We start from the raw sequence: 72089 nt of genomic DNA on the forward strand, positions 1-72089 counted from the left end.
ATGAACCCAAATTACAATCATGTGAAACTAGACCACAGATTTCAAGTAGTGAAGTAAATTAAATGAAAATTTAGTGTTGGCTGAAATAGTTTGCAGGAAAAACAAAATGAGCTGTATTTAACATTCAGGCACAATGTTGAAAAGTGACAATTGCTTATCTCCATGGAGATCAATAATGGCTGCAGGATCATTGTGTAAAGTGTCTGCAGGTTTAATGCAGATAGGATGTCATTATTATTTTCTTTCTCCTAATGACCATCATTATGCACGGACACTGATTGAATTCCATTTGTTACCTACGTTTGAGCCTGAGTGGAATAATTACCATTTAAGTATCTCCATTAAAATTCATGCACGGATGTTCATACTCAGACCTTCTTTTAAAAATAACTAAAGTATTCATTGAATACAAAATGCATCAGATATAACACAGCGTTGCTTTCACACTTCAAAAATAATTACATGGATGCTATTAGAATGCATTCTTTTTTAGTTTGTATGTTTTTTATTTTTTTTAAGTGATGACAAAAGAAAAGCGAGAAACAGTTGCTGCTCAGTTGCTATCAATGCCTCACACTCTCTTAATATTTAATTAAAATGGATCTGCTGGTAAGTGTGATCAATATCCAGCACCCTGTCTAAATTGCTTTTTCAACCTCTCGAGTCACATACAAAATAAATATATTTCAGTCTTTGCATACATGTTCCACTTCTGTTTTTATAACACAGGGTAAACCGTGGTTGTGATGCACTGAGATATAATTTGAACTTTTTCTGCTGTTACAAGCATGAATGACAGCTTCAGACTCTATTGCTTCCCAAAGGAACTGAGTCATAGGTCTATAAGCCTATTTCTTTATCTATTGGTGCATAAATTTAGCAACAACAACACATGTCACTCTTTGTTTCTTCTTTAACTTGTAGGCATCTTGAGTGTATAGTCCCCCAAGTGGAAGTAACTCTGTTTATGCTGCAGGTAAATAAGGCAGTCTCTTCCTTAATATTGCCATCTTTCTGTAAATACACTGCAGTAGCTGAACAGTTAGTCAACAGAGGAGAACGGAAAGGGGATTTGGCCACACCTAATCAATCACTGACAGATTACTGCTAAAGCCACTTCCATACACATTAAAGAAGGACAAATGCAGAATTGCAACTGAACAAGTTCTAGTTTTAAGCCAACAGTGGGACTTCCTGGTGATTTATCAAAGTCACTGCTGCTGAGCAGCATGCCTGTGTGATTGTAGTTCACAGCAGACAGAACTGAGGCGCAGCATTGAAAAGAGTGTTTATGCCCTCAGCTTTGGCACTGTCAGCCTTGCGGAATTTACTGTAAATCACATTGCTTTTATTGCAAGATTTAGTAGCTTATCCTCTTGTGGGCTCTATTCACTTCAAGCTTGTCGCTATTAGGATTTTAGCCTAAGTCTATAAAGGGGCTTGGATACACATCTTGAAATATTGTGGGAAATCAAGTCTGTAATTTTTCACTATTTACACATCTTTCTCGCTATAATAGCCAAATGTTTCAATGCCGCAGCATCTTAAGTGTGTGTAAAATCTCTATTGAAGATGAGAATCACTGACTCTGATAGCCCAGAGATATTGTACAGTAGCTCTGCAAATTATGTTGTTTACACTATGAAGAGCCCCAAATCAAATTTGGTTAATTTGTGTAATGATAGAGAACATAAACACAGTGTGAAGCAAGGAAAATATTTTGTTTGAGAGCTGGTGGAAGAACTCAATATATTGTTACATTTGTTAGAAGATGTGACACTACCTGTTCTATGGTTATTGTGAAACAACAATCGCAGTAAAGCTCAGTCAATAACTCTCCAAACCACTGATCTGGGGAATTTAAACTGTTACATCAAGTTGTATGCCCCGGTGCATGCAGCTGGTTTCTCCAGAGTCAGTGTTTCATGGCAGAGAAAAATAAATGCCCAGCAACATTGCTGAAGTGATCACACATGACATAAGAGTCTGTAGGCAGAAGGTTAAAAAACAGCCAGTCACATGCCATGTAAACCCCTAACCTCATTCCTGGGGAAATGAACAATTTCAGCTTGCGTGTGTGTGTGTGTGTGTGTGTGTGTGTGTGTGTGTGTGTGTGTGTGTGTGTGTGTGTGTGTGTGTGCATGCGAGCGTGCGTGCGTGCGTGTGCGCACTTATGTGTGTGTGTGCATTTTGTGTGTCTGTGTGAGCATGTTAAATTTATAAACTTTTTATACTTCAAAAGTGTTCAAGCATGAGCATTATAATTTTTAAACTGATGTTATTCTGTGAGATAAATGAATATACTGAATATATCCTTTTTAGAAACTCAAATACATAAATTTTATAGATAGATAGATAGATAGATAGATAGATAGATAGATAGATAGATAGATAGATAGATAGATAGATAGATAGATAGATAGATAGATAGATAGATAGATAGATAGATAGATAGATAGATAGATAGATAGATAGATAGATAAAATCATATCTGGCTAACCTTATTTTTTCTGAGGGTTTGATATGTGTCAAGGATTCAAGTGTGTGATGGACATGAACTGTGCTCCATGTAGCTGTATGTGCAGGTGTCTGCATGATGTGTGTATTGACGTGCTGTAGCAAGAGTTCAGGGAGGCAGCTGAGCAAAATAATTTAGAATGTCCTGCCTGCTGACACAAGGACAAAGGCACATACTGAACATGCCCATATGAGGAAGGAGACACCGGACAAAGCTACACATGGATATGCACTGCTGTTGTTTTCACCGTGACCTCCACAACACAGAGAGATTTTCACTGGCCGCTCCTACAAGCATGGACACTCAGTTTTGGTAATCTGAGACATTGTTCTCCTATTATTAGAAAATTATCTGAGCCCCCTCTGTCAATAATCAGCAGCAGAATGTATTTGAATTGACTTCTGTCATCAAGGCATTTTTCTTCATATCATCTCTAACAGAATAGACTTCCATGCAGCAGTAGCAAACGATTCTGGAGTGTATGAGCTTAAACTGCCATTTCCCAGAGAGTTTCAGTGGCTGCTCCATGTCCTGCCTTATGGGTAGGATTTCTCCAAAGAGTTTATGCAGTTGGAATTAGCATGGTGCAGTCAAGGGAGTACTGAAGGCTAAATCAATGCATCACTCCCAGGGCCTTGAGTATGGAGATGAGAGGGCATAATGCGACTTCTGGTGCCAAACCTCATATCATGTGTCTAACCAGGGTCTTTCTGCAGCACTACCCCAATGGAAAGAGATCACCTTCTTTTTTCAAGGCCACAGATAATACAGATCATAGTGAATAGTTTGAGAGTAACCTGCTAAAATATACATCATGACAATGAAAGGAAGATAACAGTTTACGCCACACAAAAACATGCCTTGGTAGTTGCCAGTTTGATACAAATTACAATAAGATGGCTTTTAGTTCATTTTAGGAAACAATGGGAAACAACTATGTTAGTTCTGTTTGAAATTAAAAAGATTTACCAGCACCAGCACTGATAGCTCATTGATTTGTATCGATCTATATATCTATATGCAATATATAGATCTATATATATACCTAATAGTGTAAATGAATTTCAGTTTTATGGGGGGTTATGTGAAGGGTAAAGATGTGATTTCTTCTAGGCTTGATGCACTGGTTTCCAGTCTTCTTTTCAGTGTGAGGTTGCAAGGCACTTTGCATAGACTACAGTGTCTAACTACCTGCTGCTCGCTGTAAATTCGTACTCCCAGCAAACATGCATATGTCTACGTATTGCTTAATATTTTCTTACCCTAAACCAGTGCACTGTTGATGCACTGCATGTGGTTATTCACATTATTCATGCCATCATTTGGATCAACAATGGCAGAAAAAGCAGCTGATACGCTTGGTGTATGACCTGGAAAACAACAGATGCTTTTCATTCTCATTGTTGACTCTGTATATGTAAAATGTATGCAAAGCCAAACGAATTACGCATCATACCTACAGTTGAATAAATGTGCAAATACACATGTGGCTCAGAAGAGTGTTTACAGCAGCACACATACACAGTGCCAACGAGTTCTCAGCAGCGCTTGCAGAAGTATAATTAGATAGTTAATACGTCAAATTGCCCCAGAGCAAAATTTTTGCCATGATAGGCTACAAGTGAACTGCTGCTCATTAAGGCTCATTCTCTTTGAATTTGGCTCTCGCCGGACAGAACATGCGCAGTGTGCAGCGTACTGCCTTCAGTCAGTGGAGCAGCTGTCCAGGGTTTGGAATTCCAACATGGCAGAGGCTGTGGTCAGTCTTCACCTCACTAACTTGGAATGGTTTCAAATCGTGAGCAGCCACGCTTAACCCCAGCGAGCCATTCATCTGCACACTCACTGGATCGATGGTACTATAAACCCTGACGCTGCCCTGTCACCTACACAGGTAAGTCCTGTTATGTCTCTCAGTGATGCGAACAATTAAAAAGAGAAACGGAGCAGCTCTGCACGCACAAATGCTCGCAGCGAGAGAGACGGTGTCGCGCGTCACAGAGCTGCAGCGCAGTCTGTGGCCAATCATTCTGCGTTCTTCGAATCAAAATTACCGGCCGCTGCTTTAGAAAATACCAAAAGAAGATTATGAAGTTGGAAAGGGACTTTACAATTAACGTGCAACACTCCGTTGTGTGAAGCGAAGGTTACACGCACGGCTGAATCCAGTCTCCAAAATAACTTCCCTGCAACGAGAAGTTTTTGCATGTCAGCCTGAATAAAACTTGCCGCGATAACCGCAGGCGGGTGGTTAATAGATGGGTTGTCATTGCGCGCTTAGTGGGACAACTGCTGGCAAGTAATCTATTTTAAAAGTAAAGGGAGGGGGCATCACGCTGGTTTAGCCTCTTCCTCTAATGGGCGGCATGAAGAATGTGTGTTTTGTGTCATCCACAGTCTCTCACATGCTTCCTATTCTCTTGTTTCAACTCGCGCAAGAAGTGACAGCCTCCAGCCGCGCCTGTGTGGCTTTTGCGTCTCCTTCCAGGGCTTTTTCTTTTTTTCTTTTCTTTTTTTTTTGCTTCGAAAAATATGAGTCGCACGATGCGTTCTTCTTCGTTTTTATTATTCTTAATTATACGCTCTAAATGAATACCTACAGGAAGAAAAGGGGACCGTGCGTTTTGAAAGTTGTGAAATCCGATAGCTGAGCAAAAAGTGGCTGTAATGAGAAGCAACCTTTGGAATTCCTCCTCGTGAAAATTCCGTTTCTGCTGTTTTCCCTCTCCTCTTGTTTTTAGGCTTGAAGACATGATCACTAGCACCAGTATATATGGTATGTTCAATTTGTAATTATCTTTAATATTATTATTTTTAATTGTCATATTTGAAAAAAGGCTTCCATTGCAGTAAATGTGTGTGTGTGTGTGTGTTTTTTTTTTCTTTGTGCATGCCTGGTTCATCTACAGAAGTTTACTTGATTTAGGTTAAATAATTTAATGATTGTAGATCATAGACGAGGGTACATCGTGATATTAATTTTGTACAAGTGGCATTATCAATTAAGTTCAAAGTGCCTTGTGTAGGTTAAGAAATTTGCCCCCATTTTAATTGGTTTGGTTTCTGTAATTGACATACTTGATGTCCAGTTTTCATTTTTCTTTGTCCTTTCCCTGCTTTCATTTCCTTGCATGCATAACTCTAACAATATGACTTCTTTTGTTAGGGTTACAAATTAGTATTAAGAGCTCTCATTTCAAACCTACCAGCAATTCTTATATGGAGTCTGATTTTATAGTATAGTTTAACCATAAATAGAAATATTTGCCCATCTAGAAAATTGCATTTTTTAAACATAGTTTATTTTCAGATTTATGACATGGCTTTGAATTAATGGGTGTCTTCAGAGTTGTTAGAACATAAATATATTGTCATGGTTCCACAGTAATCAGGTTGCATCACAAATATACTATAGTTATGAAGCATGATCTAAAATAATTTATACAACAAAACTACTGGTAATACAAGCTTGCTGTCTTGTTTCAACATTACAAAATACCTGATGAGATAACCCAAGTAACCCAAGTTTAAGGAAAACACACACTGCTTTTATCTTTAGCTGTCACAATCCAGAAAGACCTACAGGTGAAACAATATCGTATTTCCTCACAAATTAGTTCACAAGCAACGTATAAAAAAATGCTGTCATTTATGATAAAGTGGAAATGATTCGTGAAAAGCCAGTAAATGAACGCAAAGTCAGTGAAGTAACAAGTTGTGTGCTTTCTCTCTTTTGCAAACACTTTGTCCTAAGTGAACCTTTTCCACCTCCATAGAACAATTTACTTAATTGTGTTCGCACATTTCATTTGCATGTTTTGCTTTGAGAGGAAATTAACATCATCAGCAGTGAGCTGAAGTATGTTTTCATTCCTCTTCAAAAATAACAGCATTCCAGCATCCGTCACTCAGTGGAAAAAATGTACATTACCGCCACGTTCATTATGTTTGAGTGTTTGGTTGTAATGTGTTTTTTTTTTTAAGTGGGTATTAATTTTGTCGGTTTGATTTTAAAAAAAAAAATGTTTTTCATATTTATACCCCATGTGTGGTAGGTATTTTTATTGCAGACTTTTGGTCTGAGCTTCTCTGACATGCACACTGGCTGAGACTACACTTAGTTTTAAACATTAAAAAATATATTTTATTTAATCTGTAGCCAGAGCTTGTAATCTAAATGTCATGTACAGTGTATACGATCTTTAAATGTATGATTTCAAATGATAGACTTGTGTAATTTAACTGACAATTTAAATATATATATATATATATATATATATATATATCGCAACGCATGCATTTTCCTGGAGGTTTACACCTACAGTATAATTTTTGTGGCTATTATGACTTCAGAGGTGGGTTTATGGTTTTATCTTGATAAATTTACAGTATTTGTACACACTAAATAGCCTTCTTACTCACCCTGAGCATACTTATCAGGATTCAAACCCTGGAAGGGTTCCATGTATGAGCTCCTGCAGCGTGTTAGCCGATTCTTGCAGATCCTTACTTAACCCCAGACACCTCTGTTGTGCATGGAAAAGAAGCTGACAGCTCTGTTTATTTCTGATAGGATAGCACTTATGATAACAACCTAAGCTGCTATTTGACACAAGTCTCAGTTTTGACTCCTGTTTTCATCACCTACTTTGCCTTATGTCACACATGTTCACACTTTTAAGAGTGAGTGCAAAGAATAACAAGAAGTTGCATGAAGTAAACTAAAAAAAACTGCATGTACTTTATGGCAGAAGGATATAGAAATATTGACAAAGGGATTCCTTGCTAATGGTGGTCAAAGAAATCCATTTCTTTTCCACACTGCAGTGCAATGTAATAAAATGTTTGGGTTTTTTAATCATACTTTAAAAACAATTTGGATATTTCACTTTTTTTTCTTGCTTATTTTACTGCTGCTTCTTTATATGTGCTAATAGCGTCACATAAATCTAAACAGGTTTCCTGAAACACAGTGTAAACAAATTAAAACAACAGGTGATTTCTTGATTTCTTGTTGAGTACATCTATAATTAAGTAATATAAGTACACAAACATGAAGCAAAAAATAATTATGACTGTGCATCTTGTGAATGCATCTTGTCCTTGTGAATCAATTTAGCTTCTCTAAATCTCTAAATGTTCTGTCTATAATCTAAAGTGTGTAACATTACTAGTGATCACTAAAATTGACAGCACGGTTTAAACTATTACCTTAGGGAAGTGGTGTGTGGTGGAACTGACACTTTATATATGTACTAATCACAACAATTAAAGCCAGCCCCTGAATACCTTGAGCTGACTCTCTGTAAACACCCCGTGGGATGTCTGCAGGGCTTTTGTAAATAGATGAAATGCTCATCTTTACAGACTGATCTATTTGTCGGTAACTAGATGAAATCCCATTCAGCCCCTTGACTACAGTGTGTTGTACCAGATCAGTGCAGGATTGTCATCTTTCAGAAAATATGTTAAGTGGTGTCTTTCCTGTTTTTCATATAAAAAGCAAGGGAGTCCCCCAACGGAGTAAGACTCAAGCCAAAGGGACAGAAAAAAAACCCTCCAATCTTTAACATGTTCCCCCTCCTCTCTCTTTGTTTCTTTCTCTGTTCGTCTCCTCACTTGTATCCACATCTCTGTCGTTTCCCTTATGGCAGCTTGCTATGTTATCTGTGTGTGTTTCACTCTGCACTGACAATTCTTGCAGTGATTTAAGTTGGACTGCATTAGAAGGTGGAGGCAGCTGTCTGTTGCTATACTGAGGGACGTGTTTGCTCTACTGCAAAGATGAAGGACCGTGAATCCTTGACATCCTCCCTCTCTCTTCCCTCCTCCTCCTCCTACCATCTCATTTAGACACAGTGACTGTCTGCTCAGACTTGTTTTTTTTCCCTCTGAGTGACAGCATATGGCATAGACATTTTCTAAAATGCATGTGCCTACTATTGGCTGCTTGTACTTACCCTTCATATGTCTCTTAGCTGCGGGCCTGTCACATTTTTTTCTAATTCTAACAAAATACTCTGACATTAATTTAGTTTAACAGGTAGTAATTGATAAAACAATGCTGGCTTTATATTAAAGAAGCGAACAGATATTCAGAGTCTGCTTTATTACTGTCTGTAATTTAAACGGCCCTTTAGAGTTCCTTTGTTTATTGCAGTTTGTTTTATTTTTTCAGTCAAAAAAAAATGTGCAGTGGCGCTTTTGTGTGTCTGTGTGCTTGCAGGTCAGCCAGCCTGTTTTTCTTTGTGTATGTTGAGGACCAGTTTGAGGATGGACACGGTGCCCTGTTCTATCTTTAAAGACACTGGTCCTTGCATAAACATGCTATAATATCATTACGATCCATACCATAAAGCATAATATGATTACAGAGCTTAGGATTCAGCAAATGGCTAATTATAATGGCAACACTTTCATAGGGTACGTTGCAGGGGCAGGTTTGTCTAGGCCCTCATTGCCAGGCATCTTATTTACACAGTATAGCATTTGTTGCCTTAAAGTCCTTGTTCTTCTCATTTCCAGCACACTGAAACAAGGGCTTTGTTTCATCTCCTTCACATGAGGTGTCTCTACACTCATAAGAAGAGAAGGCAGTTCAGCGCCTGTTGGGGATTGGCTAGAATAGACAATTCCCAGGTGTACTAAACTAGGTTTAGCACTAAGGCTTTTAATCTGGACTTGTAGGAGATTCATGTGCATTCATAGATTTGCCTCTGTAATTATCATACCCCCAGTGGCAGCCACAGAGACGTTTGCCTAAATCACTGATGTCCTCATTACACTGTTTACATTTTAATTAGTCATGCAAAATTCTTTATTTCTAACCGACCAAAAAGATTTGGTTTCTGCCCAGACTGTTTTGTGGCTCTTTCTGAATAGTGTCTGCGTCTTGCAAAGAGAACTGTTGCTTTCCCGTGTTTTTCATCTGTTAATGTAGCTTTCTTTACATCTCTCAAGCGTTTTATAATTACATTTATAATACAAAATATAATTGATTGACTGAGAATGTCATTCAGGTGCTTTATGAGCAAGGTCTGAATGAAGAGGCAGCAGACAACTCTAGATGACAGTTCGAGGATGTTATTCCTCTCTGAGAAATAACAACATTATGTCCTTATGACTGAATCTGCTTCCATAACTTTAATTTATTTCTTTAGCCAGATAATTTACTGCTACTCAGAGGCAGTGAATACCCAACACTTAAGGAGTATGATTAACAAAATCTACAATTCTATGACTTTTGAAAATAGCTGGCACTCTGAGCTGTCATTGTATGCCTGAGTACTGTTGCTTATCACTGAATAACCTTGGTGAAGAGTGGTGTTTGTTCCTGTCCTTCTTCCAAGGTGTTTTCTTTTTTGTGCTTGCTGTTGGGGAGGTTTTTTTATTGTGAAAGAGGAGCAAGCCTTTCACTAGAGGATAAGAAAAAAACTCAATATTTTTGCTGTATTGAAATTCCACTTGTGTTCTCACAAACCAGTGTCTGATTAAACTGGTAATCGAGGCCATCATTCTACTGATTTCACTGAAAGCCCATGCAACTAGACAACCTTAAATACTATTTCATTTCACCACGTTTGTCAGACTCATTATAGGTTATTCCTAGTGGTAAATACCCTACTTCTTTTATGTAAATTGTCACATTTGTCTTGGTGTTGGCTTGTCCTAATCAATATTTAATTGTGATAACAGCTGACTGGCTTTGATCCTGCTACTGTGATTCTAAATGTAGCTTGCTCTAAATTTAATTTGGATTTCTTTTTTTTTTAAGTCATTTTAAATAAATTTCTCTCACAGACTAACAATGTGTCAAAACCATTTTACTTTGCAATCGTCATAATGACAATATAATAGTGTTATAATTCATAGACTGGAACACATCCTTGTATAAACTTCAAAAATTATATTCAAGAGCATGCACACATTAGCTCTGAATATAAGAGTTCATCTTTTTTACTGGTTTTTTTTTCATCCCCTTTTCATCACACCTGAGGCTAATTGTCTCAGATATCAATTTGAGGCATTTAGCTAAAACGATGATCAGATGAGATGTGAGCTATCAGTGGTTTCCTTAAAGTTCTTAGCGACTCATTCATCCTCCGTGGAGTCCGGTGACTGCCGGGCTGGCATTGTGCCAGGAGCTAGCAGAGGGAGCCTTGAGTGCCAGGGTCGAGAGCGTGCGTTGAAGTTTGCCTGATGATGTGGAGAGGAGGGAGATGAGGATGAGTGGAGGGAAGGGGAAGGGGGGATAGAAGGTTGAGTATATGCTGCCATGAAGGTTTAAGGTGTCAGGCTGCGGCAAAGGCAGCAGGTGTCTGCAGTGACACTGTAGTGTGACCACAGCAGTCTGCGCAGAAGTAAATCGGGAAGACTGGATACGTGGGGAAAGAAAGAAAAAAAAATACTCGTTGTGTGACTATTGTTTAATAATAAATGTAGATAAGTTAAATTCATAAAGCTGTTTCTAACTCTTAAGTGAATAGTCCCGGAAAGCCTTGTTGTCTTGCATATGGCCTATTTGACAGTCCCTCTTAGAGTCCGCCTGGTATTAGATTAATTTAAATCAGGAGACGAAGGAGCGCAAGAAATGAACGTTCGAGAGTTCAGCATCATCACTGAGCTTTATGAGGGCTGACACCTCTTTTGTGTTCATTATCAGGAAATCACCTCAGGGAGTCGTGTTGACTTTGCATGCTCTAAAATAGCTGTTATAGTGGACTGCCCCACACTCGCTTGCTCACATCCACCGCAAGTATCTGGGGAGGCAAGGTGGAAATGGCAAACGAAGGTTTCGCTGAGAATAGCTAAACATAGTTGAAACTCCCACTTTCGCAACGGAAATCAAGCCATTTGTCCATTTGTCTGTCTAGGATGTTGCTGTCAGTAAAGAAAACCTTGTGTTCTGTTTGTGATACCTGCTTGTAGTATAGTCTTGTAACTGTAGACAGCAGAATGGTTTCATACTTTTAGACGACGTTTGCTGCACTGTATCCAAGTCACAGATTATCTTTTTACTTGGTTGAAATATAAGTTTGAAGTGTTTTTATTGATATATATTTACTCTAATGTTGTCCTTTGGAAGGAAAATATATTATTATATCATTGTTGGCTTTATTCGACCTGCACGCAGCATTTCTATATGGTACGGAACAATAGTAAATTCATTTACTTGGAGCGTGATGTTTCTGCAGCACAAGCCCCTGACTGCATCGCCTCTCCCACATCTTTAAATGGATCCCATGAGTCTTCAGCTCTGTTGTTTCCATTATTCATTTCAAAACTTCCATGTAGCATGGAGAGGCTAGAGGGGTGAAAAAATAATTTTATGTCTGAAAAAATTGATGTAAAGCAAAGTCACTGCTTCATGCAAAGTGTGCCATGCCTTGGGAGCATGCGAGCTGGTGTACTGTAGGAGGAGGGAGTGTTTTGGGCAAGGGATGGACTGTGTGTGTGTGTATGCGTGTGTGTGTGTGCATGTGTGTGTGTATGTGTGCGCACGCGCCTGTCAGTCTGTCAGTTAGGTCTAATGTGGCTCCCTAGAGGTACCTGGGGGAGACCCATCTAGCACCCAGTCAGCCTCTGCTGGCGGCCAAGTGGTGACAACGGGTTCCCACAGAGAGAGGAAGTGTCATAGTATGTATGTAAACTAGTGACAGATGACTGGAGACATGTGGCCTGTAGACACTGAGCCTGAAAGTAAAGCAGTTTTGCTTTGGCTTCCTTTCTTTCTTCCCACTTGAGACCTCAGAGAGTGAGCATCAGGCTCCACAACAGCGCGGAATACAGTGACAACAGTTCAAAGATGTGAATAAAAAGGATGCAAATCATTTGGCATGAAAAGACACATGCTATGTGCAAAGGTTTTGTTTGCCTTTGAAAAGCTGTAGCAAAGGAGTGAGGAGTTTTTAGTGTGCAGAGCTTCAGGCAGCTTTTCTAGGCCACAGGTCATATGGGTCAGTGTTACACTCCCTGCAGCCTCACTTCAACCCTCGGTCTTGAAATAGAACATGCAACGTCACCCAGCCAGGAGGGAGGTAGATTCCAGACCTCAGTGGCCACAGGCTGCACATGTGGAATCTGCTCGTGTAGTTGACCCCAAGTGTTTGAAAGTTAGAATGCTCCCAGTAGAGTATTGTTATTTCATGCATACCCAAATGAGCACGGCTGTACAATCTGCCTTCTACAAAGTGAACCGGTATACTTTACTGTATGTTCACTCTGTGCACCATTCATCATGGGAGCTCATACTAGCCAGAGGCAGATTTATTTAACTATCCACACATAAACCTGGAAAAAAGGAAAAAAAATAAAACAAAAATAAAACAAATAAACAGAGGAGTAAATGTTTTTTTATTGCACATTTCTGCCAGAAGGACTTGTGCCTACTTTCCTCTTTCAAACATTCATTGTAATAGAACAAGCAGCACATGGGCGATGGGCAAAAGCAGAGAACATTTAACAATCAAAGCTGTTTTTTTGGTGTTTGCTTGTTTGTTCAGGGTTTTTTTTTGGCTGTATCAACATAAATCAGATTAATTAAAATTTAGGGCACAATAGTTGTTAAGAAAAACTTAAGAACAGAAGACGTAATAATAATGGATTGCATTTTATATAGCACTTTTCGGGGCCCTCAAAGCGCTGTACAATTCCACTATTCATTCACTCTCACATTCACACACTGGTGGAGGCAAACTACAGTTGTAGCCACAGCTGCCCTGGGGCAGACTGACAGAAGCGAGGCTGCCATATCGCGCCATCGGCTCCTCTGGCCATCACCAGTAGGCGGTAGGTGAAGTGTCTTACCCAAGGACACAACGACCGAGACTGTCCGAGCCAGGGCTCGAACCGGCAACCTTCCGGTTACAAGACGAACCGGGAACTCTTTGAGCCACGATCGCCCCATGTAAGACACAACATCACGCAGATTATTGAATATATCCTCAGTATTTTTTGAAAAGCCTTTTAGTCACCCATCTTTACTAAATTCAGACACATTATAACAATATGTGTAAATTAATTAACATTAATTAACATTAATTCAATGAATTAATTCATTTCTTTCTTTTTAAATTTAATACGCTTTGTGTAGTTTGGCACATTGCAGGAAGAATCTTAGCACATGTTTACAATCGCAGAGGGACGAACAGTTGTCTTTCAATATTTGATGATGAATAACATAAAGCACAGTGCTGCTGTGTTATGTATATAGTAAGACACGACCATTTGTTAGCTTGGATATCAAACTCCTCACCAATTTTCTTACAGTGACCATTGAAGAGAAAGCTATATTTCCAAGCAACGGTCCTGCTTTCTGTCAAGGGAAGTAAAATCCATCAGCACTGATGAGTTCGTGCTCCATCGAATATATCCATGCCAAACTGTTTATTGTGAGGTCTAATAGTGCTATTGTGCTATTCTCTAGTCCATGTGGTCCAAGACCCAATTCACATTTGGGCAATGGGTGACCCTAGGTTGTGTATATTGATGAGTGGGATTTGTTTCTTAATAGAATTGTGTCTAATTAATTAGCTTTAAATTGCTTGAACTCTGAACATGCGAATACAGCACAATGCGGAACAATCATTATTTTAAACGGTATAAAGAACCGCGTATTAAGTCGACATAATGAAATGCTGGAGATCTTTGTGCCTGTTTATCCTGTTTGTGATACTTAACGCATTGTAGTGTATAATTCACATCTCTGAACTTTCTCAAGGAATGGATTTATAACCCTTGAAAAGTGTTAGTCGAACAAAGAAAATGTAGAAATAGTTTTAATGCGCACCTCTCAATTTCTATTAATTACCTCATTTATTTTTCACAGTTGCTTTGTGACACAGATTGACCTTTTTTCTTTCCTTCATTTCATAATCTATTAAGGAATGCTCTGGAATAATTCTCATTTCACATCCCTTTCTGCATTCATGTCTCATTTATGTCAAAACACTCTGAAGGCTCCCCATCTCCCACTTTCCTCACACTGGTTTACAATTGCACTATACTGCCTCACTCATTTCTGCTTTTGGAAAAATTAAAGTATTAGAATTACACTAAAGTACACTACACTATTACCCTTCTTAAGCATGGATATAGTTGCAACAGTCATCTATACAGAAGATAAGCATTTATTCCAACCACAGATATCTGGAATTTAAACCCTATTACAAACGTCTAAGCCCTATAAAATAATTTCATGATTTTGAGTTTTACAGGGCTGAACTTCATTTGATGTCATGAAATTTCCGTAGAACCATTGTAATGGGAATTTTAAATGATGATATGTACTGTACAGAGATACAAAATGAATGCTAATATGGACTTTTTCAATAATCCATAATGCGTTTTCCATAACGTTACCTTATGTTGAAAGGTTATATTATCCTGCTATTGTCACATGCAAAATTTATATCAAAATGTTTTTTTTCTAAATTGATTTTTATAATAAAGCAAGAAGATTTAAAATTGTGATTTGACAAAATATGATCCTGCTTTATGGAGCAACCCTAACACATAAGAAACAATCCAGAGATCTGGCAGCAAAAGGATTTTAGGTGTTTTCTAAATTATTATCAGATTTTTAAAAAATAACTATTTTTTTCACTTGCTTTTTTAAAAAAGTTCTTCCTTTTTCATTTGTTTCACATTGGATTACTTAAAGAGGTCGTGTCAAGGCCAGCTTGAAAAATTACAAAACTCTGGTTATGAACAAGCCATAGAATTTTATTCTGGAAGTATGTTGGAGAACACTGTGCATCAAAGGGCAGGTTGAAAATCACGTTCACTCAGTGTCTCTGCATTTTACTCAACAGGTGTTTGTGTATATAATCTAAACTGAATATGCTTGAAGATAAAAATAGTTGTGCTGTCTTTTATTTTTCACAATTCAAGTTCTGAACTCTATAAGGAGGAATGGATACTTCATAAAGTTGTCAGTGTCTTTATGTTTTACTTGTTCCAATATTTGTTTGCTGTTAAGTGAAAGATGTTGGTATCCTCCCTCACATCACTGTAAATATTACTAATATTTAAATATAACAGTCATATTAAAGTTATTTGTATAAAACACTGAACAAAACGTCTCCTATACTGTCATTGGATTTGTTTTTACGGTCCAGCTGCAATAAGAACTGATCTAAGCAGGTATTCTTGGTTTGTCACTTTAAAACCACTACAGTGGAATATTAAAAGATTTACACCCTTTTTTTTCCAGAGCATTGCTTTCATCACTTGCATAAAACTTCCAAATTACATTTGAATTTAAACACACTTTTAAAAACAAATGTCCTATTGCATTTCCAGGGTATTGTGCTCACCATGCCACCTCTTACAGTAGAAGCCATTGTTTGCCAGTGGGCGAACCAATCTCCTGGACAGCTCTTTCCTTGTAAAAGTTCCCCTTCACTACTTCACTTCAGTAACTTTATTACAGTATAGCTGAGAGATTTCTATTTCATATTGACCTAAGATTGCTTCAGTTGTCTCATTTCACCTTTTGTCTGGCCTGTGTTGGAGAAGTGACCTTCTTTGAGACTTGCAGTCGATATCACAGAATGCTTCAGAATGCTTCAGCGAAAGGCTGACAGCAGTTACAGGCAAACATCCTTTTTCTGTTCACTTGGCTATTTTCAATTAGAGTTCAATTTGAACTTTTAATCACTTCAATGTGTAAGAAATAGTAAATAGAACAACAGATGGCCTTGGATTTCTAGTGTATGCAAAAATAACGGCCATTTCCTTTTCCATAAGTGCTTTTAGACTGAATTCTGTAGGGAATGACTTGGGGCAAATTTAAATACGTTTTGTCGCTACTTTTTTGATTTGTTTTAGGGTTTTGATTTTTAGTTTGTTTTTTGGGTTTTTTTGACCAGTAATATATAACAATGGATGGCTCCCCATTGGCAGTCTAGCGATTTAAAACAGCGGCCATCCAATGAATGGTTCAAATACCCCAACTGATTGTGTCATTTGGAATTTGATCAAAAGGAAAATAAAAAACAATTCTGATTTGTGCCTCAGCATTGGGAACAATTACCTTTTTTTAATAATGTCATTGCATTGATGTCTTAACCAGGTTAATATGGCTAAAAGCCTAATATTTGGAAGTGGAAAGCAATCACAGTTGTGACTGGACCAGTGAACAAGATAATCTGTTAATTTCCAAAGGGGCTTAGCTTGTTGTTTTCTAATTCAAGTAGCAGGTTTTCGGCGAGACCAGTTCAATACCTTACATTAAAGTACAAGTGATAAAAATCACAGAAACAAGAAAACAAGCTAATAAATAAATAACCCAAATTTACACCTTACTGTTTGCTTTTTTCCATACTCTTGTTCCTCTTGGACTGGGGAGTTCCTTGGGGTAACAGGACGTTTGGGAATGAAAATGTTACTGAATAGCTTTTGGTCAATGAGCCTTCGTGTATCAAGGTCACAATCTGCCTCTCTTCTCTTTTGAAGTGTGTAAGTGATCCCTTGAGGAGTGGAGTAGCAAAGTTCATATAGGCTTGCAAGATCACTGCTTCTACTGTATGTGTGCTCTATGGTTAAACAAGCTTCACCCAGTGCTTGAGTTCAATGACTGTGTTCTTTTGACTAACAAGCCATTTGAGTATTCATCAGTATTATGCACTACAGAACACTATGAAGGCTCTCTCCTGTAATTGTCTTAGTTATATTCACTGTACAAGTTTTACTTGTGCATGGAGGGCTGTTAGTTTAGCATATGTGTGGATTTAGCTATACTTAGGGTAGTAATGGAAGATGTAGCCTCAGGGGCTTCTTGGCCTGAAGACTTATGGTTTAATGAGCATCATTTGGACGAAAAAATGATAGCTCAGAGATTTTCTCAACCTATGATTTACTGAATTGCAAAGAAATATGTGGAATACATGTTACCCTAGAGCGAATATTTGGAGTACATAGTAAAAATGCATTACGCTTTTAGATTTGAATTTCAAAATTATAGAGATTTACACTGAATAAAGATAAACATGTGACGATTATGTCATCATGCCATGTAAGCAGGGAATACAGATCAGATGACATTATTGACCTTTTCTATGGTTACGTTAATAAACATGTATTCAAAAGGAGCTTCGAATTCTGGTTCAAAGCAGAAAAAAACCAACAGTCTACTTTAATCGTTTTGTTGATCCATCCATTTACTCAGATCTCATCAAGTACAAACTCCTGCTCCTTTTAATAGTTGCTTTGTCTGATGCTGTTAAAGTGATACATATGCACTTATATAAAATGGTTCTGTAATTTGAAATCCTGGTTTTGCTGGGATTTTCAATATTTCATGGAAGTAAAGATGGTACAAGGTGTTCTTCCATTTGTTCTTCTACATGCCTTAGTAATGCAGAAATCAAGTGACCACTGATTGTTTGAAATGTAGCTGTAAAGACAAAATATTTGACAATCCTGACTGGCTTCATGTTAAAAGCCCTCACAAGACCACTAGTTACATGATTAAGAAACCGCTGTTCCATGTTATGATCCCAAATGAGTAATGGAATGGACAAATTTGAAGGTCTAGACTTAGCTCGGTTCAGTTCAGTTCAGTTTTATTTATATAGTGCCAAATCACAACACCGGTGATTTTGTTGTAAGCAGTGTTGGTCAAGTTACTTGAAAAAAGTAATCAGTAACTAATTACTGATTACTTCCGCAAAAAAGTAATCCCGTTACTTTACTGATTACTTATTTTCAGAAGTAATTAATTACTTAGTTACTTAGTTAGTTAGTTACTTTTTAAAAACACGATTTACAACCTGAAGAGGTGATAAAGCGATAGATCTTTCAGCCCAATTCTACTTTTTCTACATAATCCATCATACAAAATGTAATCAAATGGAAAAGTCTCTTTTTTTAACTTGTTTTATCAGTTTTAATCTTTTAACTTTATGCATCAAGAAAAAAATTTATTATATGCAACATTCTCTGACTTGAATAAATTAGTTTAACATTTAAACCTATTTTCTACACATTCCAGCACATAAAATAAAATATTTTTTGTGTTTACACTCACTCTTTCAAATAGATGCAAGTAAAACACAGCAGGAAATAAATAAAGTCATAGACTCAGCGGTCCTGTTGCTCTATTTTCACCTGTAAAGCAGGACTAGGGTAGGCGGAGGTTTACCCTGGTGCAGGTGTGCCGCAGTCAGTTGAAGAATCCGCGAGTTTCTCTGTGAATTTCCCATTATGTTGTTGCGCACTCGGTGCTTGCTTGGAAGTTTAGCGTTTTTTTTTTTCGCTGTAAAAAGAATTTTTTTCCCACGCACGATGGACGCTAATGTTTTTGTCACTTTTTATGGAATCAAACTCAAAGTAAGGTCAGTACTTCCACGCTTTAAACGCTGCACGCTCATACTCTCTCCCACAATCGATATGTGATCCATTGTTAATCTGCACACAGCTGTTGTCACCAACACAGCTGTCGTGAGACATTCTCGCAAAAAATCACGGTTTTAGTAACGCAGTAACGCAGCATTCCTACGGGAAAGTAACTGTAATCTAATTACCGTTTTTGCAATAGTAATCCCTTACTTTACTCATTACTTGAAAAAAGTAATCAGATTACCCATCTCTGGTTGTAAGCGATCAATTTACTGTCAATTATAACAGCAATAGAGAAAGATGTAGTTTTTAAATGTCTGCTTTAGTGTTAGTAACATACAATGAGTGCTACCTCAGTAATGGTGATTGCAACTACTAGGGCCACTTTGGTTAAGCTATTACTGTAGTGATGACTATTAATAGGTGGTCTACTAGTATTGTAATGGTAATTTTATGCCTGGCATTAATACCGTTTTTTAAATAAAATATTATGTATGACTTTAAAGACAAGTAGTTTGCCTCACATTTGTTCAGCTAGTTTATATCTCTGCAAAATAGACCACACCAGTTTTTGAGATAATTTAGCTAACATGCCTGGCTCATAATGGTAATCCTATAATCTTATGTAAAAACCTAATAAGCAACCAGTGCATTAGATTAGGGGTGCAAAACATGCAGACTTGGACCTAGCAATAGTCCGAAAGAGGGTTTGCTTTGGTGCACCACATGACTTTGCAATTTAGAAATTGTCAGACATAAAATAGTTTTGATAAGTTACAAAAATTCTAGATTTGAAAGTTTTATTAATTCAAATCTACTGGTAATGACAGTCTTAATTCCAAGTAATCTTAGCAGACAGCCATCTCTACACTAGCTAATACAAGTGAGTTGGTGTGTAGATGTGTGGCTGTCTGTCTCTCTATGTTAGGCCTCTAATGGACCGATGACCTGTCTAGGGTGTACCCCGCCTGTGACAGCAAGGACAGGCTCCAGGCTTCCCACAAACCTAAGCTGTATAAGCGATCAAGAAAATGGATGGATTTTATTGTTTTGGGTGAATTCCTATTCAAGGCCACATGTTATTTTGCCCACCACAGACAATGTCACTCGGTGGGGGGAATAGTACATGCAGTTTGGTTATGTGTTTTCACGATAGGCAGTGATTACATGTGGGACACCAGTGAGGGATGATGATGATGATGCGCAACAAACTCTTTGTGGTAGGTGAGGATGCCTGAACAGAGTGGACTGAGATCTTATGGAGTAAAATGAATTTTGTGTGTGTGTTAAGCCTTTGGTGAAGTGCCCTTTTTGCCGGTGCAAAGAAAAAGATGACTTTGTAGTTATGTGTGAAGGAGGTAAGCTGTCTGTTTGCTGCCCTTCCCAGGAGGAACTAGCAGTGACAAGGTCAATAGAAAACTAAATTATGAAAAAAAAAAAGCCTAGAGAAGTCTTTGTGCAATTTCGAAACTAAGAAAATGTTAACTAATCTTGTACCTCTAAATTTGATATTAGATGTCTATGGACACATACGAGAAAGAATTGTAGAATTGTAACTTGTTGTCCCATAAGTTATAACAATGGCATAATTAATTTATATATGAAATGTATTCTTGATGCCATATTTATATATTACTTCACCAACTGGATCCTGATTAGTGGGATTATATTAAAGTTTTAATTTCTTTGAGTTCTCATTGCCGGCCTTTATAAAGTATTTCAAGTTAAATGTCCTGGATGCATTAAATGTTTTTCTCTAAGCAAACTGAAGTGTTTTATATCTTTGTACTTAATTTATCTGAATAATACGTGACTGAAATTAAATCACACAAGTTTAAATTTCTTAAATGCTACTACTCCTATTTAAAGAAACTTGCAATTATGGCAACTTGTTTTGTGTGTGTGTGTGTGTGTGTGTGTGTGTGTGTGTGTGTGTGTGTGTGTGTGTGTGTGTGTGTGTGTGTGTTATCCACATTACATTAATTCTTAATTCTTGTTAATAAAGACTATTTCATGTGAAGTTAGGGTAGCTGTTTGAATTACTGACAACTAGCCCAAGTAATTTCAATTACAACATTTTTTAATAAATATCAAATTAATTTCAGTACTTAATAATAAACTTAATTTGCAAAACTTTTTGTGTGGAAGATGTTTCTACATTTTTATTGCCTTTTAAAATTTGATTCTTAACACGATTCAGTACATTTTCTTTAAATTTTCGGTGTCAATGTCTTTTTTTGATATTCCAGAAACAACCCAGTTAAGTACAATAATAAATGGATAAAAAGTAGTATAATAAATAATAAAATGTGAATTTTAAAAATCCTCCTTTAAACCTGTTTTTTTCCATTATTTATTTTATTTTGACAGGAGATATAATATGTAATATTGTAATATACATAAATTATCTCATTCATTGTTAATCTATCAAATCAGCGGGTTCATTGATAAATTACATTGTTTCTAGTTATCTGAACTGTGCAAATGGCTCAGCATTGGGTAGTTTTAGATAGATAATGTTAATACATGTGCTCAGGCTAAAGTCAGACACGTTTTCCTGTTTGCTACTTTGAAATGGTGCTTCCTCTGTTCCAATGGGTTTCAAGCTCATATCTTCCTGTATTATTGGCATTATAAAAACACTTTCAAAAGATGCATAAACATACTATAAGCACATTGTACAGTCATTTCCTCCTTTTAAGTTTGGAGTAGAATAGAATCATATGGCATCATTTGACTTTGATAGTCTGGAGACCTGTAGTAATTTGCTACTATGGATAGACAGACTGAAATGTATAGGCAGTAGCTGCGGAAAAGACCGTAACTGAGGAAGGCATATCGTTTCTAAATGAGGGGTTAAATGGCACTCTGCCATCCAAAGATTGGAGCTACTGCTACATGGAGCTCTAAATTGAGTTTAAATAGTCTTAACTTGATATGTGAGATGAATGACTGTAGCTATACCGATTACCATTTCACATTGTATTAGAATGTTTTGCCCCACCCCTACTTAGAATATCTCCAGTGAATTTGAATATGAATATCAGCTTGTTTTTATTTATAAACATAATTACTGTCTGTCTGCAATATTTTCACGCTTGTCAAGTAGAGAGCTCTGTGTGCAGAATAAAAGCAAAAGCTCCCATAATTATGTTTACGTCCAGCGATGAAAACCCCAGGGTTGTAATGATCAGTAATTATAAATACTTTTCAGCATGTCTACTGCCTCAGCTGGGACTATTGTGTGGTGTGAAGTGCAGAGTTTGTGCAGCTTAATTATGACATTGTACATGACTAAATGTACCAGTCTGCTTTAGCTCTGCAAAACACTTCCAGTGCATAATCACACTCAAGTTTGACTTTAAAGAGCTCATTACAGTTAGTTTTGTAAAGAGCGGCTTATTAAACACAGTTACCTAATAAGCATCTTTGGTGGTGCAAATTGGTAAAAATGGTAATGAGTCTGATTAGGCTGCGTTTCAATTACGACAGCTTTCACCCCCCACCTCCCCAACCCCCTGATTTCCCCTCCCCCAAAACCAAAAAGAGGAAGGAAAGTCCAGCTCTTTATGCTTGGGAACCCTCCTGGAAGGCATTTTGCTTTCTCTCTCTCGCTCACACTCACACACATAGACAGAAAAAGGAAAAGAAAACCACTCTGCCACCTCTGTGCTTCCTTTCAGCAGCACAGTAATGAATAGAGAATTGTGCAAGCGGTGGTCCAATTTACGCACTAGGAAATTGGATGGACAGAGTGGAGGCCCACTCTTGTTTGCTTAAAAACGGCCTAGGCTACCAGATTAATAGTTCCCAAAAAGGTCAGCATCTCTGTTTCATCGATGATGATCACTCAACTTGAAATTAAACACCATAACACAGCATGGCATAACATGCCGAATGTATTTTCTGATCTTCTCTGATGATATTTTATTTATAATGTATAACTGAAATTGTTCTATATTATTCTATGCAGGACAATTATGTGTTTTATCAGATAATTCTTGCCTTTATCATGGGGTCAGTCAGAAGTCTTATGAACTAAATAACTCCAGAATTGGACACATTTTCAATACAAATGTTTACTTACAATGATCATCTTAAATATGCCATAGAGGATTATTGAGACCAATGAATTAACAAACAGAGAAAAGTCTAACAAAGGCCTTATTTGTGAGTCGCTGATGAGTGGAATTTGAGCTCAAGCCCTGAGGCTATCTGAAAACATTCCTCTAATAGAGTTCTCTGTAATTATACCATTTCAAAGAAGGACAAAGGATCTTGTGGATGTTGTATTTGAATTTCTATGAGGGTACAATAAAGAACAACGTTGTCATGTAAAACCAAAGTAGGTGCTTATTATATTAATTTGCTATGTGTGTGTACACATGAATTTATGCCTCTTGATGGATTAGTGTCTATATGTGTAATTATTTGCCTTTTATTTATGTATAGTATTTATTCATATGCTTTCTTTTGGTATGCATTGATCATCCATTCTATAACATTTGTTCTTTATCAAGCCATTCTCTGATTTTCGTTAAAATACTACTGTTTATAAATGTTTCAGTATAATTAAACTGGTTGATGCATTCAAACAATTTCAACACCCAGTGATACCAATTAAGACTGGAATGTGTCGTGTTATTGCTGGTGTATGTAATACCCATTTATTTAGGCCAGGTTTAGGTGTAAGTTTTTCTTTTTCTTTTTTTTTTTGTAAGTGCAAATGTACTTTATTTTAGCAGTGCGTTGAATTTTGATCATCTTGAATGGTCTCCTTTTTATAAAATACTTGATGTTCAGTGATCTCAAGTATGCTTCGCTAGAAGCACTTCTTTGCTTGTCCAAAGTGGCACATTGTTCAGAGAGGATTAGCTGTAATAGAAAAAGCTTACTCAATAAGCTGCGTGCAATTTTGTTATTGACAAAATGTGCCTTGAGTGTTAAAGAAGTCTATTGAATGATTTTACAGAGATTTTACAGATATATATATATATATATACAGTAGAAAACACATTAGCAGAGAGGAATAAAGAAAGGGGGTGTCAGACTGTAATGGAAAAATATTTTTTCCTCTGCAGACTCTTTAATTTGCATTTGACCCACCTACATACCTAGTAAAACAGTTGATCTGGAATATAATGAGTGACTAACACAGTAATGTTAGTCAGTAACTACTTTTGGAATTCTCAAGCGTGTAGACGCTTCATTTTAAGTTCATTAATATTAGAAATATTAGATTAAATACACTTTTTGCAAGATTTTGTGGTATGACATGTATGACTTTTTTTATTTTATTGTTTCAGATTTTAAAGTTTATCACTGTTCTCCATAGTAACAGGATTTGTTTTTACATGTCATTTTCTACATATTGGTAAACATTTCTATTCAACTACAGTATAGCTATGCTATTTTTATGTATTGGCTTTTTGCCTCAGGTTTTCTTTCCTTTATGATTAGCTTGGATGGTTGACAACCATGTGAGCTATAGCATGGATCTCTTTGACTAAAACCTTGTAAATTAACACAATTAGTGCAGCATCATCCCGCTAATTAGCTGCTGGTGTCTAGAGTTGCTGGTGGGCAAATAGCTGGGAGGGAGTCAGAAGGGAATCGACAGCATTTGTAATCTGGACATTAGCTGATTGTTGCTGTGGTATGGACTTAACCTACTGAAATATACAGTATAACACTACACTGCCTCTTTAACAAAGACAGACATTCTAATGGGCAGAAACAGTTGAGTTGAATGCATCCTCTCTCATATCTTCTTGTGGCATTTGGTCAGATTAGTGTTCATGAGAGATGTGAGACTGTGTACACAATCAGATTGCCTTGAGCTGTAATCTCTAGTAATCTAAATTCTTTGGGGATATAGTACACCCTCTGATAATCTCAGAGTAATAGATGACAGCGTGAGTAAAAAGTTTTATTTGCAGATTTATTTTAGTATTTAACTTGATTATTTCTGTCATTCAAACCTTTAAAGCTACATAGAGAGGCTGGGGAGAAAAAGACAAGTGAAGCATGGGGGGTTTTTTTTGTTTTTTTTCCCTCATCCTCACTCTGCCGATGAGGGAGCAGTAGGCAGACTCGATGTGGATGTAATTCATGCTGGGCTGAGGGGTTTGTGTGATGAAAGCAACAGAGCGCTGCCAAGGAAGATTGCTTTGCTGCTGTCCTCCAAGCAGATTTGAAACTGTCTCAGAATGCCTCAGATGAGAGTTGGATTATAGACTGACCTGCAATGTCTGTGTCACTCTGCTCTGTGTTGGGTGGATTATACCACCGTTACCAAGTGATGGGTCCCACATCCTCATCGTGTCTGTGATGTGTATTCAGATAGTGTTTTCTGTCATAAGAGACATGTAGAGATTATGAAGCAAATAGTATTAAACATTATATTTCTGATATTGTATAAAATGTACTTAGTACATAGGTTAAACAAATATATCTTCTTCTTTTTTTTACTTTGTATGTTTTTTTTTACTCCTCTTACAAAACGGTCATAAAAACACCTATGGACTTCAGTGTGTTTGAATTTTTATAATTTGACTGTAGAATATTATTGCATTTAAATGATGGTAAACCACAATTCAATGCTTACATTGATATATTTCTTCCCTATGTGAAATATCCAGGTCTAAAGATGCAGTGGACCCCAGAGCACACACAATGGGCAGAGCAACACTTTGACATCTCATCCACTACTCGCTCGCCAGCACACAAAGTAGAGGCCTACCGGGGGCACTTACAGCGAACATACCAGTATGCGTGGGCAAATGATGACATCTCTGCGCTGACTGCCTCCAATCTGCTTAAGAAATATGCAGAGAAGTACTCTGGGATCCTAGAAGGCCCAAATGAAAGAACCCTGCTGTGCTCCTACTCTGATAGCACTACTGGACTCATGAATGGACGAAAGTCAGAGAATGAGTCCTGGCAGGAGGGGATTTACCCAATGAACTGTGCTCCAGATGTTATATCTGTGAGCAAAGCTGGAATGACAGCTGCCCTACCCCCTACAGATGTGTCAGCTAGCATAGGCAGCTCCCCAGGGGTGGCCAGCAGTTTGTCTGAGCCTAGCTATTCCAGTAGTAACTGTGGAAGTCACACAGCCACTACTCTCCACTCGGGCCTCCCCTCTCAGGAATATACTGCCAGCTACAACGGTTCCTACCTGCATTCTAGCTACAGCGGCCAGAGTACCCCCGCCCTCCCATCCCCACATCCTTCTCCTTTGCACAGCGCTGGGCTATTACAACCCCCTCCCCCGCCTCCTCCTAGTTTAGTGCCGAGCTACAACACTGGGTCTCCAAACCTTCCCAACTACAATTATCCTCCAACAGGGTATGCTTCGCAGGCTGCAGTTGGCCCTGGTTATAGCCCTGGGGGAGCACCCCCTCCTTCTGCTTATCTGCCGTCTGGTATTGCAGCTCCTACACCAATCCCTCCCTCCACATTGCCTGGCTACACCTACCAGTCCAATAATCATACCCCAATTGCACCAACACCTTTGAATGGCAGCACATCCAACTCATTAAAACGAAAAGCTTTCTACATGAGTGGACATGGAGATATGGACTCAAGCTATGGTAATTTCAGCTACAACCAACAGCGCTCTGCACAGAGCCCCATGTACAGAATAGTAGATGGCAGCATCTCAGACTCAAACAGGGGCAGTGGCTTTGAAAGAAATGCTGAAGCGACATCTTTAGCTTTTAAACCAACGAAGCAGCCAATATCTTCTGATCAGCAAAGAAAATTTAACTTGCACTCTGGCAGAGCACTAACTCCTCCATCATACGGCTCAACAAAAAGCTCTGCAGGTGATCTTAGAACTACTGAGCCCTACAGCAAGTTTGAATCTCCCATGATGAGCGAGCAAACCGAAGAGCACAGACAGCACCTCTCTCACTCCCTAACGGGGTCTGATATAGGTACAGCTACCTCCTCCATCCATGCTGCAGAGGAACAGCTGAAGAATAGTGATTCCAACCTTGTAGAGCTGGTAACCACAGAAATCCTTCAGCAAGGCTCCCCAGTGGACTGGAGTGACATTGCAGGTCTGGATATGGCCAAAGCAGCCATAAAAGAGGAGATACTATGGCCCATTTTAAGGCCAGATATGTTCAGCGGACTGGCCACGTTACCTCGGAGCCTCCTTTTATTTGGACCTCAGGGAACTGGTAGGACACTTCTGGCACGCTGCATGGCCAACCAACTGGGGGCTGCCTTCTTGCGATTAAGCAGTTCAGCACTGGTGACCAAGTGGTTGGGAGAAGGGGACAAGATCATCCAGGCTTCTTTCCTCATGGCACGTTGTCGCCAACCAGCAGTAGTCTTCATCAGTGAGGTGGACCTACTGCTGTCAGCCCAGCTCAGTGAGGAGAGTCCTGTGAATCACCTGAAGGCTGAGCTTCTCATACAGCTTGACAGTATTTTGACCTCTACAGAGGACCATGTTCTTGTGGTCTGCTCCACAAGTAAGCCTGAAGAGATCCCAGAGTCCCTGCGGAGGTACTTTACCAAGAGATTGTTAATTCCCTTGCCTGATGGGACTGCACGCCATCAGATAATCAGTCAGTTGCTCTCACAGCATAACTACTGTCTTAGTGACAAAGAGATGTCACTACTTGTTCAGAGGACAGAAGGCTTTTCAGGACTGGATGTGGTCCAACTCTGTCAAGAGGCTGTCGTAGGTCCGCTCCATGGCATGCCTGGTACTGACCTGTCAAACATCCACCCCAGTCAGATGAGGCCAATCTCTTACCAAGACTTTGACAATGTGTTTTGCAAATTCCAGCCCAGCATATCACAAAAAGAACTTGACGTGTACACTGAGTGGAATAAAATGTTTGGTTGTAGTCAATGAAATGGGACCTATCAAACACAGTTTCTTTAAAACCAGTTGTTAAGTACAAATAAGTGTTTAGCCTTCAGTGAGGAAGAAAAAAAAACAAACAGTGATGACATGAACATGCTATATAGAGTAAAGGAAATTTCCTTTTTTGGCTTCTGACAGAAGTTATCAGTCTGGACGTCAGACTTTGGTTAAAATCAGAAAAGAAACTTTATATGGCTAAATCCATGTGTTAACTACAACTCAAACAGCTTGGAGAAGATGCCCCACATTTTTGTATATACATATATATATATTTAAATATATATATACTATTCTGCTGATCTTGAGATTTAGTTGCTATCAAGTGCCTGAGGTGGTGCTGTTTAAGTTTTTTGTTGTATTTTTTTGCCTCACAATCTTCATTGGTGAAATGTGCTAATACAAAAAAAAAAGCTTTACAATGTGACAAAACCTTGCTTTCTCTTTATTATTGAACAGTGTTCTTCAGCTGTGTCTGTTTTGTGCTCTCTGTGAACACCCGTGGTTAATTTGAGCTGAATTAAATTTACTGGCATAATTTTAGTTGGGGTTCATTACCTTACACAGATTTTATGCATGTGTAAGTCATTTACTTACCATAACTTTGGTATATCCATTATTTTTAGGTGGAGAATATGAAAATATGTTTGTTTGTTTTTCACTCAACTTAAATTTGGTTGATGTGCTATAAATAAAAGTGACAGTTACATTTTTTGAAAAAAAGCTGACACAGTGAGTTCAATTTCAACATTAAATTGCTATGTAATTCTTGTTAAAATATCAGAATAGTCACAATGTAAAATTCTACCATTTTTTCTTTTGATGTTCTCTATTTGACAACTCAGGAAAGTGATGATGATGTTGATGATATGTCTAGTACCTCATGAGCTTGTATCAAAGCACTACACAATACACAAGCATCTGACTTGCATTTAAAATCGCATCATCTAACCATGAAAGGCTATTTAATACCTCAAAATGAGAAGTTTCCTGCAATGAATGTTTGAGAGTAATTCTCATTTATTTGTCTAGGATTCTTTAACTTTGAAATTAGTTTGAAATGGAAACTTGTTCTATGATCAGACAATTGCCTTTAAAAATAATGGAATCATTGTGTATCTTGACTTATAGCCTTAAAGAAATTTCTGTTTGGAGCATTTTTTCCCCTTTTGGCTGTCAAAAGAAAAAAAAATCTTCATTTACATCAAATAAAATGATCCTGTTGTTTAGTTCCCAGTTTGCAGACATAAATTCCTAGCTTGTGGTTATGCAGAACTGAAAGAAATACAAAGGGTGTAGACAAACATCTTGGGGTTGAGAATGACGACTGCCCCAAGCGATTTCATTCCATCTTGCTGCTGTTTTATCATTAATGAAACCTAAGGATTATGTATAGCCCAAGTTTCTTTCTACCTCAGTTTCTTTGTTATCTCTGAAAGACAAATTCATAGGGACAGCAAAATGTCAGCATCTCTTCTGCTTGTTCGATTAGAAAATCCTTTGAAAACGAACAAAACAATTTCTGGAAAAAAAATCTATTAGCTTTACATTTTGATAACTGCCAAGAACCTTTTTACTCACCATATGATATACGTAAAGGGGAATGCCACTGAATGTCAGGTTTGTGATACACTATGCCTTTGCCTTAAGGATAATTTGCTCTGTGTTAGCCAAGATTCACCAGTGATCTTGTTGCTGTACCTTGCTAGACCCCTGAATCTTTGTCTAACATAGACGTGTGTAAGCCTGCACATGTTTTGTCTTAAAAATGATTCCATTATGTTGAAGTTTACTTTTCCTTCTTAGGCTATAAGTGTAACATCCATGAATTGAGTGGCATTCCCTTTTAGGGACATTTCCAAAGGCTAGTCTTGCATTGTCTGGTAAATTGTTTTTATTTTATTATAATTTTCACACTTAAACTCGTACAATGTTTTCAATCACTATTTGCTGCCATTTATCAGTACATGCCCATGCAACATTTCCAACAATAAAAGAGCCAATCTGATAGCTGAATTGGCAAGTAAAAGTATTGAATGTATTATGTACTCATAGTAGTAAGGAAAGCAAAGCACTCGCACATTGAAAAATGCCACTGAAGTAGATGCAGATGTAGATGGGTAGAGGCACTTAAGGACCGTATTTTTTTTGTTGTTGTCTATTGCACATATTTTATCTTTTATCTTTTATTAGACAACATTCACAATGATCACTGCTACCTGGTATGATATCATTAATTTTCGAAGATCCACATCAGGATGTTTTCAAAGCATTTAGAACAATTACAGAGCAAGAAATCTACCAGCTGCACCAAAAGTCTGTTTCTAGTTTCATATAATCTATGTAACACTTTACAGAAGAGTAATCTAAGCAGTTTAATTAAATCCATACAAGTAATTGTAACTGGTAAAACGGTAACTAAACCCGACACATTTTGATCAGCTTAGGGACAGAATCATTGTATTTGTTAAGTTTGAAAATTGTAGACCTACACATATTTGGAGAAACAGTAATGAAGAATATTCATGCCCTCTTCACTTATTTATTATATTCAGTAGTTTGTTTGTAACGCACGACTACAGTCAGGATCGATCATGTTCTGTACATGTAATACCAATGGTAATTTCCAACACCAGTTCTTTGAAGGGACTGGAATTACCGGGAAGTTATAAAAAAAATAAACATACATTCATTGTAAGTTCATTAGTAGTAATAATTGTCGCATTATGTCAATTGTAACAGTCATACTCACCAGTCACATGCAATTTTTCTCAAATGAAATTATCCTAAAACATTGTAACATTGTTACATGAAATTTGGCCACTGCTCAGGGCAAACACATGAAATTGGAAAAAGTTGATGCTACTTGTAAAAGCCCTTACACATCAAGTATTTACTGCCTTTTATGCGTCTGTTTGTTTTGGGTTTTTTTTTTTAATTTTCTCTCCTATATAAGATGAAAACAGTTTTAAGGAAGCTGCGAATTTACCTTTATTGCCGGATGTATTTATGTATAATTGGAAAATCTCTTGCCATCTCACTGGGCATTGTTAAGTTACAGAATCAAAGTATGTTAAATGTTTAAGAGATACATGAGCTTGTGAAATAATAAGTTTCAAGTCTCACCCCATCAAAGTGAATGGACATAGCATATCTGCATGGAAGACAAATACACATATGGTTAACTTGTTTATTACAGAGTTTGGTAGAAAATGACACACTGGAATATGAGACTGAATATAGAAGTTTTTTTCTTCTTGTTGTTGTTGTTTTTGTGTTTTTTTTAACAAGTAGGTACTAAGAAGCCTTGAGCACGATTTACAAGCACAGATTTCACAAGTACAAAAGATCAACTGTTCACAAGCAGCAGAGATGTACATTGAAAGGGGGAATAGTCCACTCAAATTAAGTTGTATGTAAGTAATCTTTCGTGCATTTTAGAGAAAGCTGTCTCCCAAACAATGTGTAATAGAGCACAATGTAACACAAGGCACATAAAATGTTACATTTCTATGATTTTATTTGTCATGACAGCTAAACGGTAAACATTTTTTTGACAAATATCTGATATGAGGAAAACTTAGACACATTTATCAAAATACATTGTAAAGTTCAGATGTTGTAGATGTTATTATAAATCATTCAGTATTGAAGGTGATGTGGGTATACAGTCACAACATGTCAGCAGAACCTTTGATAAGCACATTGACTCTCAGTCACTTGTATCATCTTTTTCAATATCTTTCAGTTTTTCTGTGATTTGATTTTGCCGAACTGCTTAAAATGGTGTTTCCATCATGAGTTTTTTCAGTCTGGCATTCTTTATAACCTTTTCTACCTCATTGCTACATATTTTACATGTAGTACTCATGTCCTGTCATTTTGAATGTCATGCATTTGTGGATAAAAATTTAAAACAAACAAAAAAATGCATAAAATAAAAGCTTGCCCTTGAATTTGAGCAGTCTACCTCACAGAGACTGTCTTTACGCTGTCAAGAACTAGTCACAGAAAAAAAAAAGGCACCTTGAAAACAAAGATGACGTTAACCTGCACATACAGTACTGACGTTCAGTATATTCACAATATCATGTTTCCATTAACCTTGTCTCTTGCAAGGTCCCCAATGCAAATTCTTTTCCTAAAAAATAACGACTTGCTTTAATCTTTTGTGAATTGTTGTAGTGCGCATGTTATTGTGTATATCTGTGCACTTGCAATTCTACATGCAAGTGTGAGGGATAACATTAAAATATGAAAGTTCTGAATTTTTACTTTTCATATACCTGTACAGAAAACAAACTTGCACATAGCTGTATGTATTGTACATTTGCTAATGATATACAGCGTACATACGGAAGTGCACCACATACATGTTTATATGTGTGTATGTATTGCCATACTTACAGTACAGTCGATTTAAATGTATTTTAATTTCAAGGTACATAAAGGTTATTGAATACTGAATAAAGGTGTTTTCTTTTTTTCCTGAACTCTGAATGCATTTTGTACTTAAACTTACTTGATTAAATTTGCAACGGTGTGATAGACTGTGCTATTTCTTTTTCGAGTTATTCATTTTGAAAGACAATGTTAAATCAATTACAGCGTGATAATTTTTTTTTTTAAGTTAACTGCTGTTTTAGAGTAAAATAAATCAGTTAGCAGCAGTTCGAAACATACTTTTTTATAAATTCATAATTGATGTTTTTTTAGTACACGCTGGAGAGATTATATCTCTCGGCTGGCCTGGGAACGCCTTGATATTCCCCCGGATAAGCTGGAGGAGGTGGCTGGGGAGAGGGAGGTCTGGGCCTCTTTGCTTAGGCTGCTGCCCCCGCGACCCGGCCCCGGAAAAAGCGGATGAGGATGGATGGATGGATGGATGTTTTTTTAGTAGAAAGCAAACAGGTATGCTAAAGTTCCACTTTATGGTGTCATTAAGATGTAGGTGGTACATGTGTGGGAAGGTTCTGTGCAATTAACATGAATGAGGAAAGACACTTTATTAGTACTGGTTATTTTCTCTTTTTTTAAAATTGTGTATGCATGTTAATATTATTTGTGTGTGAGTTTATCATGAAATCTAACATGTGTCTTTCTCATTACTATAAACATAAAGATAGTGACACTGGTTTGACAGGATGAAAAACATTCTGCTTGTATTATGTCCTTCATTCCTTATTATTTGGAGAAACATACATTTTGTAAATTTCCATATAGCTGTTCTAAATGAAGATTTGAGATTTGCATTATTTAAATTAGTAAAATTACCCAACAAAAAGATGGGGGGTTTTTTTTTAAATTGAATTTCGTATTATCAGTGCCTGTCACTATCTGACTTCATAAGGACTGATAAGCTTGTCAAGGCAAGAATACTAACACTTAAAACACTGCAGTCTCCCATGGAGAACTGTCCTTGGAGGACGGAATTGTTTTCAGGCATTATTTAGCATGGGTCTTATGCTTTAGCACATTACCTGGAAATAATTCTTTAGTAATTTAGTCAAGATAATTTTATCTAATTTATGGCTGAATGACAAAAATACTCTTCAGATTTATTTCCTTTGCCTCATTTATTGTGCCCTCTTTGTTTAATTGAATGAATGGATGGATGGATGGATGGATGGATGGATGGATGGATGGATGGATGGATGGATGGATGGATGGATGGATAGATAGATAGATAGATAGATAGATAGATAGATAGATAGATAGATAGATAGATAGATAGATAGATAGATAGATAGATAGATAGATAGATAGATAGATAGATAGATAGATAGATAGATAGATAGATAGATAGAGTGTTGTGAGCTCTGAAATTCTAGCACCAAACATGCCCTTTGTTTCTTCCCTCTGAATTTTTAAACAAGAGGCATTTGACCAGGAAAAAAAAAGCAGGACAGATAAGAGAAAAATAAAGTTGAGTCAAACAAATTACACTCAAGTTATTAGTGGCTATTTTGTAAATATCAAAGATCCACTTGTCCCAGTGTTCTGTGCTTCATTTGCATTCTGATGAAACTGGAGTGGATGTGTGTGAACTCGGAGGTTATCTGTGGAGCTGCAGCGCTGAGCAGCCGAATCAGACAGCTTCACAACCGCATGGCTCAAGAGGATGAGCCACAGACCTCTCTCAAATCACTTCCTTCATAACAATTAAAATATGCAAAGTGATAATTTTCCTTAAGTAGCCTTAAATGTGCAATCTATTTAAATGTGAGGGAAATTGCCTAAAGCTTGCAGTGTGTGTATGTGTGGTAGGTGGGGTGGGGGATAAATTATGCAAATAACAGAAAGGACTCTTGAAAGCCTAATTTTTCTGTAATAAGCATACTGTTTCATTTAATTTTTTTCCTCTTATTAAAAGTGACAGTTCTTTTGCTCTGTCTGATGGCTATATCTGACACAAGCCCATGAAACTGACTGCTAGAGTAAATGGTAAAGCATTTTTGTAGCTTTTAGATGATGGTTACATTCACAAAGTAATTATGCACTAGAAAGTCCAGAAATAAGGTTTAATTACACAGTAATCGCTTCTGATGGACACGAGGAAGTGTGAACACTGCCAGACTGCAATCCATCAATGACAAACCTCTGGCCAGTTTTAATTCCTCCTCATTTGCATCATAACCTCGGCACCAAGTTGCACAAATGCTGTTAAATGTTAATAGGACCTGTCTCTCCACTCAAAATGAATGCTTAAGCCATTTCAATTCTCCCTTTCTCTCTATCTCGTTCTTTCACTCCCTCTCTCTCACCCTGTTTCCTTCATAACACGCACACACACACACACACACCCTCTATCTCACACAGTCCATATCTCCTCTCTCTCGCCTCAATTCTCACATTCTCATGAGTCTTCACATAAATAGACCCTCTTCAGAAGGGAAGCTGAGCACAGGAGACAGTGCACGGTCACTGCTGTGCTAATTGGGAGCAACATGTAAAGTTTTATCTCTTGAGTGCTAACAAACCATACAGACAAGTATAAATTCTTGCTTTGTGTGTACGCGCATGTGTGTGTCTTTGAGTACAATTGGACTGTGTATGTGTCTCGCACACACCAACAGAGCTACAGAGCGCAAAGGTTTGTTCACACCACATAGAAGGCCCTCAAGTTATCCCCGTCCTGGAGGACTGAACAAAATTATGTTTTCATTAATTGAAAACTGGGTGTGAAAACTGTTGGTGTGGCAGATGCAGCTCTGTTCCTCTTCAGACTTTTATAAGGTTGATTAGAGCCAGGATGTCTCATTATAAGCCTGTCTCCCTCATATATTGTAAGTATACTCCTTATTATACGCTGGCATCCCAGTGTACTGCAGTGTATTTTAAATATAGATGACAGCTTGCCAAAGGTAGACATAAGGCCCAGCGGACCACTTGTGCATACATTGTCGACTTTTTGTATTTATTGTAATAGCGCATCACATTTTCTACTTCACTGATCCCACTGCTGCATCACACCCACCATACACTCTTAGATACTTATACTATGACCCTTTTAATCCCCAGGCATTCAAAGCATCTCTGTCTCGATTTGAAAAAAAAAATAATAGCAATAATAAAAAATAAGTTGGTCTGCAATGCACAAATATAATTAGCATGTGTATGTCTTCCATGTGATTTCTTCTTTTTTTTTTTTCCAAACATTTTGAACTCCTAATATTTACTTTAGAAGCTTTTCAGACTGTCAGTTCTAATTATCAAGAAATGACTTTTAACTGTTTTGCTTTGGTTTATCAGTTCTCTCATGTTTTGCATTTGAAAAAAAAACTGATTGCAAAGGACAGTCGTGACTTTAGTGGAACCGAGGAAGCAATATAAATAAAGAAAAAAATAAGAATAAATAAACGCTGTAACATCATCCCATTGGATGATTTTGAAGGCTCTGCATTTACCAGTTGGTCAAACATTTGTGATTTTCATGAATTTACTTGTTGATGATGGTTATGATTATTAACGGTGGTAATAGAATTTGAGCCTTTGCTAAAGCGCATTAATCGATGCCGACAATAAATTATTAGATAGCAGCTGAAGCGATCATAACATTTTCTTTTTCAGCAGAGAGAGAGCGAGACTGACTCCACAGTTGAGGTCAGAGTTTTTCAGATTCGGTGGCCTGAAATGGGCAAAGTGAGGAAAAACTCAGCTGGAATTACCTATAGTTTATATCAACTTAAATTAGTGTTGCAACAGTGGGAGAGATGTCCCTCTGTTTTACCATACACTGGGCTCGATAACAAGCAGACCCCCTCCACAGGTGTCATCAAGTTTACATGTCCTCAGGTCAGCATCATCAGCTCTCTGCTTCCAGTTTCCAAAACAAATTCTAGGTTGCATACTGTTGTATACCTCTGTATGTGGATAATTTCTTTACACATTTTCATAAAGTAGCCAAACTGGTATTGCCATTAGAGGAGTTCTTTTGAAAAATATAATGATGGGCTCACAAATTACTCCTGGAATACCAGGCTAGCTATAAAGCTGTCTAAAATCAGTGGGATAACAGTGAGCAGAAGGGAGAGACCCTTTTTATTTTTCTCTTCTCTTTTAACCATTAAACAGTAATACCTTTAAACTGGCCTTAGCTCCTGAGATCTTTTCTTTTTCAGTGCTCACTAGTCAGTGTATTAAGTTACATCCATAGTATATAATGCTGAAAGCTGTCTAAATTCTGATTTTAAAGAATTATTTGTGATATTTGTTGAGCGACAATCAGCACTGTAACATTAATAAGGTTGACAGTTTTTTACCATTCCTTTGGATAAAAGTTCATGTTGTTGAAATACCATCACTGACACACAGAGCCTTTGACTGGTCAGATTGGTGGATCTCTTTAGTCTGTCTTAACCCCTGACTGGGAACAAGTGGACCTAATGGGGAGCAAAGACAGAAGAGTACATGTCCAATAGCCACACATCCCCCTGTCAAGGCAATCATGGGAAACACAGAGCGTCACTCTTTCAATTTCATCCTCTTCACAGTGCAAGCTGCCCTCTATAACGTCATTATCTCCAGCAGATCTGCAGGGTCCTCTGACAGGGCCATGTTATCCAGGCACTGGGGAAATGCAAATTGATTTCATATCAGCCATGGCATTTTTAAAGCCTCCACATGTTACACAGACTGTCATTTCAAGCAAAGATATGAAAAGCAGAGAGAAATGTCAAACTGTGGATTGACTATATTATACGGAGCGTGTTGTTTACTCTGATCACCGGCTCATGGAACAAGATACATCTTAATGCCGCATGGTGAGTTTACAATTTAAGAGGTCTCTATTATGCTTTGAGTCTGTGCAAGTAGAGGAAATCTCCGACATTGGAATAAACTGACTGACTTGATTAACAGGAATATAGACGAGTAAGGTAAAGGGCTCTTACATATATATAATCATACTAAAGCAGCCATAATAATTTGCGCGAGCCAGCAATCAACTGACCTGCAATTCCACTCAACCCTACAGGGATTTTTAGGGTATTAAAGCTTATTTTTTTGGATTTTAACCCACAACTTTAGCCTTGCTGCTTTTATAGTTCATATTTCATTACTGGAGGTAACAAGCAGCTACCTGGAATTGGCTACAATTTAACTTGTTGCCCACAGACGATGCTGAAGATTAAGCAAACCGCATTTTTCAGCTGTTTGGTGCATAAGACAATTTCCCAAAACCAAATTTTCTCCATATCAATGCTTTCTGTATATCTGTAAAACAGTAACCTAGGATTTGATTTTGGTTTAATTGGATTTGATGAGTTCACCCATTTTTATGCTCAACTATAATTTATTTTGATCACAAAACGACTGCAAGGGTGTTGTGTCAAATCAAGTCTAATTCAACTGTGCTTAAAGGTTGAGCACATGGATCAGTTGTCAGTTGTTGTGTTAGCTTTTCTCTGTTGCGCCTGCACCAGTCATTGCAAGTCTAAGATAAATAACAACTAATTGTTGCTTTCAAAAATGGCTTGTTTTCAACCATTTCCCATTTCAAGTATAGTTGCTTTCAGGTGAAATAGACTATGGAGGTCAGGGGGAGCTAAGGAGGAAGAGGAGAAAGCAGATGGCTACAGACGAAGGCCAAAAGCAATTGAGAAGTTTGTCAAAATTTGATGACATAAGCAATCTGTAAGCAGTTATTGCACCCACGCTTGAGGTGCAGAGAAACATATTGAAATTACAAAAAAACACTGCAGCTGCCAGCACACTGCCAGGAATGATTGCCCCGAGTGTTTTTTTCTTGCCTTGCTTTTCTCTTTCTGTCCCTTAAACCCCCCTCTCCCTCCATCCTTTCTTCACATGCATGGCTGCCTGCCAGATGTGAAGAGAGGCATATCTGGATTTAATGATATTACAAATGCTTTTCTTTATGCTCAATAATAACTCCATTTTGATTGGTACAGGGCTGCCAGGGCCTTATCTAGATACAAATAGAGTTGTCTGTCATCGAGCATTGAGTCATCAATTTAGCTGGTGATGAGGCTCGTTTGCCATACCTAATCATCTGTCACGTTGGCAACCTTCTGAGGCTGATCAGATAGCACTTGTAAATACTTCACGGCAACAACCATCACAACACGAGCTTTCAGGGAAAATTGAGTGGGTCCCATTACAGCTTGCACTCTTAGCAATGTCCGCGGTTTCTTTGTACATAAAGCAAAGCCTGGAATAAATCATAGAGTACACCCACATTTCTATTGATTAAAACTATTCACATGCCTGCATCTGGTGAATTGTCCACAGAATAAAGAGCAGCTTTATATTTTGTCCTGTCAAAATGTTAGGTCATTCTATCAAGGCCAGTCAGTTCTATACAATAGCACAGTAAGTCTTCTGTTGAAAAACACCAAGAGCCAAAGAATGAATTTTTTGTATTTTCAGCAATACGAACCAGCTAGGAAATAAGAGTTGTTTTATTTTGACAACTAGATATTATAGCTTTATTGTGAGTAAATCATAAAAGTCTGCTATATTTTAGATCAGGTCATTTCTCGGCCAAATGTGCATAAAGGACAAAATTAGGAAGACTGTTGTGTTGTGCATGATCAGATATCCAGTTAAACTGCATTTTAATTTATAGTTAATGTGCATAGCTTCAAAAGTTATGTGACACAATGTGAGTTTATGTGCGACTGGTGCGGTGACATGTTTTGGCTGTTTATAACCACTAGTTATTTTAAACCAGTAATCTATTACAATATACTGTGTGTTGTCGCTGGTTACTTTCTAATGTGTCAGTATTATCACACATAAGACAAGTGCTCCCTGTCTCCTCAAAAGCATTGGTTTGCATATTACTGCATCCTATACAATTACCCTGATGAGAATTTAAAAGACCTTTGTTAATGTGAGAGTGTGAGAAGGCCCGTAGCCTCTAGACCCTGCTTTCATTCATCTCACTAACATCAGGGAGCTCAAGCTTGGCGTCACTCAAAGCCTTTTTCCTTTGAAATTCCCCAGGCAGACCCACAAATTAAGCTCACTTCTGTTTGACCAAAGATGAGACCAGCCCTGAAGTAAGGCAGCTTTCCCTCCCTTTTTTCACAAGAGTTTGCGATCTATCCCTCAGAACTCCACAGACCTATAAATCTCTTGAAAATCTCTCTATTCATTGTCAGCCTGCTATAAAGAAGCATATAAAAAATTCTTTCAATCCAAATATCAGTCATGATCTGACAGCAAAGGACAAACACTGTTTGCTTGTGAATGTCAGGAGTGCAGTTGCAAAAAAAAAAAAGAGTTTTATTTGTAAAGGATTTTTTTTTTCTATTGAACAAACTGTAACTGTAAACATTCTGTATTTCAATGGTAAATGCAGCAGAAACGCAGGGAAGAAATGGCGCAAGTAATTTCTGAAGAGCAAACTTTTCTTGCCATTAAACAGACAACCCTAGTTGTTTGTGTACAGTATTGAAAATGTGGCATTTTTAATCCATAATTGTAAATAGATAGCTACCTCATTTGTAATGATAATATAGTGTTTGGTTGAGGCTTGATTTCCAGGGAGGAAAAAAACAGCCAGACTTTTTCTATGAGCTGGTGGGTAGAATGTATTGATTGAGGATTGTGCAGCTTGCAAGTAAATATTCATTATAAAGTATGATTTTGAAATCGAAAACTTAGCACAGATATATTGTATTTCTGTGATTTAAAAGAAGCACAAAGTTAAGGTTATATCTTCAGAGAGCAGGGTGTATCTGTGGCCAAACCTCCCCAACTTAAGAGAACATCTCATGACAAGCAATCACTCTTAATAGGATTCTTCTCCTCGAGAAAGATTCAAAAGGAAAGATTATCTGAATCTATTCTGAGCACATTCAAAGGCAAGGGACCATGCACTCCCCTTGCGAGTTCATTATCATTCTCAGGTTATCCCAGGCCCAGTGAATCTGGAACGCAAATGAATTAGTGAGAATTAAGAAGTCTCTGTGGTCTGAAACCTCTCCAAATCTCCTCCAAGATGAAAGGTACATAGCCATGGCTTATGCACCGTCGCTCTTCTCACCTGAGCCCCCACAGTAGTCCTATATCTACAGACCTACCCCACAACACCAGACGCCCCCGCTACATACCCCCGCCCTGTCTCAGAAAATGGAAATGGTACAGGCAGTTAATGTTGCCTAACATCTCCTGACCGCAGGTTTTGTCGTGAGGGAAAAGTTGAGCGAGGCTGCAAGACTGAGACTACCATTGCTGGCGATTAATTACAGCACTGTGGTGCTGGCACTTAGGCAGAGCTGATCCCTCTACAGGCAGGGCTTCCTCTCATCTCCCCTCTGTAGCTTTCAAAGGACTCTCTACTGCCTGCAAGACTGAACCTAGGCCAGGTAAGAAAGATGCCATGGTTCCTCAGTGACTGTACTTCACATATTTCAATGGGACTTCAGTTGTAGATTGTGTTAGTATCACTCCCCCCTGCCCAGTGAGTTATCATGAGCCATAACAAAGCTGATAATTGGTAAAGTTTTACAAAGGCTAATAGATAAAACAGTTGTGAAACATACAGAGTTAGAAATGTTTCTTAATTGATTTTGTGAAATCATTTTTTGTAATGTTTATCTATGTTTTCCTCACACCAAATTCTCACAAGTTCTCTGTGACCATTTTCTCTGACAAAATGGATGAAATGTAGTAATGGTCTGTCTGTGCACAGTATTTTTTCCCTCCTTCCCAACCTATCAGACCGGCCTTTGTAACAGACTGCAGAGGCTGCGTCTCTCTCTCTCAGCTCATTCAGCATCACACTCTGCCCTTGTGCTGGACATCAAATGACCAGCTCACCCCCTGAGGAGCTCTCAAGTTTCTTCATTTCAGCAGCCGCCTGGCTCTCCCCTGGTCAGCAGCCGGCCACGCGGGGAGAGGGGACATCTGCCTGTCTGAGGATAAGGGACAGGCTGGCTCACTATCCGTCTGTCAGCCCCTCAGACTGGACCCCTCACGTCACTGCTCCACTCCCTCCTTGTTATTCTGGAGAGAACGCAGGGATCTGATATGCGGCATTGTTTGTGGCAGTCTGGTCAGAAAGACAGAGGGGGCTAAGGCTAATGCACTGTAGGCAGTATCTGCAACAGGAAACATCAGTGTTTGATACAAGTTGCTCACAACACACACAGTATATAACTGAAGAGGAAATTTGTTGTATGTTTAATCTGTGTTCAAATGTGCTCAAACGGGTAATAATTGTCAAGAGTGTTCAAACTTTTGGGAATCTATATGAAACACAGCTACCTTTATATGGCGATGTAAACATGGCACATTAATGTTTATTCCATAATGATTGTCTCGATCCAACTACAAGCAGTCTCTCCATCCCTTTCTGTCAAAGATAGGCAGAGAGATCAATAGACATATTTGCATAAAAATCTATTTCACCTAACTGTTAGTGTCAAGTCCGTGCTCTCTGGATAAAGATGCCTTTGGCCTTCGCTCCATTCTAACCTGCAAAGTAATTTATTTGCTTTCTAAACTTAATATTTGTTTTCTTCCATGGCTGATTTATAAATGAGGTTAGAGTGCATTAGCATGTGGCTAAACTGAGGAGTCTCAATGAAAACACGGACCAGTATTAATTATCTCGCAACCTTCTCCGCAACTCTGTGGCTATTTGGATTATATGGAAACACATGCTCGTAAATTTTCTGTAATTTGTGAATCTCTACCTTGCTGTACATACTGTTCCTTTCTGCATTGCAATTACCAAGAACTGAGGCGTAAGATGTGACACTCCACTGCTCAGAGAGAAGTGTACTGTAAATGATCCTGTATGTTTAACTGTTGGCCAGCAGCCACATCTATGAGGTGAGGAGGACCGCTCCAAAGAGCCCACACCTCGTGGACTGAGCCGGAGGTGAAGGAGAGAGTATCACACTCTCCTTGTCAGCTGCAAGGGTAATTACTGCTGGCTGAAATTACTCAACATTTGTTTATTAGCTCCCCAGAGCACACTGTAAATAGATTGTCTGTTATAGTCCGATCACATTAAAACCCTGTGCTGTCTGAGAACACCCCCCCACACACACACCCTCCCCCTGCCTACTGTTTGCTGTGAGCCAGCCTGCTGCTCACTTATTGAACAGCTAGAACCAAGGAGCCATGTTAAATGTGATTGTTTTCCATTAGCTACATCCTGTCTAATACCTCACTTGTGCTTCGCAATTACTGAATTCTGCCATGCAACATAACCTTCATTAGCTGACTGTAGAGTCCTGCTGTTCCAATAGCCACTTACCATTATTCATTTTTTTATTCATGAGTGGGGAGTGTTTTAATTCAATATTGATTTCTACATAGACAATTTGTGCCTGTGCTTTGTGTAGTACATGGTTGCCATGCTGTAAGTGTATGCAGTGATCGAGAAAGAAAAAAAAACTCAGCAGGCCGTGTCTTCCCTTGTATTCATTGTGCTGGTTGGTTCCTGTCAAAAATGACATTCTGAAACATTTGACCCGCTAAAAATGAATTCTTGGCCAGAGCCCAGTGACAGTGGAGAGCAATTCGTTCCCCGAAAATGTAAAGAGATAAAAAGCAGAGGCATGCAATTGGCCTGTCAAAAGAAGGAGAAAGAGAGGGAGAGAGAGGTGGAGAAAAGAGAGAAAGTGAGTATATTAATGCGAATGAAAAATGTGAATGAAATTTTTATTCACAGCTGTCGGCACCGAAATCCTTTCGCACAGTTTGAAACATTACACCAAATAACTCATTTCTGCAACGCTGGACCACTTTGGTGATAATAGCCCAAATGTTGTTCCACAGACAGAAACATTTGTAACAGAGATATTTAGCTGTAAAAATGAACTAAAACAGCATGCTTTGTGTGCCTCTGACAGGTAGAGCATGGCTCCCTGGGAACCAGAGTAATAAAACGTTATCTTTCTGTGGCATTCTCCCTTTTCCTCTAATGTTACCCTAATAAAAGCAACCGCTGAGGTGACCGCGCGCAAATAAGGGCCTAAAGCTGCTGGACATCTATCCCAGCCCCCTGGAGCCACATTACACACACCTAATAGCCACTCGAAGCTTCATTAGGATATTAATTCTCCACGTTTCTGAAGTGAATCCATCCGTAATGTGACTGTATCTGGCTGCTACCAAGACAACTTGTTGTTATTGTTGTCCCACTCCCTCCGTTCTACCCATTTTATCCTCCACCCCTTCCTCCTCTAAGCATATTGTTATTCTTATAGTGCCACTGTCTCAGTTTTTCTAGGAAAGAGAAATCTGATAATACTTGGTGTCCTTTGAGATGGAGGCCAATGGAATAGCTCTGAGTACTGCCAAAAATCATAGCTCCATCTGACCAGGGGAGCAGATGGTCAGGTCCACTCTGGGTCTGGGAAACAAGCACTAATGCTAAATATTAGATGTCATTTTGCTTTTTTAAATACATATCACCTCCTCCCACCTGCAGGAAGGAAGAGTCCAACATTCACAGCCAACAGTCATGTGGAGTCCATGTGGCAATAATGGATTTGTTTCTAAAAGGCAACAAAGTAAAGCAAGGACAGCAAAGTCAAAGCACCATTAAAGTCTTTTGAGTAACATTTTATTTTAACACCTCCTGCTAGTGTTCAGTTGAAGTATCCAGTATAAATAAAGCAGAAAATAAATTCTAAATCCTAAAAAGTTAATAAAATAACAAAGATTTTTTTAAAAAGAACCCAAGCTTACCTATTTGTAGTTAAGTACACATAACAAAGCTGTGGAAATTATGTACACAAGAATATGATATGATGTAGATGAAGGTTTTTATAAAGCATTTATTGAATGTAAAACCTCTTGCACAAATAAAACAAAGGCAATTTTTTTGCCTCTAATAGGAATTCAAATGATTATAAGATTTAAGATCTATTTAATGCTTTTAGTTAAATTTACTTAACGTTGCTATTTTGATTGACATATCGATTTTTTTTACTTGTGGAGTGTTAAATACCATTGATTCTGGCTTTGATGGATGCTTTTAAATGAATGTATTCTGCATTTGTTTTCAGTCTCCAATACTCTGTTGTATGGGCTAGTAATTCGTTTATATTTTCCTTACTGTTACAAAGTAAACTTGACTTGAGTAGCTTTTTATTTGATTATTTTTCATGCTGTAATCATATCTTACTGCAGTATTTTAATACTCAATGGTTCTGGATTAAAAATAAGTCAGCAACCTCCTTGCAACTAGAAATAACCGACTGTAAGTAGTAGAGCAACGGGTTGCTCAGAAGTTAAGCGTGTAACACCCTCAAACTCTGCGTTCCAACTCTCAATTACAAAGTGATCACACACGTCACCTGGTGGGAAACCTATCCCCAAACAATCGCTCTCAGATAGACTGGCAAAGATCTGCAAATAACTGTCATCATACTAATAAACAAAAACAGATTGGCAACACATTGCAATCAGTCTGAGTCAGTCTGCACTGATGAGCTCAACCCATCTGTCTCTTTGCAATAAGAGACTCATGTCAGCTGGTTGGCATCTGGTTTTATTCTGGTTCTATTCCCATATAAAAGCAGGATTGCCAAGTGCATGGTTTTGCTCTTAAATATCCTGCAGCAACTATTTGTGGGACTATTCATGGAAAAACTTCATAATTTCTGATTGTAAGCAGTGTGTCTGTCTAATATGAATTTCTGTATACGTAGATGGCAATAGAGTTACAATTTTTAGCATAAAATGTAAAAAAAATGTAAAATGAGCTTTGTGTTCTTATTGGTGAGCAGCAGTTTTTGCCCTGGAACTCCTCCATAAATGTCATTTTCAGTCTCTTTCTTATTGTTAAATCATGAGCGTTAAACATCTGAAAAGGTCATGGTGTGTTGTTCGAACCTGTCTTCAGTATTTTTCACAGCTTTTTCTGACTCTTTTTCATCTAAAGATTTGATCAATTAACAAAAGAAATCTGCAGGTTAATCATTAATTGCAGCCCAAGTTGTTTCCGTTCATATTCAGCCTTGCACTCGTGCAGAGCCGGGCTAATTCAAAGCTAAAATATAGTCAACATTACAAGAAATTCGTTCCATCACTGCTTTCACACCAATTAAACCTTAAACCTAAAGCCTCTCCGCCACTGTGATCCTATCACTGCTTTGCTCACATCCTCTATCTTGAAATAGCGCAGCGGTTTCTTGGAGAATATCAAAGTAGAGGGAAATGAATTGGGAATATTTAAAATGCAAAGAAATTCTCTTGTTTCAAAGACTGCAATATCAGACGGTTCAGGGATGGTGGGAGAGGGCTACTCATCTGTGTCGGTGAAGAATTCCATTCATCCCAACAAGGCTCCTTAAGATACAACTGAAGTATAGTATTTTGACATTTCTGAAGTGAAATAATTATTGCCTTTAAAGACCAAGGAGAGGAAAGAGAGAGGAGATGAAAGATAAAAGGTTGGAACTAAAGAGAACATTAGGGCGGTGAGAGGGAAGGCAAAGCACAGAGACCAGCCACATAAATAGTCATGAAATGAGAACTTTTTGCTTTGTATTGAAGTTAAGGAAGAAACATTCAGCGAGAGGCCAACAGGGCAGACTAAATAATCCTTGACTGAGCCTCCCATTTTGAATCCCATATTAGCAGACCAGATTTTAATGTAAATATGCCATTACACTGTCATTACAGTGATCAGACAGCATGGCTTACAGGTCAGCCCAGCCACTGTTAATTTTGCAGGCAAAAGCTTTTTTTCTGTCTTTTGAAATGTTAATAACTTTCTATTAGTTAATGTAGCGTGACTAAAATTCAAATTAGACATAATTTATTTTAATATCTGTGACTAGCTTGTCTGACCATTTAGCAATGGTCTCCCGCTGAATATAACACTCTAAATTGCGGTAATTTGCATTGGATGGTTGAGGCACGCCTTGTCTCGCTGTTGTGCTGTTGCGAAGTCAAGGATCATTCATTTTTGCTCCTCGAGGTACAAACATCTAGAATTAAATAATGCCATTCGGCACGTTTAACACATTTGCTTTTGCAGGGGGTGTAATTCCTACAGTTGAAATAAATAAAAGACTTGTAGATTCATTTTGAGTTTCAGAGACACTGACAAACTGTAATAGGCAAGCTTGTGTGTTTTTTGTTTTGTTTTGGGGTTTGTTTGTTTTTTTTGAATAACCAGAATACCCTGTTAAAGCCCGTAGGGGGAAACCTGCTTCTCACATCCTAAATCCCCTCACTTGGTCCACTCTGAAGCACACTGGACAGAGCGCACTATATATCTGAGCTACTGACTTACTTTACATTTTAAACTTTACCTATGCCAAATAATGGTCTGGGGTTTATATTAAAATACGTTTTTTTTTTATGTAACTTTGGTTTGGCATGAGTTAGACTAAATGCAATGCCTTTAAAGGTAAGGCAATACAGTGCAACTAAAATTAAGACCAGTCAATTTTTGACATAAAAAAATGGGCTTTTAATTACAAAAATTCTTCTTCTTCTTTTTAATCCTAAAAGTTTCCCAATTTGTGCCTAATCAAAGATTTACTTTGTGTCTTTTCTTCTCAGTGCTCATTATTTTTTATTACTTTTGGACACAAAGGACCTTACAGTTCTCTAAACACTTTACAATCCAACACTCATTTGCCTATATAGCTACAATTTGTCTCTTCCAGTTTATTGTGAAAACTGGTTAACACCAAAGTCCTCTACATCTGTCCTGGTTCCTTTTATCCTGCTATTATAATTTATAAGTACATGTGCTATTTTTGTCTGACATGGAGACAAGGTGACAAAGCAGAATATGTCAGTTTTCCTACTTAACTGCGAAGTTGTAAACTAACAGATTTTCTGTTATCATATTTTATGTTTTAGATACTACAAGCTGTAAAAACATGTGGCTTTTTTTTACTGTGCAGCCATACATACTGCAGCACAACAGTTATATTAATTAAGCCAATTAATTATCAGCCCTTCTGAAAATAGCCTTGAAGGATGTAACATATTTTGTCTTACCATTTATTAAAATGGACAGAAAACAAATATAGTTCAGTTAAATAATAGGGTTAAGAAGAGTTAAAGCAATATAAGGCACCTGTCAGTGAGTTATTACATTCCCATCACTGTTATTGGTTAAAAATCTTACACTGAAACATTACAGTGAAAACTTGCTCATAAAACTCTTTGTATTAACTGTGGCTTTTGATTCTTTTAAAGGAGTGGAATGTGCCAAGAGATCAGGTGATGAGTTGGGGGGAAAATGTAAATTATTATTTGAAATGTCACCAGAGCTTTCAATTAATCTGATTTTCTCATTCACACACTTTCATAAAATGTTTCCAGTGGTAGAGGGTGACACTCCACACTCAGTACAGAAAGTGGTGGAGGAGTATTGGAGAAGTCCAGCTGATTGGAAACATCTGGGTGATTGTAGGGAGCACTCCCACATCATCCAGCGTTGGCTGAGATTTGACAGTGCCCTCTGAAGTGACAGCTTTGACCTCGGCCAGTGTGCATGCGTGCAGCTGCCAGAGACCGGTCTGGCTGAAAAAGAGGACAGAGCCAGACGCTCTAGGCGCTGGATGGTACTGCTGCTTTTGATGGGAGCTCTGTTGACAGCCAACGTTGCAGCAGGAGTAAAATACAACCAGCCTGTTGGTACCAAAAAAGTGACCATGCAACAGCTTTTCAAAATATTTGGGACACATTCTTCAGATGTATGCCACAGTTTGTTGTTTTCTTTATGATTAACTGCACAGAGTCTTTCTTGTTCTCTCCAGAGGAAAAGCTAAAGATATATAACGCAGTCACTGTGTGTCGATATCAACATGTGGCTCCATGTTGCTGAAATATATGATATACTTTTTTATTCGCCCTCTAGAAATGTCATGATATATTTTCACAGAATATTTAATGGAGTTTTTTTTTGTTTGGTCCTTTTTTTTTTTTTGCTCCCGTGTACAACCAAAATGCAGCATTTTAAAATCTGTTAAGTTCTAGCAGATGTACATTGTTATTCTAAACAGCTATGCCTGTGAGAAGCAAAAACACTGAAGGTGGAGAATATATTGTAGATCTTACCTGCCTGACAAACAACACATTGTAGCATCTTTTTAAAGACGAGTAAAACATGTTTGCGTTCACAAAAAGACATCATTGTCATAAATACTGAAGAAGCAATTACATTTATTTGAATTTCTTTCTATTTTTGCAAACACTGGCATATTGAAACATGTCATTAGATATTTTAGCTCAGCATCACCACATAATGGCATTAATATTAATGTTTATGGTAATGCGCTTTTTTTTTTTTTTTTGAAGAGCAACACTTATTCATGTTTGATTCATTAATATAATGAATGCAAGGAGTGATCAGATAATATGTTCTTGCGTCCTTGATATGCAACAAGGAGTATTTGACTGCCTTAAATTCGAGATAGGTATGCCTAAGCCGTATTAATCTGTACTAGAATATGGAAGCTATAAACTCAGTGAGAAAAGACTGCAGAAAACCTACAACATTATAGATTAAACAAAACAGAGTGAAATGGAGTTCATTTGCTTCACCCTCCTCTTTTCAGAGGAGCTAAACTGCTTACCATTATTCAAAGATATCTTTTAAATAAGGCCCAAATATGCGGGTGAAACCAATTTAACGAGTGGCCACCAAAGACGTTTGTCAAAATGATCTATATTGAGATTTTGACTGTGTAAGCCTCTTATCATAACCACTATAAAACACACATCATTCTGTTTCAGGACTGAATTTCAGAGATATGGAAATACAATAAATGTGACATTTTAAAGCTTGGCTTACTTGTTAATTACGAAGCCATTTAAAATTGAACTTTAGGAACTTAGTATGTGCATTTGTGTTGAGGAATGAGATTCACTCTGAAAAGGAAAGAATCCCAGCTAATGTGCTCCACCAGAGATCAACTAAAGGTCTGGTACTGCAGGTCATTTGACTTAACTGCAAGTTAAGTTGCATTCCAGGTGCTTTGCTCATTTAAGCGACTCGGAACCCCTGTTCTTTTTATTTTTTCGGCAAAATACAAAATCGTTTGTGTTGTCTGCATTCCCTCATTATTTAATGTTGGCTGCATGAAAGACGTTACAGTAAATGCAACAAAAGATTGAAAGGAAAGCACATTTGCATGAAGCTGGAGACAATAAAGACAATACCACTCAAGTGGAAGAGCTTAATTACCTCAAAGAAAAACAAATTAATGCTTCCGCTTTAATTGTCTGCTGATTATCGGCACAGAAGAAAGGAATCGCTGCACACCTTGTTCAACAGCTGCATGCACCATGATACATCATGTGTAGGTGTCTTCTACTTAAACATTAAGCTGGGGCACAGTGTTGCATCTTTATCGGGCATTCTGACACTTACAAATTCTGACAACAGATGCAGGTGCAGCTATGTTTTGTGCCTTAATTACAAATTTAACATTAGCAGTTATTCTCGTGTCAAATGTAACAAAAACAGTCTCTTATCTATCAATAAACCCTTTCGATGAGTCTAATATAACTGGTCAAATATCTGCTAATGAGCTGCTACGAACCTGATAGCCACTGTGGATGTCTCTGTATCATTTTTTTTAAAGGATCGCAATGCAAATTCGGCTGCTGGCACTAATAAATAAATCTAATTTCTTGAAATTGTCATGTGGAACAAATGAGTACTCTAAGCCAATGCCAAAAATCTGATACTTTGTGCTGCGTTCTTTACTTTAGGTCTTTACACTTACTGTGTGGCTTATTAGGGTCTCTGTCTAGTTCAGTAAACACTGCACACTCCACACACAACATGGTAAAGATGGATGAGCAACACTCCTCGGTTACTACAGCCACATTTATTTAGAAACAGTGGGGAGAGTTTTGGAGGTGAGGAATAATTCTAGCCAGCGGTTGGTGCCCAGTTTGAGAAAGAGGAGGAGGACCACCATGGGGCACCTGACAGTGATGAAGAGCATGGGCACATGCTGGCAGATTCATCTTGAGCCACAGTGAGAGAGGGAGAGAGGGTTAGAGAGAGGTGGTGTGTGTGTTTGAGAGAAAGAGAGGGACTGAGAGAGAGGGAGGAGGAGGAGAGCTGAAGCTCAGGAAGGGGGAGGAGGGGAGTAGACAATGGCTGAACACAGGTTTAACAAAAAAAGCAGCATAGAGTGTTGTCTTTGAGGTTTGTTCTTCAGCAGCAGGTGCTGTAACTCTCTGCAACCTGCAGGAAAGAGTGAGGTGGAGTGAGAGGAAGAGAGAGAGAGCGCGAACACAACAGAGAGAGCTCGAGATTTGATATGCCTTCCAAATTGACACGGGGCTTTCAAAATATTACCTGCTACTTGGACGGTGTTGGTCAATTACCTGACATTTCTCAATTCTTTTATTCTCCACTTCCTCCACTGTGTCCCCAGTGTGGTATTGTGATAGGGCTGATGCTGATCAGAGTCCCTGGCTCTCTGCGGACCAGCCAGCTGTCAGACAGGAGCTGATCTGTGTGCTGGGAAACCAGCGATGTAAAAGAGAGCATGCCTTTGATAACTGGGAGATGCGCCCTTCTAGTTTGTATTTATGTATTCAAGCTGCCCTCTGCTGTTCGCATTACCAATGACAGCAGATGGAACAAAGGGATATCACAAAGTTTTGCATGAAATCACAACTATTATGTCCAAAGTCTGACATGTGAAATATTTAGCAGTCTTCAGCTTTCTTTCCTGTTCCTTAGCTTGATTCACAATTTTTAAAAAATATTGCATTGAGCTATGTTAAGCTCCTATTACTGTGTGTCACAGTTACTTGAATGTAGAGCAATCAAAAGGCACGTGACACTTTACACCTGTTTTTCTTCATGTGATTGGCAACACTGAGGTTGAAGAGGTGGGTAATATAAGCATAAAGTGGAAACTACACAGCTGGTAAAGCTTTCCTGCTATTTTCAAGCATCAGAAGATCTGATATTAGTGTTGTATACATATAGAGCTTCCCAGTGTTAAACAGTCACATTTTTAATGCATTTCAGAAAAGCTATGTCCTTTATAACAGAAATGAAACATGTAAAATAATATTCCACCAAGCAAAAATTCTTTGAGTTTGATTAACAAAGACTTTTTTTTTCTACCAATTTATCTTTGCCCCTAGTCCATTAAATATTTTTTTCTATGACAACTAGATTATTACTGTTATTTCACAAATGTGCAGGCTGAATGATAATATGTTCCTGAAATGCAAGTGGCCCATATGCTAACGAGGGCAAAATATTTCCCCTTCACATTAACATATAATCTGAATTCAGTTACCTGACACAATTGCAGAGATCAACACTGTTGATGTGTCAGCTACATGTATGTGTTGGTACGTAAAATAGGCTGCACTGAAAGTCAAGTGGATGTTAATGCCCCACAGACCCGTCAGTCTGATTTCCCTCATAACGCAGGAGAGCATTTGTGCAATAGCTCTCCTTACATCTTTTAAAAGAAAATTGTGGAGTTTAACCTCCCAATATTATCTCTCCTTTTTTCTTTGTGCAGGGAACAGGCGTATATCCACAAGGAATTTGGCACAGTCCACATAGTCAAGACGCTGATAATCCTAAGTCTTTGACTGCTGATAAGACAGCCAATTTAACATAATTATAAACCAGTAGTATGAATAGTAACGATTCATTAATTTAGAGGAAGAAAATTCATATCTAGCATTTACTCACAATTATCACCCATGATAATGATTTCATTAAATCCTGCTTAGTTTTTGGCATTATAACATACTTGTAATTGCAATAAAAAAAAAGGGTTTAATATAATAAAATGCTAGATTGCAAATTAAAGGATGTCTGTACTGCATTAGAGAGGTGAGGCTGACAAATCCCTCTTTCAAAACAAATGCTGTTGACCAACACTATTATTACCTCCACACTTAATTACTTTTTTTGCTTTTTGATTTAATTGCTTCAATAAAAATAATCTATAACGCTTTTTAAATTACACTTTCCGAGTGACCTATGTAAAGAGAATTTTATTATGTGAGCTCGGTAATTACCCTGTCACAGTCCAGTTAGGGGCTATTGTCTAGCTATCCTTTGCGTAGCTCTTACTGGCATGACCAGCATGCTTAACTACCTATTTAGTGAGCTCATAACTTTTTCAATAGTTGCACAATATTCAAAGCACAGGCGCATTTGCTATTATGTAGACATTATGTAGAGAAAGAACGAAAGATAAAGGCAAAAAAAAAAAAAAGCCCTGCCCAAACACCTTTTAATACTGTGTGTGTGCAATACCCAATGAAGGGTTTGGAAAGGAAATGACAGAAGTGAAACAACATCTGAAACATGCTGCGTGTCGTGTCAGGTGCAAGGTTTTTCTATTTATAAATTCAACAGTGTAAATGCTGCAATAATTTTAACTGACTGGTGTTGTGTTGCTAATGAGCTGCTAGAGCATACACAATAATTTCTTAAGCATAACAAAGTGCTTAAGTGTTTATCACTGTGTTTGTGTATTTTGTGTCACTGTTAGCATATGACTCGATATTTTTAATCTGCACCTATAAAATATATATATATATATATATATGTATATATATTTCACCAATCTCTTTTTAGAGTACTGTCCAGTACTTCCTGAATACAGAAAATTATTAAATAATTATAACCTCTAAACTGTTAACAGAAGTTATTAGAAACATAATTTTCTAATATTCTGATGCTATTAAATAAAGACAATAGTTTCACACCCATTGAGACTGATAAAGAACCACAGTCATAAATGAACCACTCAGTGGGTATCAAAGTAATTTTCTGTTTACTGTGTTCTGTACACGTTCATTTTCCAGCCCATCCCCCCACCGACTGACTACACGCTGCCCCTTTCTTTGTCTGGGTGGCCTTGTCATCCAGTTTCCAGCAGCCATGGCCTCTACTATTCCTCCAGTAGGTTAACAGCCGCTTCTCTTGAAAACGTGTTTTCCAAGATACAATACAAAGAGATATATTAAATAAACATTTTTTTCCTTATAGAGTATGGATATGTGGTTTAATTATATGAGCTTCTCAAGGCTTTAGCGCTCCACTTACATAAAGCACAAATTTATATGCAATATTCAAAGACTGATGAAAAAAAGAAATACATAACTATACCACGAGACAACTTCTACTGATTTCTCAATTATTAGGGTTCTGCTTTTTCTGCTGGTAGTGTTCCACAATATATTTGTGCTTCTTATTAAAAAATAAGTTGGGTAAACAAGTATCAATTTACAAAATTAATAATCAGTTAAGTACCAGGTTTAGTGTTCCTCTTAGCTACAATATATATATGTTTATATGGGGCTATATAGTAATACTAGCACTGGTCATGTTGAAAGCAGACTTTCAAAGACATTTTAAATTGCCAGCTGTACTATAAGACAGCCACAGAAACGTAAAGCCTCAAAGCAGACGCTATATCGTCCACAGAATCTCTGAGTGAGGGTTGAGTGGGGAGCAGTGGAACAGCCTTGGGACTGGGGGCCTTCTTCATGCTGGCTTGCCGGAGAGCTGCCCAAAGCATGGACAATTAGAGGGGTCCCTGGTGCCTCTTTGCTCTCTGTGCGCCTGGTGGGCTGCTCCGTAAGGCACCGGGGGGCTCAAGGAACTGACTGGGTTGGCTTGGCTGGCTGGGCCAGAGGCATAGAGCTGGGGGAAGCCTGATCTCAATAATCCCTTTGCCCCAAGAGGCTGTCACACCACTCACACTGCTGGAAGCAAGAATGGAAATGGACCGAGGGCTTTCTGAAGCTTTTACCTGCTTGAAGAGCTCATCATTGAGAGACAGAGACATACTGAGAACTCAATGTGCTTCAAACACAGAGACAAGTTGTTTTTATAAAACTGAACCAGCGCCATTGGCTTGACACTCAGCACTGTAAAACATTCATCTCTCTTTTTATTAAGGTGCAGAAATTTAATTTTATATACTTTAAATTGACCTTCTGCTGAAGTAGTTTGAAGCAATTTTCATTTTTTCATCTACACAAATAGAAAACTAATGTTTTGTACCACAGACATCTTCACCTCTCGTGAGATCTGAGACTCGTCTACTAAAAGGATGTTGAGGAAAAGAGCAATAACTCTGTCACAATGCTTCTCCACAGCCATTCTCTGCTTTCATTAATGTTCAATTTCTTCTTAAAATTCCCAAGACTATGGCATAATCTATTGGCCTGGTGGAGTATATATGATGTAGAATCACCTTGTTGTACAACTTAAAGTGAGCTGTCCCATATGAATATGGCCACAGTCAAAACCATTGGCCTAATTAGACCGACATGCCTCCGAATGTGAGGGAAAACTTAGTGCAAATGGATAAAGGTCTTTCAGCACTGTGCCGCTGGCTGTCTCAGTCCCTTAATGTATTACCACCTGCACCCACAATCAGCACAGGAACATTTAAATGACTGCGATTCAGAGGAGACCAAGCTCCAAACTGGTGGGTAACACATGAGAGGTGATTTAAGATATTGGCTGTAATGAAGCTGACCGTTGGCAGGTCTGTTCTGAATGTGATGGGGAAAATTAGGGGCGGGAACAGGTCAAAGGCATACATATACTGAGGGCAAGGCAGCAAATGAAATGCAGAGTAGAAGTCTACAGTCCAATATGCTGTTTACTTCGTGTCACGTAAACATCAACCACTGTGAGCTTCGGGTGTCTGTAAAGATGATAAAATCAATGTTTTGTGTTTGTTTTCTAACAGCTGGAGTATATTGTGGTGTTCCCGTCTTATCACCTCTGACTGCTCTCTTCCCCAACATCAGCCCTCCCTTTTATAGACTCCAACACAAATATAGAAACAAACAGCCTCCCATGAGGTCGAAAATAACACAGTGTCTGCAGCCGTTTTAGGAGCAGGTATATCTTTCATTCTATATTTCTAAATAATAAATAACCCAACGCAAACACATAATAAAATGATCAAAAGTGTCAGACCACATTAGTTTATGATCTGTAAAGGCAGAAAACTCAAACTGCAAATAATGGAAAATGGATAGTATGTGGAGGTAGAGCATGAGGAGATGGAAGACAGGCAACATCTGGGTACGGCTTCTCAGAATGATGGCTGCTAACTGATCCTTGTGATTGTGATTGACAGACACTGACCACCACTCTACTGGCCCTGGCTTCTCCACACTGCTGAGCACAGCAGGTAGTGTGAAGGCTCGCTGAGATTCCCAATAAAATGGACATTACAGGGATAAACAACAGCCGGCCTCACAGAGGTGAATGTTGGGCACGTAGCACTCCTCCATCACACAATGTACCAGGGTTCACTGACTCTGCACTGTTTCGGGATTGCAGAATAGAGAGCCACACTCAGGCAAACATCTTATTGAGAAAGCTGAAATGACCAGTGGTTCTGTGAAGATATGCTCTTCGCTCAGACAAGAGTTCACCCAAACAGAAGAGTGAAAATCAGATACTGTAGCAGTAGTGTTGTTGTACCGTGATGTTAAAGATAAGTATGCGTAATATAATCTACATGGAACTGGGTTTTGTTTTGTTTTTAATGGTAAAAGAAAAAAAATAACTGCCAGCTTCATTTTTTTTGTCAGGTGCGGCTGTTAAAAGAATGCTTTAAATAAGTGTTTGCTGCTTGTCCTTGAAAATGGTTCAGCAGTATTCATATGGTTTCCAAAAATGAAAGTATATGTATAATGTGGGTTATATAACTGTCGTCTTTACCTGGTAAATATTCCCACGAGCAATGAGAATAAAGGCTCAAAGCCATTTACATTCCTAATTTTCACATCCATTAAATAGATGGATGCTTTGATACCATTGCAGTGTTTATCTACAGCCCCTAGGGATTCATTAAAGTGAACACTCCTTTCAAAATATAATCTATTGCTTAATTAAACTTCCCAAATATGAAATTTGAACCCACATATCTGGAGAGAAGTTACTGCTTTGTTGTTCCCTCATTTGCACAATATTTTAATGAACAAGTTGCTAAGATATATTGCCATTTGCATGTAAATAAAGCTTTTCCTCAAGCACTTAACAGCTTTGATTTGGATTATATGCATTGTTTTTTGCACTGCTTCTTTTTTTTTAAATACTTTGTGTGAATGTGTGTGTACATGTGTAAATTTTGTGCGCTGAATGAACCTCCCAAGAATAGGAACGCGAGCCCACTGACTGCTTTGTAAATTTCACAGCTTCTAGCTCTGAAGCACATCATTACAATGTGTGAAATTTTAATCAGAGATGTTGTGAAGAAACAGAGATCAGCCGACGAACATAATTAATGTCCTCTGTCATAGAGATTATGATGGCAAATTTGAATGTGCAAGTGTTTTAAAGAGCAAGGGGAAATGCATTAACTAAATTACATAGCATGACATGAATAAGCCATCATGCTTTTCTGTCAGTTTGTGTATGCTCAGATATCCTTTATTATATAGGATGCCATTACTTCCCTTTTAATTGAACAGTGTTTTGTTTGGCACAGGCCTACTGAACTTTGCATCAGTCATGCATAAATTTTATGCATGGCTTCCTCATACGTGTCCCAATCAAAGCAGATTTACAAAGAGCAAGACGCAACACGTGACTGGGTGTAGGTTGAGCATATGATGAGCCAAAACAGAAATCAAAAAGAAAAAAGCTTTTGCGCACTCAAATTAATTTTAAATAAACTCTAAAAGCACTTTAAAATAGAATTATGATGATAACTTATCTATAAATGGGTTAATAAAATATTTCATTGCTATACTAAGCCACAGCTTTATTGTAAGAGTTGCTGTTGCCAGGACAATTTGTTTTATAATGCTTACTTGCTCATTAAAATGCAAATTGTGCATATGCTTTCATTTTCCAGTACAATAATCCAGACTCAGACTGTTTATCCAATCATCAACTTCACTATAAAGACAAGCTGGGGTTTACAGGGTGCTGCCGCTAAGACCAGGCATATGCACGGACAAATGCACCCACTTGCCCTCGCACACACATATTCACACACTCATACACATACAAAAATTTATATAGTTTGAAGTTTAGTGCAAAAGTACTCAAAGTACTTCAGAACTATACTTGACTGAAGCATAATTCAGTACTCACTGTGAAGGACCAAGTTTTATGCAATTCTGGAAATATTTGTGCATTTCATGAGTCCTGCAAAATAGTTTTTTCTCTTAAAATAGAGGTTGTTCATTTGAAGAGTCCTAGCAATCGCATTTTGTGCCGGTGAGAGAAAATAAGCAAAAGCTGGCCCAATGCATAATGACATGCAGAGAGATAATGCCGCTAAGTTATCCCAATGGTCACATTGTGGGTGTCGTTAATGTGCTGTTAATGTGTGTATGAGAGACAGAGCGAGTAAGAGAGTTGCTGCAAGGAAAGACTGCACACCTGGCATTCTGCCCAACAGTTGCCAAGGCCATACTCTTGTTTCTGTCACCACCGTTTGTTTCACAAGCCTCCTAATCAATTGGAATGCAGCCCCTGAAATAGAACTTGGCACCAGACTCAACTCCTCTATTGTGCCTGCTGGTCAATGCTCAGAGAATACCACCCGTCACTCATGTCACTTTCCAATTTCCCCCTTTAACATGGAAAGCGGGGAAGACATTAAACAAATTTTACATTATTGGCCTGCCAGCTTGTAAGAGGATTCCTACTGTACAACAATTTACTCTGGAATTGTTTGCAGTGAGTGTTCTGCCAGGTGTGTGTCCTTTTTTTGCGTATGGTTGACAAGCAACATTAATGAAATCAGAGCTGATGGCATCAAGAATAAAGCGGACCGCTTAGGCTGGCTAGTGAACACTCTCCACGGGCCCAACTGGAGAAACCTGAATTCATTCTAATTTGCTTAAGACAGCAATGAGTGGGATACACACTCAAGTACACTGCCATTATTTCATTTGATACAATATCAGGCACTGCGATTAAATTTGCCGATTTCTCTCGGAATTAATAAACAGTGGATAAACAATCCCCAGCAGGAAACTTGAAAACTGATAGGTCATTGCCTTCATGACACGCCACTGCATCAGCCTCTGCATGTTGACATGTGTTCCCCAGCTAATCAAGGGCAGTCTGCTTCTCGCCATCTCCTTCTTGGCCTGCCAACAGATTCATCTCTGGCTGGGTTAAACAGGAATAAAAACACATTAGTGTCATGTTAAACTGATAGAGCAAAGTGTCTGGATTGGCACTGCACAATGGTAAAAGTCTGAATGTGTATTGATTTGTGCTACGTAAATCTTGTTTTCTGTCTGAGTTAGTGAATCAGTTGTGACCCCTAGGGTTAACAAACATTGTTGAGGCTTTCAGCTGGCGTGTGAGCCAACAACGCCCATGCATTGCAATAGCCATGCCCCATCTTGTCATTTCTCAGCCTGCCTGGCTTTACTAATTGCTGGCAATCAACAGACAATATGATGGGGCTGAAAGAGGTGGTGGGTTTCTTGTGGTTTTTGGCTCTAACAAGGAGGTTTGAGGCTCCTGCAGCCAAAAACTATCAACAATGGATGTGAATTGGTCAGCAGGAGTCTGTGAGTTACAACCTGCATTAATTGGCATAAGGGCATCCAACATGGTTAGTGCCAGATCACATTAAGCTGGTGAGATTTGACTCAGTAAACTTCCACAAAGGCAAATCCCTTGTTACAGTGACTGGATGATACTATAGCATGTAAATTTAACTACCTATCTAATGCTCAGTGAAAGACAAAAAAGAAAGAAAACTTTGTGTAAAACTATATCAGCAGCTGAGTAATATACATCCACTGGGAAAACTAGGACACAACAGCTATGTCTTTATAAAAGACGACCGTTAGCTTTAGAGGAACTGAAAGCAACAAGGTAAACAATATGTAGGTTGAGCAATATGAAGGCTGCTGTATTCGAAAGGTCCCCTGCTGTTTGGACCTTTTTTCATTGTAGTTGTTGTTTTAATAAATCACAGAGACAACAGGTGTTAAATTGCTTAATCTTTCAGTAGTATATGAAACCCATTTGTTTGTGGGCTAGGAAGATTACCATTGAAAAAGTAATTACATTATTTCAGGTGCTATTATCATCATTTATCTTTCTGACATTTAAAGACGTACTAAATGCCAAACTGCTCCTCAGAGACAAGCGCTTGATCCTACATGATGTTCAAACACTTTTAATTACAGGGTCTTTAAATTCTAATAGTGGCAATCTGCAAACTTGAAGCATAACAGGAATATACGGAGAAAACATGTGAATAACTTTATGTATATGACACTTGAATAACCTCAGTGGTTTCATTCCCCCCTTCAGTCTGTGTGTGTGTGTGTGTGTGTGTGTGTGTGTGTGTGTGTGTGTGTGTGTGTGTGTGTGTGTGTGTGTGTGTGTGTGTGTGTGTGTGTGTGTGTGCTGGTGGAGTAAGTTAAAGAGAGAGAGGATAACAGAATTAAACAGCGAGATATAGGAAAGGGGGGATGGTGTGTCTCTAGAGGCCTCCACACCAGTGCTCACCCTGCTGCCAGGCACGCTACACACACCAGAGACCTTATTTACCCATCAGCCCCGAAGAGGCCTGGGCCCCGGATCTTATTTACTCAAAGCCTGGGCAACCATCAGGTGCTGAGGGGATCTGGCCAGCAGCAAAAGCAAATACCCCAGATCAAAACCAACCATGGAGGAAGAAAGGGGAGCCCAGCCAAAGCCTTGGTCAAGTGCTAATGTTTACTCTTTGGTTTGAAGGGCTGTGGATGGACTCCATTTGAAAAACTCCAAATTGCCTCCCCCACCCTGACTCTCCACCCCACCGCACCTTGCAACCCCCACCCAACACCCTCCATGAAATAAAAGAGGAAAAAAAAGTATAAACTCAGATGGCTACTACTGTCTCATATCCATATGTCTAGAGCACCTGCGGTAATGTGGACTTCTCTTGTCTTTTAAACCAGCACTGCCACCGGTCTTCAGGATCAGACATGGTGTCGGGGGAAAGAGAGATGAAGACGGAAAAAAGCCCAGCTAATGACTAGCTCTTATGCATCAGTGCACTTACTAATGAGCTTCCAGGGAGAGGCTGGCAAAGCCAGAGCGAAGGCTGAGCCGGGATGTGAGAGGCCTGGGCCATCACTTCCCCGCTGTGATCCCTGCCTTCCCACTCACAAGGAGCCCCGGCTTCCAGCCACTAATGAGTGTTAGAGGGAGAGTCCAAGCTCGCGTCCACCTGCCAGCCTTCAGAGCCCAGTCTGCTGCAAGACAGTAGGGGTCAGACGCATTCCTGAGCTCTTAATAATTTACATCATATTGATTTCCTCACTGTTAGACACTCTCACCTGCATGGACTCTAACTCCCACTTTCTCTCTCAGCCTCTCTCTCTCTCCCCCTGAAATAAGCACATTCCTCCAGAAAGAGGAGTTTGAATGGTACAAAAGCATGTAGCTTTGCCCTGGCTCCAAACCAGTTAAATACAACATTCAATTTAATAAACTGTGGACAATGTCTGTGTCAGTGGGGACGGCAGCTAGTCTATGTACATCAACTGCTACTGGGCCTTGAAAAGACTCATTAACAAGCAGGTCCTGCACATTAAATATTATGCACAATGAAAGTTGAAATTCATCTTTAACTTTGACACGCTAAACACAAATGGCACCAATTATCCCTCATTAGCATTCCGCACCTTTCCACATTTTCAGTTTTGAAAGGGCCGGACTTTGGCACAAAGAAGTTATCAAACCCAAGAAGAGCCAAATCAAAAGGCAGAAAAATGCAAGAATGAAAATGAATTATGCAGTCTGCATTCTGCTTAACCTCTAATCAGACTCAGAGAAGAGGACATTAGTATTCTTCCTTTGTCAATATGATGATGTGTATACTCAATCCTTTAAATATTCATCATTTAAGAACATAGAGTTCTTCCTGCTCTGATTCATAATTCAAATGATATGAATGTTACATAGGTATGGCACCATTTCCCCCCTCACAAGAACAACTTTCTATCATCAGTGCCACACTTAAGAATGACTTTTAACACCTTCCGTCTTTCTGTATTTTTTATTTTATTTTAGAGTCTTCAAAGTATACTTAGTCTGTTCCCTAAGAAAGATATCTGTCTACCTATCTGTCTCTCTATCTAGTGTCTCTGTAGTTCTCAGCCGGCCTCAAGCCTTGATAGATTTATAACTCTTATCTCTTAATTTTCAGTGTAGCAATCCAGCAGACACCGTGCCATCAGTTTAGTCCTTCCAGTCAGATCGCTCTGACAGCATTACCATTACGATCCTCAAGCTTGACATAATTATCATGTCACCTCACAATGTATGTTTGGATGCATCATGATACAAGGCCCTTTTTCACATTGAGTTCATTTTTCAAAACTCTACATGCAGTTAACAAACCAAAAATGCAGATAATTTTCCATTGCTCACAGCTACCTTTCATTTACACCATAGTCTACATTCTGTTCCATGGATGGTGTTACTTTTCCTACCGTACTCTACATTACTCAACTCCGCATAGGCATTGTTTTCACCAGCCACAAGATCAGATGTCTCTCCTGGATGCAGGAAATGCTAGGTGTCTAGATATATCTGCAGAATATAGTAAGGGATGGTTCAGGCAGGCAAACAGTATTTTCCCCAGGTGTATTAAATAAGAAAAGAATATAGGATAGATATAGATAATGTTTTGTATAGAATTTCTAGATTTATTTTAGTTTCATTTTAACACTTGTTGCAAAAGTATGTTTAAAACAAACTAATTAAGCTCATTGTTACACAATTTTTGCAATGCATACTTTGCAATCCAGTAAAAGGAGTAATTCACTGGATCTTTTTTTTCTCTGTTTTTTTAGTTAATATGATTTCATCAGTCAAACAGTAGACTGTGAGCAGCAACATATTAGCATTACAGCACGATTGTTTCCTATGTTCTGGAACTATAGATCACAAGTGTGTCCTGTTGTGTGTTAACAACTGTAATTTTAAATGTTAAAAAACTGTTTGTGTTTTTCATATCATAGGGGAATTTATGGGCAATGCCTCACAGTCAAGAATTTGAAGCAACTGTAAGATAAATAAAACCGGTTGACTGGTCTAGTTTTATTTCTTGTTCAACACTGCCCTCTTCTGTTTTACATGTCTTCATAAATATCTGTATATGCAGCAGGAGAACTTTTTGCCAAATCACTTAAATCAAGGAAAACAGTATTTAATGGTGAAGGCATCCAACGGAGACTTTTGTGCTTAGTTTGTGGTTTTTTGATGCCACCTCCATTATTTATAGCAGAAACACTGATGTCCAAAGGCAATTTTACAATTCTACTCCTCAACTGGTCTGATGCAATTCTCTCATCAGGAACGTCGTTCTCACCAGCCACATTAGCATTTCTTCTTCATCTGACTGACAACTCCTCAGAACTGTTTTTCCAGCATTGCATTAGTGTTTTCACTTTACTTGAAGTTTCTTTAATTGTTTCTCAAGTCAGCTTTGCATAATAACTGATAAATTGATAACTGTTGTATTGTTAGAATAGTACCACCACCTCACCATTTCCGGTAGACTGGTCCTTCTGCAAACAGGAACAATGAGAGAGCTCAGCCTCTCTGTACAGGTAAGAATAGACATATTTTCTCTATTTTCTAAGCTAATATTTCTAATGTTCACAGCTAAGAGATGGCTTGAGTTGGAGGCCAATGAGATGCTTCACAATTTTGTGTACATGGTTGAGGAAGGATTTGACCTGAATAAAATAGAGAGATATTACATGAACATCATCCATGGAAGGACCACATATGCCAGGCCAGCGTGCTGCTATTGCTGAACATGTGGTAATTCATGTGGAACTAAAATGCCCTCATTCCTGAAAATGAAAGTGGTGATTGTGAGAGCCAACATGCTACTTCATGTGGTGATTTGGGACTATGTAACTTTTCACCAGCAGGTGATAATGGTCCATCCATCGTCATCCGCTTTATCCGAGGCCGGGTCGCGGGGGCAGCAGCCTAAGCAAAGAGGCCCAGACCTCCCTCTCCCCAGCCACCTCCTCCAGCTTATCCGGGGGAATACCAAGGCGTTCCCAGGCCAGCCGAGAGATATAATCTCTCCAGCGTGTCCTGGGTCTGCCCCGGGGCCTCCTCCCGGTGGGACATGCCTGGAACACCTCACCTAGGAGGCGCCCAGGGGGCATCCTTGTCAGATGCCCGAACCACCTCAGCTGGCTCCTTTCGATGTGGAGGAGCAGCGGCTCTACTCTGAGCCCCTCCCGGATGGCCGAACTTCTCACCCGATCTCTAAGGGAGAGGCCAGCCACCCCTCGGAGGAAGCTCATTTCTGCCGCTTGTATCCGCGATCTCGTTCTTTCGGTCACTACCCACAGCTCGTGGCCATAGGTGAGGGTAGGGACGTAGATCGACCGGTAAATTGAGAGCTTCGCTTTTACACTCAGCTCCCTCTTCACCACGAAGGACCGGTGCAGCGTCTGCATTACTGCAGCTGCAGCCCCAATCCGTCTGTCGATCTCCGGCTCCCTTCTCCCATCACTCGCGAACAAGACCCCGAGATACTTGAACTCCTCCACTTGGGGCAGGAACTCATCCCCGACCCGAAGTGGGCACTCCACCCTTTTCCGGCTGAGAACCATGGCGTCAGATTTGGAGGTGCTGATCCTCATTCCAGTGCGAGCTGGAGGCCCTCACCCGATGAAGCCAACAGAACCACATCATCCGCAAAAATCAGAGATGAGGTTCTGAGGCCACCAAAGGTGATAATGGTGTTCCTGCCATTGTATTCACCATTCCTCAACCCTATTGTGGAATTCTTCTCTACTTGGAGGTAGAAGCTGCATGACTGAAAGCCTCATAATCAACAATCTCTAAATGAAGCAATAGATGCTGGCCGTGAGGGCGTTAAACCAAAGGCTTCTTAAGTCTGGTTGTGGAAAGCAGAAAAATAATTCCTTTTTTGTCTCCATCCTGATATGACAGCATCGGGGACTTTCTGCGTAGAAAGGACCAATGTTTTTATGTTGTTTATGCCACATTTTGACCTTATTCTTCAAATGTCAAAGCTGAAATTCATGGTTTACAGACCAGGCAGCATTTTTCCAATCTCCTATTTTCCAGTTTTGGTAAGCCCACGCAAATTAGTTTGTTATTAAGTGAAAGGAGTCTGCTGCTATAGCCTACCTGCTTCAAGGTTCATCATGCTGTGTTTTCAGAGATGCTCTTCTGGATACCTTGGCTATAATGAGTCGTTATTTGAGCTACTGTTCCCTACTTTTTAGCTTGAAGCAGTCTGTCCATTTCCTCTGACCTCTGGCATCAACCAGGCATTTTCTTCCAGAAAACTGCAGCTCACTAGAAAGTTTCTCTTTTTAGACCATTCTCTGTAAAGCCATTGGTTGTGTGGAGAAATCCCAGTAGATCAGCAGTCTGAAATACTTAGACTACCTTCAACAATGATGCCACATTCAGAGTCACTTACAATTTTTGTCAACAGCTTTGGTCACAATTCTCACATCAGTAACATCTCATGAGTCTTAAAGCAAAATTGTTTTAGTGTTTTGCACACATGAGTCTGTGTTATTAAAAAATGCCTTAACTGTTTTGAGAACTGGATTAAGAGTGGTGAGAATGACGTTCCTGATGTGAGAACTGCACCAAAGCAAACTATAAAAAAAGAGAGCCTTTTCATTAACATGTTTTTTTTTTTCATTAATATGTACATTTGCACCTACATGGCAGGAAAACTGCTAAAAAAAAAAGAAAGAAAGAAAGAAAGAAAGAAAGAAAGAAAGAAAGAAAGAAAGAAAGAAAGAAAGAAAGAAAGAAAGAAAGAAAGAAAGTGTCACAGGCTGGGTCTCCGACCCAGCACTCTGAGTTTTCTTTGTATTTTTTGATATGTTATTAGTTTTTGTGTTATTTCCTATTTTGCCTTTAGTTTAGGCAGTTATTGGTTATTGTTCCTGGGTTTTCTATGTTTTGGGGTTTGGTATTTATTCATCACGTATTAGGTCTGTTAAGTTGTGCTGTCATGTTTAGTTTTAGTATTTCCTGTTTTATTCTGACAATGTCATGTGTTCTCTGTTAATTGTATTTAGCTTTTCTCTCCTGGTCCTGTCATTAGGTTTATGGCTGTCAGCTGTTTCCCCATATGTTTCCACTTCCCCTGATCACCTCATGTCTGTATTTAAGCCTTTTGTTTTCTTCATGCCATTGTCGGGTCGTCTGTTTATTCTGCCCTAGTTCTAGCCTGGTTCTGTTTATTTTGACCTCGGTCTTAGTTATGGTTTTCATCTGTTATTCATCATTAGTCTTAGTCATAGTATTTGCTGGTTATTTTCCATCACAGTCATAGTTTAGGTTTTGGTCTCAGTACCGTTTAGTGTTTTGTTTCTTAGTGTTTTGTCAGTTTACTTTGGTTTCCTGGTTTACTCCTGCCGTCATCTAATAAAGGATCACTTTTCTGCTCAAACTTTCAACTACTCGTCATCATCTGCTTTTGGGTCCTGTTTCCACACACATCGGCGCACCCCGCCGTGACAGAAAGAAAGAAAGAAAGAAAGAAAGAAAGAAAGAAGCACAACCTGTTAACAGGGCTTACAGATCCTGTAAATTAAAAAACTTAAACTGCCTCTGTAGGCATTGTGTAACTGAAAAGAAATGTTTCAGATTTTAACTACAGATAAGTCTGTTAAATTTATTCAGCAGAAAAGTTAAAGTTTACACTAAAATGCAAAGTGTGGTAATATAAGCAGAGCCTACCTGTAGTTTATTATACAATTATGACTGATTTCAATTCCAGTTCACTAAACACAGTCTGTCAACTAGCTTCACTGTCAATGTTTAAAAATGAATAAGCATCATTTACATTGCTGTTTCTATAACACAAGAAGAAACCTTGAACACTCCATAGGCTGTTGCACGTGGATATGAGACTATTATGTGCATCTTTGTCTTAAGGATCTTAGGCAGGATCATCAAACTGTTTCTGCAGGCATTTTTTATACTAATACCCAACTGAATTTCCTTAGAGCCAGATTTTGGTCAGAGCACAGCTAAGAAGAAGAATTTTACTAAAAATGAGTGACTTGCCAACAATTTAATACAATCTAATTAAGTAAGTATGTAAAATGTATTTATATAGCGCTTTTGATAGATAAAAATCACGAAAAAACAGAAACAGAAATATCAATAAAATAATATAAAACAATGGAAAAAATTAATTACAAGTTCATTTGTAGAGAAATGTCTTCAGCTGCTTTTTAAAAGAGTCAATGGAGTACTGTGCAGTGTCTGTGCCTACATTGCAAAAATGTGTAGATAAGTTTTGTAGATATACCAGAACACAGTATGTTTATGTAGAAAGCTTAAATATTAATTGCACCATAAATCTTATAGATTCATAATATCCTGTTAAAAACTCTTTGCCATACATAGACGAAAAGCAGACAGACTAATCATGAATTCTACAAATTATCCACTGGCAGGGGAGTCTGTGTGTAAAATCATTTAAAATCATTCTTTGGTCTGAACAGGTTTTAATGCAAGATCTATTTTGTATTTTCATAGTGGAGACAGATTGTACAAATAATACACTAATGTTCACTGCACTGAGTTATATGCAGTAAAGGGTCAAATGAGCAAAAATTTAAGAGATACATTTTTACTTTTTTTTCATTGTTTTAAAAAAAGGACCACGATGTGCATTCATATCTGCTGGGTGAGGTGACATGCTTATGTCAAGTGTCCTGGGTTTTCTAATAGAGCAACAGCATGAAGTTTAGCGATGTCACTTATAAAATCTTATATGTAATTTGTTGTGGTGGCCACATGATGTCAGCAGAGAGTCATTCTTTCCCACTTACACCACAGTGCTACGTGCAGTCATTCTGCAACCTTGAAAATATATTTACCCTAAAAGTCTATTTTATTAATATTGCACCAGTTCACAACGTTATCTAAATTTACTTTACACTGTAATGTAATGACCCTACAGTTTTAGAGAGAGATCAGATGATCCCCAGTGAGCAAGCACTTTGCAATGGTGGGGAGAAAGAACCCTCTTTTAACAGGAAGAGACTTCTGGCATCATAAGGGTCAGGGAGGGCGAAGGATGAAGGTGAAGGAAAAACAGGAAGACAGATGCACACAGAGCGTTCTCAAACATCGACAAAAGACTACAGTTGATGCAACAGAAAAAAAAGACATAGGAAGTAAAAAGATGGGTATGTGGAAGTGCTCAAAGCAAATTGAGTGGTTCCCCAGCAAGTTATAAGCCTAAAGCAGCAAGACTGGGTGGTTCAAGGTCACCTGATCCAGCCTTAACTATAAGCTTTATCAAAAACAAAAGTTAATAGTAAGACAAAGAATAAAAGTGGCATTGATATTGATATTGATATTCACCATGGAAATTGGAAGAAGTTGCCAAACAGCCAGGTCTCAGTGGCTTTATACATATCAGGAGGTGCATCTTCTAAGTCGCCCTACTCAGTAACCTGCTCAATTTAAATCCACTTATTGTCATAATTAAACTTGTGAACCTTAGCTTATATTTATTTTATTCTGCAGACATAGATTTGTTTCCTCAAACTATTTAAGTTTTAAGGTTTATTGTTGCCACTAGTGACATGTTTCAGTGCACAACATTGCCTGGAGCACTACTGTCATGTTTCAGTGCACAACTTTAATTACACAGAGTGGAATAACATTCACACACATGCTTTAGACCGTTTAGACTGTGCAAGTGTCATTAAACTATTCAGCAGAGACTACACAATTATTTTGGGCATTAAAGAACACAGTTATGTAAATGTTCAGAATATGTGTTACTTTGATTACATTTGAAGCTATAATACTGTACTTTATAAAACTATAATCATTCAAAGCTGAGAGTGATATATTCTGTTCCCGCTGCCTTCTAAGGCATGTAGCCTGAGTTCACCCTTGTGTGCTTCATACCTTGGACCTAAATATAATGAATTGCATTTTCACCACTTATATCACAGTAAGATAACCCTGCCACAGGGGGGCCACAAGCCACCGTACTCATCCCAAACGCGAATAAATGGGAAGGGTAGTGTCATGAAGGGCAATTTAAAAGCTTTGCCAAATCAAACATCAAGAATAAGATTTCCATATCAGTTGGAGTCCGGGTTAACAACAACCGCCTCGAGTGCTGTCGGCCAACATGGTGCGGGTGGAAACTGTGCTATTGTTGGCCAAAGACAAAGGAAAAGGAGAGGGGGGAGGCATGCTCAAAGGCAGTGTGAGAGAAGAAAAGGCAGAGTGTGGAAATGAGAGAGACTTTAAATGAAGGGAGTAAAGGTAAAAGGAGGGAGTTGATGATATAATTGAAAGAGGGAAGGCACATATATTGTGTGTGCAGGGGACAAGGTGGAAAGCAAGCATGGCTGGGAACATTGGAGGTAGAGTCAAACGGTTCTGCCATGGTACTGACAGGAAGAGAAAAAGATAGGGATAATCTTGAAAGAAAAGAATGTAAATAGTGTTGTGGAGGTAAGAATGTTTACAGACAGGATCATAAGTTTGAAGCTGGAAATTGAGAACTGATGCTGAATGTTGTCAGTGCATATCTCCTACAAGTTGGATGTCAGAAGAAAAAGAGGAATTCTGGAGTAAGCTGGATGAAGTGTGAAATAGAGAGTATCTCTGGGGGGTGAGCGAGTGGTAACTGAAGCAGACTTCTATGGACATAGGTGAAAGGAATAAAAGTGGTGAACAGGGGTTGGGTGGGTATGGTCTTGCAGAGAGGATACATGGTATTGGATTTTGCAAAAAGAATTGCTGTGTTCAACATATATTTCAAGAAGAGGGAGGAACCCAGGGTGATGTATAAGAGGGGAAGAAGGTGGACAGATGGTGGACTACATCTTATGCAGAAGATGAAATCTGAAAGAGATGCTAAGGTGGTAACAGGGGCATATGCAGCTGGGCAGCACAGATAGTTAGTAGCATGACTTCAAATACCAGAGCTAAGTGAGTGAAGGAAGTGAACGCAGAGTTTAGGGAGGAGCTGAGAGTGTCTCTGGGTGGTTGGGAAGAGTTACCAGATGTCATGAGAAAGTATATGTCACATTCCTGGGTCTATTGACCCAGCGTTTTGAGTTTTAGTTTATTTGGATGTTTTAAGTTCTTTAGGATAGCTAAGTTCATTTGTTTATTAGTTTCTCTTTGTGTTTTTCTACCCCTGTATTTAAGTTTCCCTCTCCCTGTTTCATGCTGCGTATCTTATGTTGTCAAGTTTATATTGTCTTGTCTACATCTCATGTTTCCTGTTTTATTTTGAAGGTCTGTGTCCTATGTCAGTGTAGTCAGCGTTGGTTCCTTTGTCTCGTTATGTCAGACTAGTGTCAGCTGTTTCCCCATGTGTTTCCACTTCCCCCTAATCACCCCTGTGTGTATTTAGTCTGTGTGTTTCTGTTTGTTCACTGTCAGGTCGTCTGTTGTCCTTTGTGTCACATTTCCAGGTTCTGTGCTCTAGGTATTTTTGTGTCCATGTTAGGGTTCATGTTTTGGGTTTCTATGTTATCTTAGCTCTCCCAGTTTAGGTTATTATTTAGCTTCTCCTCTGCATTTTGTTTTGTAATGTTTTCACCAGCCTTAATAAACGGCTCGCTTTCTGTTAACATTTAAGTTTTGTTTCATGGTGTCTGCATTTTGGGTCCTCTTCATAATACATACAGTCTGCCTCTGCCAGACTGTGACAGTACAGCCGAAGTGTTGAGGGAAACTGCCAAGAATGTGTTTAGTTATGCTCTGGACAGAGGAAAGAAAACAAGGTGATAGTTGCTGGAATAGCAAAATAAAGCAAATAAAAATGTTCATCTCTAGGAGATGAAGAAAGGCAAGGCAAGGCAAGGCAAGTTTATTTGTATAGCACAATTCAACAACAAGGTGATTCAAAGTGCTTTACAGAGACATTAGAAACAAGAACAAATAAAAAGCATGATTTAAAATTGAATAAAACAAGCAAATAAACTAACTAATTAACAAACAAACAAACAAACAACAGTATATAAAATCAAAACAGATAAAATCAGAACAGTAGATAAAATCAGTAGTTAAATGTAAGTTTTGAAATTTAAGCTTAAAGTGTGGATTTGGTGCTTTATTCAAATGCAGCTGAGAACAGGTGAGTCTTCAACCTGGATTTAAATAAACTGAGTGTTTCAGCTGATCTGAGGCTTTCTGGGAGTTTGTTCCAGATATAAGGAGCATAAAAGCTGAATGCAGCTTCTCCGTGTCTGGTTCTGACTCTGGGAACTGATAAAAGACCGGATCCAGATGACCTGAGGGATCTGGATGGTTCATACTGGGTCAGGAGGTCATTGATGTATTTTGGTCCTAAACCATTCAGAGCTTTATAGGCCAGCATCAGAACTTTAAAGTCTATCCTCTGACGGACAGGCAGCCAGTGTAAGGACCTCAGAGCTGGACTGATGTGGTCCACTTTTTTGGTCTTAGTGAGGACTCGAGCAGCAGAGTTCTGAATGAGCTGTAGTTGTCTGACTGATTTTTTAGGTAGACCTGTAAAGATGCTGTTACAGTAATCAAGCCTACTAAAGATGAATGCATGGACTAGTTTTTCCAGGTCCTGTTGAGACATCAGATCTTTTATCCTTGATATATTCTTGAGGTGATAGTAAGCTGACTTTGTTATTGTCTTAATGTGTTTTTCTAAGTTTAGGTCTGCATCCATCACTACACCCAAATTTCTCGCCTGGTTTGTGGTTTTTAGATGTATAGATTGAAGTTCTCTGGTGACCTGTAATCGTTTTTCTTTGGCGCCAAAGACTATTACCTAAGTTTTGTTTTTGTTTAGCTGGAGAAAATTGTGGCACAACCAGTCATTGATTTCCTCAATGCATTTACCAAGAGCCTGTACAGGGAGAACTAGCAAAGGCAAAGGAAACAACTAATACTGAGTTACTGGAAATATACTGGGTGAAGCACTGAGAAGGTTGAAGGAGTACTTTGGGAAGCTGAGGAATGAAGGAAAAGAGAAAGGGGAGGACAGATGAAAGAAAGATGGTAAATCAGGGAGTGAAGAGGATTAGTAAGTGAGGACAGTTATGAAGGGTGGAATAGCACTAAGTCCAGGTGAGAGGAAAGCAGACTTTTTAACCAGTTTGTCTAATCCTGAAAGGATGAATGAGGAACTGACTAGTGTATTAGTACAGAACCAAGAACCATGGTGAAATGCAGCGTAGTAGTAACTACAGAGGGGAGGGAAAAGGTTGATGAGTCATGCGGGAGTCCCATAGTAAAGAGTTTTTGAAGCTAGGTTAGAAAGAGAGGTGACAATTAGCAAGCAGCAGTACGACTTTATGCCAAGAAAGAGTTACACATAACATGTCTTGAGAGCACTGATGGACAAGTATACAGAAAGTCAGAAGGAGCTGTACTGTATCATTTTGGATCTAGAGAGGCAGACGGCAGGGTTCCAAGAGAGGAACCGTGGTTCTGTGAAAATTAGGAGTGGCAGGGAAATATGTGAGGGTGGTGCAGAACTGCAAGGACAGCAAGACAGTGTTTAGGTGTGTGGTAGTAATCACAACTGGCAGATGGGTTTGCAATGTTGATGGACAGGCTGACAAATGAATTCAGGCAGGAGTCTCCAGGCACCATAATGATGACATTGTGATCTCTACTAAAGATAGGGGGCAGGTAAAAGAGAGCCTGCAGAGGTGGAGGTATGTACTGAAAAGAAGAGGAATGAAAGTGTATTGAATAAAGTCAGAATACCTGTATGTTATTGTGAGGGAGACAGCACTGCTATGATATCTGGTTTGGAAACATGAAAACAAAAACACTAACAAAAAGACAAGAGGTGGAGGTATGTACTGAAAAGAAGAGGAATGAAAGTGTATTGAATAAAGTCAGAATACCTGTATGTTATTGTGAGGGAGACAGCACTG

The 72089-nt window shown here is 38.6% G+C and overlaps 1 protein-coding gene and 1 long non-coding RNA gene across 4 annotated transcripts; one reads left to right on the forward strand and one right to left on the reverse strand.

The window, feature by feature from the left end:
* The first annotated feature begins 4213 nt into the window (after positions 1–4213).
* fign (fidgetin) lies at positions 4214–28175 on the forward strand. 3 transcript variants are annotated; one of them, XM_026145040.2, is made up of 3 exons: positions 4214–4412; positions 5260–5294; positions 25501–28175. In XM_026145040.2, the coding sequence occupies exons 2-3, from the start codon at positions 5270–5272 to the stop codon at positions 27732–27734; spliced, it is 2259 nt and encodes a 752-aa protein (XP_026000825.2). In that variant the 5' UTR covers positions 4214–4412; positions 5260–5269; the 3' UTR covers positions 27735–28175. The 3 variants fall into 3 exon arrangements, with proteins under 3 accessions (XP_026000825.2, XP_026000826.2, XP_080146835.1); XM_026145041.2 differs by lacking the exon at positions 5260–5294 and having other exon boundaries at positions 4246–4412; XM_080290709.1 differs by lacking the exon at positions 4214–4412 and having other exon boundaries at positions 5118–5294.
* A 21841-nt stretch (positions 28176–50016) lies between these two features.
* On the reverse strand, positions 50017–50682 carry LOC145421145 (uncharacterized). Its single transcript, XR_013902452.1, has 2 exons — positions 50544–50682; positions 50017–50400 (listed from the first exon to the last, which is right to left on the reverse strand). It is a non-coding gene; the product is annotated as an uncharacterized LOC145421145 (long non-coding RNA).
* Between the last annotated feature and the right edge of the window lie 21407 nt (positions 50683–72089).

The sequence above is a fragment of the Astatotilapia calliptera genome, chromosome 16 (assembly GCF_964374335.1).
Source record: "Astatotilapia calliptera chromosome 16, fAstCal68.1, whole genome shotgun sequence".
Lineage (NCBI taxonomy): Eukaryota > Metazoa > Chordata > Actinopteri > Cichliformes > Cichlidae > Astatotilapia > Astatotilapia calliptera.

Bases quoted from the DNA above. Each gene is read 5' to 3' on its own strand.
- fign (XM_026145040.2), top strand. From the start codon at position 5,270: ATGATCACTAGCACCAGTATATATG. The intron at 5,295-25,500 runs GTATGTTCAATT...TGAAATATCCAG, and splicing joins CACTAGCACCAGTATATATG to GTCTAAAGATGCAGTGGACC.